This window comes from Teleopsis dalmanni, chromosome 1 (genome assembly GCF_002237135.1).
Source record: "Teleopsis dalmanni isolate 2A chromosome 1, ASM223713v2, whole genome shotgun sequence".
Taxonomy (NCBI): Eukaryota; Metazoa; Arthropoda; class Insecta; order Diptera; family Diopsidae; genus Teleopsis; species Teleopsis dalmanni.
This window is the reverse complement of record NC_051846.1, coordinates 229,162,487-229,230,573: the sequence shown is the minus strand read 5'-3', so window position 1 is coordinate 229,230,573 and position 68,087 is coordinate 229,162,487. Positions and strand designations below refer to the sequence as shown.

Sequence of the window (68,087 nt, the reverse complement as noted above, 5' to 3'; positions counted from 1 at the left end):
TGAACGAAACAAATAATAGACAGGCTAACAGACAATGACGACATGTGGCCAAAAGCATGTCATACTAACAACAAGTAAACGGCAGAGGAGAAGAGGAGTGGTGTCTTGTTATGTCGTTTACATTTAGACAATTGCCTCGAGACATAACGGTTACGATACACAAGCACCAGAAAGATTGATGCACAGTCGAGCACGGTCCATTGTAACTACCTGGTCGTTAGCGAACAAAGCAAATTCAAATTTGACAGAGACTGATGGATGAGCAAGAGACTTGAAAAGGACTCAAAGAAATAAAACCAAGTAAACAAGGAAGTATTAAATGAACACAAAAAGTGCAGTGAGGTCATTTAATAGAAAGTTACTAGTTACGGTTGTGGCGTTGGCTGCAGTTGCTCATCCTGTTTTGGTCGTGTTTGTGGTTGTATTATTCTATGCAGTCCAAGTTTATATAAAGATGTGTTGCAAAAAGTTCAGTTGTGGTTTATTGCCATTTAAATGAGTTGAGAAGTTTTATTTTATATAGTATATGCATTGACTGGAGGGAAAGTCCATAAATTTGTGCAGTCAAACGGAAAAATACTTAGAATTTTTGCTTTAGTTAAAATTGCAGATATTAAAGTTTTCAAGAACACTTCTTAATTATAAGCAGTTATACTTAAATCTGTTTGTACCTAATATAAAGCTGGTGAAATTAAATATTTAGTATTAATTAAACTTAATATTAAATTGCTGTATTGTTGAAATAGAAGCTCAGTGAAATATATATTTAAATTTTATAATATAGTGTTGTATTAGGGTAAATGATAAAATTAGCCTAATAATTTTATAATATAAATTTATAATTAAATAAGCCTATAAAATAATATTAATGTAAGAAAGAGAAAATATAATATAGATAATAAAATAAAAAATAAAGTATAGAGAAATTGAAATTCACAAATTCAATTATTAAACTTTATTATAAATTTAAAATTGAACTTCGAAATCTTAGGTCTTCTTCTTCTTCTTTGTTTGATGTAACATCCATTAGAGTCTAAAATACCTTTACTCAATAGTATTTTTGCCGTACTACTGTAATACTCCTACTGTAACTATTACTACTACTACTACTGCTAACTACTCCTACTGTAACTACTCCTACTGTAATTACTCCAAATGTAACTACTCCTACTGTAACTACTCCTACTGTAACTACTCCTACTGTAATTACTCCAACTGTAACTACTCCTACTGTAACTACCCCTGCCGTAACTACTTCTACTGTAACTACTCCTACTGTAAATACTTCTACTGTAACTACTCCTACTGTAAGTACTGCTACTGTAATTACTCATACTGTAACTACTCCTACTGTAACTATTCCTACTGTAACTACTCCTACTGTAACTACTCCTACTGTAACTACTCCTACTGTAACTATTTCTACTGTAACTACTCCTACTGTAACTACTCCTACTGTAACTACTCCTACAGTAACGAGTACTACCGTATGGTGATCTACTTAAACAATCGCTCCGCTGAAATCTGATAATAAGTTATTCAAGTGAATTTACAGAAATGTGGTTTGAAGACTAACATGCGATAATCTTCTTGAAGGAATATATAGTACATTTGATTTCAGTGAGTACATTTCTGTAAATATCCACAAAATCAATCGATTAGGGCGTTCTGTCTTTGATATGGTTTTTCACACTCCCTTATCTGAAGTCTTGGTGTATATCTTCATTTCTGATATACCATAGAACTTACAGTTTCCATAGTTGTTGGTGCAATGTTGCCATAAGTACAGCCATAAAGTAATTTAGAACTAATTAGTTGCTTATAAAGCAGATTTTAGTTTTTTTACGCTCAATAATCTTAGGTATCATTTTGGTATCTTTATTTTATTAAATTAACTCTATGAAAGCTTTATTCAATTTAGGTAAGATTTGTATTTTTTCTAAGTCAATTATTGCTTTGCTTCTGGTACTATTTACTTGATCAATTAACATAAAAACAAAGTATAAAACCTTTTTGAATATTTCATTCGACTTTCTAAAGGAATATTCAATTTAACTGCATCTGATTCCCTCATTAAGTTTCCAACAAGGAAGTTAAACCAAAGTTGTATGCAATTTAAATTCAAACAAAAAAATTTTTCTTTTATTTTGTGTTCATTTAAAATAATAAAATTGCATAATAAATGGTAAAAATGGCCCAAAGGTAAAACAAAAATTAATTTACAAAATAAACCAGTCTAAGTGGTACGTGGCGCTTTGACTTTAAATGGCAAACGAGAGACATTTTCAGGCCCGTTAAAATGCCTTTAGATGTTTTTGTGTGTATATAAAATATATTGTTTATATATACAAAAGTTAAGTATGCATTGCTGTAAGTTACCTTGCCATAGAAAATAAACTTAAAAAACAAAACAAACCCACTGAAGCGCCTAAAAGCAACACAAACAGAGCAGTTTCCACAATCGCCAAACTAACAGTGGAAAGGTAGGAAAATTTGGCAGAACTCACAGTATTCACTCAAGGCAGGAATAACGTGGAATTACCTTGAGTCACAAGGCACTACTTATAGACTATGCGAAAACACATACCTCCCATCTCCCATCTCGCAACTCTCAACTCCCACTTGCTAAGCAAATCACTTACAATTTCTAGTTGGAACGCAGCGAAAAAAAGGAAGAAAAAAGTGTGGAAGGAAGAACGTCTGTCTTTGCGCTTTTCGTTGTGTGCATTACGCAGTTCATCTCGCACTTGAAACGTGACTGGCATTTCAAGCGATGTGGAAAATGTCGCCAGTGCTGCCAATCCTGCCAGTGCTAACAAATGTAGTAAAATTGTTTGAAGAAGAAAAAAATGGCGCTTATTTATGTGCGTTTTACAAACCACAATGAAACGTTTACGGTGTTTTAATAAACTTTATGGTTTTCTTTTTGTTTTCGTAGGAAAAAATTTTCATTTTAGTTACTCTGACATTTTTCCGGGTAAGAAATCAGTTTCATTGGAAATCAGCGTCAATATTGAATGTAATTTCCCAGAACAAGAAAATAGCTTTCACATATTTTCTTTCATTTTTGTTTGATTGTATACTTTCACTTCAATGCACATTTCTTGGGAAATTCATTATTGGTGCAGTGAGGAAAGCAGAAGAGGTTGCAATTCACACAGGCCCAGGCTTGGATTTTACAAGTTCCACGTGTCGCTAAAGTAAAACAAATACATTTATAAGCATTAGGAAAATCAGTTTTTATCCACATTTTCTTCAAATAAGTTTGTATTTTTAATTAACGACAGCCAACCTTAAGTTTGATTCAAAAAGCCGAGTAATTTGAAGGAAAAACTGTTAAACTTTAACGTTTTGTAGATAAAAGATTAAAAAAGATAAAATCTTAAATTATAAAACCTAAAATATTAGACTAAAATTGTCTAAAAATTTGAATAAATCAGAAAATTGATAAAAACGTAACATAACTTTGACAACCTTCAAGAAATATTTGACGATTCGTTGACATACAGATTTGTCAGTAAATTACGTTGACAAATTATTAAAAAAAAATGTTCTCTTCAAAAATTTTACTAGGTAATCTTTTTTATGTAATCAAATTTAGCTAAAAATATATATGTTAACATTTTAAATGTTGGAACATTTTCCCAAAACAATTATTATATTAGGTTTTGAGAAGTAAAATCTACAGCAAAGCATTCGTATTTACCAGCTGCAAGTTTTCTTAAGTTTCATAGATCTATACAGAGCTGTAATTGAATAAACCAAAAGATAATGCATGGGAGCGTGTGTTGTTGGCAGTACTACGTCACATGTGTTGTTATGGTCACATAAGTAACATAAGTAAGTATTTATTAATGTTTGGACCACAAAATAAACGTACGTCCAGCGCACTTGAAGCCTTGTGTCAACCACAAAGTAATCAATCTGTGTTAATTGATTAGGAGATTACCAGGTTGCCTTATGAATATCACAGTGTGGGAATCTGGTGCTACATACTACCATGTTTCGCGCCACAACGTAATCAATTAGACTTAGACCATTGCTGGAGGTTGATTCATGGAAGCTAAATTACTCGACAGTTGGAAAAATTCTTCTCTTCCACGAACATAACATCGACACTCACCAAATTTTTGTCTATTATAAAGCAGCACCCCAAAAGGATTAGGTTTACGCTGCAATATCTGAGCTCGGTATCTCTGCAAAATTAATACGACTCTGGAGAATGAAGTTTTGTAATACTTGTAGTTTCATCAAGGCAGGATCGCGTCTCTCCGAACCTTTTGATACCTTACGAGGCTTCAGACAAATATCTCTTAACATGTGATCTTTTCAATTTTATCATGGAAGTGATCATGCACAGGGCAAGTATTCATCGTAATGCAACAATATTCTACAAATGTGGCTTACGCCGATGACAATGACATCATTGGGTGTAGCAAGCGTGATATTAAAAGCGCCTTTGCTGTTAACGAAAAGGAAACTGCAAGAATAGGCTTAGCGGTGAATGAGGGCAAAACGAAGTATGTGTCTACTGAGAAATGTGTATTGCTCACATGCCAAGCTAGTGGCTAGCGACTAAACTCTCGAAGCTGTAAAGGATTTTAGTTACCTTAGCACTAGTGTGAAGATCAGACAAAGAATCACCATTGCTAATAGGTCCTACTATGGACTCAGTTGGCAACTGGGTTGTATGTTAGAGCTTTTCTCGTCAAACAAAATTTACGCTCTATAGGTTGCTCATCCTTCGTGTGGTTCTGAAATCCACGCAGAAGCATGGACGTTATCACAGAATGATGAAGCAGCACTAGGATGAAAAGTTTTTCTTGACATCATTTGTCCTCTATGAGTTGGCGACGATTACCGCATACGAATGAACCACTGTACGAGCTTTATCACGATATTGTAATTCAGGTAATCAACATGCAGCGGCTTCGCTGGCTGGGTCATGTCGTGAAAAAAGAGAAGATACTCCAGCGAAAAAGATATTTAAAGCAGTAGTTGAAGGAAAAAGGCGTAGAGGTAGACCGTAACTCCGGTGGATTGATCAAGTTGAGGGAGCTCTAACCGACCTTTATGTACGCGACTGGAGAAGGCGCCTATGATGACATGCTGCGTCATACCAAAACCCAATAACGGGTTGTTATGGTCACGTAAGTAAGTAAGTATTTATTCATTTATTTACATAAAGACTTAACTTGTTCTTCAAGAATTAGATGTATATAATGACAAAAAAACATTTTGTATTATTTATTTAAATATTTAATTTAAATTATTATATATTATTTAATTTATATAAAGACGAATAAATTTAATTTACTCTTGAAAAATAAATTTAAAGACAGCTAAAAAAAGTAAAGAACTCAAATACTATACTTTAAGGTCATAAAGTGCAATTTATTTCAAAATTTTAAATTTCTCTCAAATGTGTTCAAATGATTTTCATTGAATGCACAAAATATTTAAAAGCAATTTAGCAAAATGAAATTGTTAAGTGTCCTTACGACTATACTTTTTACTCGTACCTGCTTATTTGCAATCTCGCCAGAAGAAAATATTCGCATAAATGTGAGTTTGCAGTACGAGTTTCGGTAGCAAAAGGTCGAGTTGCCCTTCGAATTGCCAACATCATTCCAGTATAAAAATTTTTACTGCATTTTCGTGACCAAAATACCAAAAATTCAATATTCAAAGAAATTTTAAATGAATGCAATTTTTAAATTATATGCAAGCCGAACTCTTCGGTACAAGTTCTAAGATGAATGCTCTATTTTGTAAAGAAGTTGATTTAAGCGTAGGTTTTCTGAAAATAAATTTAGACAAACATTTTGCAGATTGCATGGTTTACGATAAATCTTTGTAAAACTAAACTATAACTTCTATTCTAATTAAGTAAATAAATTAAATTAAATACTACGTTAATTAATGCTCACTTAGATACACTTAACAATATTTTGAATAATCTTATGAGTGCGCAGGATGCTACAAACTACAGGAATTTTAGTTGCAAACTACTTGGCTTTGTATAAGTAACTTAATATGCATGAAGTGAAATGTAGTATTCTAAAAAGGAAAGTTAATATAAATAAAAATATTTTGACTGGCAAGGAAGACTGGCAACCGTTTTCGAATTGCATTTCCCGAAAGTTAATTTCCTTCAAAACGCATTTGGAACCATGAAATTCTGCATCACGTACCAACTTACGAGTATAAGTTATACATAGCCCCACACCTACTCTCGTCCGTACTCGTCCGTACTCGTATGTGCAAATATTGATGAAGAAACTTAGAAGTTACATATGTAGCTGTAAAGTTTGAAGTTGCATATGTGTCGTAAGTTTGTTAGTTTATTTATGTAGCAGGGAATGAAAGTTGTAATCTTGTGGAAAATATCCAAGAAATAAGCTACGTTTCATTACATTTGATTTCATGCGGATGAACTTAACTACTTTACTTATTTTTCGTTGATTAAATCCTGCTGCTCCTGCAAGCGCTACACCGTACTTAAGAGTGAAAGGATGTGAAAAAGCATTTCGTTGCATGTATGCGCAACATTTGAGTAAAGAAAGTACCGAGCAGAAGTGTACATGTAAGCTAGCATTTGACAGTAAAATTCTATTTTCGAGAAATAAAAAAAATTTATGTTTCAAAAAATTGTCAAGCAAGCCAGCAAATGCAGCAAGTACAAGTTTGCAGTTCATGTGCCAAGTGTGTGCAGTTATCGTAGTTTTTGGCAAATGAAGCAGTGCAACAAAAAACTAATATCGAAAACATTGGCACTGGCAATTGGGTACAACCCAAAGCCTTGGCATGGCCATATATGCGTTGCAGCTTGCACATATGAAGGCTACACTGTATGGTACCGTCGTACCATGCTAGCCGGCATGATTTAGGAATCAAAACTGATAACATTGAAGTTTTCGCATCATAACGAGCATGACTTTATAGAAACCAGCCGGAAGTGCTTCGGTTATGTAGCCAGCCATCGTTGCATTCAGTGACTTTTCGGTCTTTCTTTAATAGAATTAAAGCGGTATTAGAGCAAAGGGCATAAAATAAAGACAAACAGCATTAAGAAGAACCAACGTCAAAGCAATTGCAGTTGCGCATTTGCAACATTTTTTGCAGTTTGTTGCATTCTGTGTTGCAAAGTGTGTACATGCATTTAACCACAGATAAATCTTTGTATAGCATTGGGCAACTGACCACAACTCTTAACGTTATCTTCCAACACCCACTATGTGCACTCCACCCACTTAATTTCAGAAGTGCACTGAAGTATATGGCAATATATTTGCTCCTGCATTGCGGTCAGAATGCATGGCTACTTTTCAACATTAAAGATCACGTACCACGTGTGAGCTTTTAATTTAGTGCTGCCGTTTATAACGACTTTTATTGTTGTCCAGCTGAATTTCAATAGTACTTTGCCGCACTATAAGCCATGCTTAGTAATGGTAAGCAAACATTTTTATGCTAGTTTTAACGCTAAATTGGAAAGAATAAAAATCCCAAGATTTATGTGGACATTTATGTGATTTTCAAATCTTTCTTAGGCAAAAAAATGATTTACCTAAAGCTAGCCTAAACAACTATACATTTTCATAATATAAATGAGAATACTTAATTCTGATTAGCTTTAATATAAACTGGAGAGATAAGCTACAGGAACTTCAACTTCTATTTATAACGGAACATTACGATCATTATGTCTTACACTACAACCGTCGCTAACTGAGCAGAATACAAACCGTCTTATGAATGACGTCCGTAATGCTCTTTACTTTGAAATTCCTTATATCAGACAAGTAGACAAAATCACACTATATTATTATCTTAGTTATCTCGAATTTCTAGATAAAAACATAAACTACTGAAATTTGGGCTTGCAATTGAAACATAACATTATGTCTGTTAGATATTTTCACTGCAACCATTTGTTACTACTTACTACTTAAATATATAATATTCTTAAATATAAAAATATTCTTCACTGAAAAGTTTCTTATGTCAGATGGATCGATGGTTGTCACCCTATGAATGTCTCAATAATTTGATAAGAATTAGAGAACTGAAAACAGAGGTTATTGGAATTTGAGCTCAGAATTGAAACGTACATTGCATAGAAGATATTTTCACTAGAGCCATTCTTAACTAAATAGAATGTATAACGTCTTACAAATCAACTAAACATGTTGTGATAAAGTTGTATACAAATATGTTGCTATCAATTACAAAATAATCAGACACTCAGAAAAACATTCCTAGTGTAACTAATGTAATACCTGCTGTGGTCGTAACAGAACCTAAGGTATCTTAAAGAAAGTTTACAGAAACACTACACCTTGATAGTCTCTTAGCTGTCTGTGAAGTTACACATTTTCATGGCATTTATATATCTTCAAAGATTAAACCGAAAGCAAATGTTAGTGGGTGAGGTTTAGCTTAAAAGATAATAGGTCTTATAATCCACGAGAGCTAAATTCTGAGTTCGATCCAAGAAATTCTCCGCCAACTTTTTAATTAATTTTGGTGTCATTAATACAAGGACTTCTCGTTGAACCAAGGACTTTTCGGCCAACTCATTGATTAGTTTTGGTAACAACAATATTTTATGCAAGCACCTAAGCATCGAAATAGGAAGTGGACTATTTCCAATCCATACAATCTAGGTAATCAGTTTAATGATTAAGTTGTGTCTACGAAAATTTCCAATTAATTGATATTGGAGTCGCATCCTAATTGCGCTTATTGATTCAAATTTTTGTTTTCAGTGCAGTTGTGAAAAAAGTATCCATAGTAACATAGTGACAATACTATTTTATTTTTTTATTATTATAAGTTATTATCGTAAACTTTAAAAAAAAAACTATATATAATTTTTATATTTATTTGTATTTGCATATAGTCCGTGTTTTATAAAGTTGCCAACGTTTCGAAGTTCTTTGGCTTCTTTAGTTTTGATTCCATCAAACATCGATCAGGTATATTAAAAATGTATTTAATCAATTTGTGATAACTAAGGACATAGGACATAGGAAGTTTTAATATAGAAGCTTCTATGGGTCTACATACTGCAGATGATTTTACTTTTTTCGGTAAAATCATTTAGTCAGGATTATTCTCAAAAATTTGTCCTAATTAAAGATGAATATAAGATTATTATTTAATAGTAATAAATTACTTTAATTTAAATTTATAATTAAAAATAGATAATTATCTTAGATAAATAAGATGAATTGATATAAATCAACACATTATGCTCCACAAATCGTCAATATATATAATATTGACTTGTGTTTGGGAAATATTTATATTGTTTTAAAATATTTTATCTTGCTGAACATAATCCAAACTATTCCGAAAATTGTATCAAAAGCATAACTTTATTTATAAAATTTAATAAATTATGTGTAAATGTTTACTTCAACATTAAATAGAACTGCAATTATTACTACCAAATATTCATAACTGCTATACCTAACATTTTCAAATCGACACTGCTGACAAAGCTATCGCAGATTCTATTTATTTATTTATATATTTACTATAGGTATGCTATGGTTGTGGCAACTATTTAGATTACAATGGAGAACAATGCAGCATTGACGAAGTGGCCATAAAAGCCTGCGTGCCATTTCCCAATATTAATTTGAATAAATGCAACTGAAAGGCAATTGTAACAGCACAAAAGGTTATCACAGGTACAGGAAGCACACCAGTCTGTGGGCACATAAAATCTAATTTTAATGCATTTGTGTTGCACTTCAACGGTAGCGTCGAAAGTGGCAACAGCAACTAAATTGCCAAAATCAGTAACAACAGCAATGGCAACTGCACTAGGCGTGCGCTAACAAATGCCAATGCATTGCACTTGTCACATGAGTTGCGGGCAGCAAATGCACCAATTGCTGCCGAGGTTGCTCAGGCCGCCTCTAATTGCCTTTTACAATTTTGGTTTATGTACTTTGGACAGTTTAGAGGTTTTAAATATAATGAAATCTACACATTAAAATCCGCGTCAATAAATAAAAATAGTTAAGTCCAGTAGAGCTGCGTATAGTAGTAATAATAATCTAAAATTATATATGCAACGACCTACATTTCTTTTATTTTATAGCAAAATTGGTGTTTTTTTAATATGCTAAAATTAATTGCTTTCTAAATAATGAATTAAAAACTTTTTTTATTTGTGTCGAGAGAGCGTAAAGTCACTCATACATTAATAAGCTAACTGGCAGTCCGCACGTTTATTTCACTGCACTTCGTGCTTTCAACAGAATTCCACTGCACTTTATTGTGCTGTCGTGTGCACTAGGATGCATGCAAGCCCTGCTGCATTTGCTGCAGTTGGTGCCGTTGCTGCTATTGTGCTGTGTAACATAAAATTTAATAATGCAAAAGTAATTATTTCGATTGTCCAGAGGGCAAATAAAAGGAATTCGCATGTCATCAACTCAAACGTGGCGACGAGGTGTTGCGCACATAATTTTTGAACTCACCGTTTGTTAATTACAAATGCATTTGCTTTATGCACTTTTATGCGACATTTGACAGCTTAAATCTCTTTCTATTTTCTCCACGTCCTGTGACAGTTTTAGCCGAAAATTACAATTCGAAATTTCATAGTTTTTATTTACAACAAAACGCAAAACTATCACCAAAGCTGCTTTATGGGAAATTAATGTTTATTTTCCATGCCATATTTTACGCTTAAATTTTACAGCATTTTGAGCATTGAAATTAATTGTTGTGTACTTCTAGGCGTTTTACTGTCAGTGCGCACTGAAATTTACATTTATATTTGCAGATCTGGCAAATAAATAAATTTCAATTGAGCGCACTAAACTTTTGTGTCTCTAACACTAAAGTATTTGTATTTGCCCAACAAATTATTTACACTGAACTGAGCTGTGGACAAAGTCTGTGTGCATATTTAATGTCAAAACTAATAATCACATTACAGCAGTAATAAATATTTAACATATCCCACTGCAATAGTTCTTGCCATTGTTATGTATATTTTGAGTAATGATGAATGGCATTTAAAATTAAATTTCTTTACTTGTTAAAATGAATAAGATGACTTTATCTGATATGCTTGTCAACTTTCTGTTATAATGCTCCACTGAAATTCACTCTAGTTTCAGAAGAATCGCACGTGAGTTTAGCTAAAATATTTCTCAATAATAAAAGAATACATTATCCTATGTTTGCTATCAGACTTCCAGTACATAAGAACATTAAAGCGAATCAAAAGGTCGATGACTGAGTTCTTCTTGGGTATACGCAGAAAGAAGAAAGATATGTTGGATAATTGCAAATCACATCAATAACAGCTATAGCATAGCCTTTCATCACAAAATCAAAGTTAGTTAAAGCATATAGAGAGGCAAATGACGAGCTAAACCGGCTACATGACATCATTTTCATCTAGATTCCTACATATAGAAACATTAAAGGGAATAAATAAGGCGATTTTATCCGCCTTGGTACTCGCCTTGATGTGTCTTAAGGGGTACCGGTTTAAGTTCCTGTAGAGATCATTAAGAGAATGCCTCTAGATTTATAGTAATACTCATTTCTACTTACCTCCTTGTGTCTTCATTCAAAGATTCATAGGGTCAACCATAGATATACCATTACAACATAGAAACATTAAAGGAATTGAAAAAGCAGATGTTGCCTAGATGTATCTTTAGAGGTACCAGTTTAAATTCCTGTAGAGATAGTTAAGGGAACTTCCAGAAAGATGTAGTATTTATTTTTACATATATACTTATCTTTACTAACTACAATAATAAATAGAAGATACTTAGATACTAGTTGTAAAATGAGGAGAAATTTACATGTATTCCTTATTAAAGCGATTTATTCAGAAAGGGTTTTTCAAAAATTTATTTCTCAAATATGGAAATTAAATCTCACACTCAACACTAAATGTACAGATTCAGTGTTTGCATTATTACATTCTGATTACTGATTGACGCTTTATGCTTGAAACAGGTAGTTTGAAATACTTTCCAATCAGTAATATAAATGTTCCGTTTGGATCTCTCAAGATCTAATAAATCTCTTAAGATCTATTTTGTAATTCAATGACGTTTCTGTTAATTATTATGTTGAGGCTAATTGAGTCAGTGTACCTGAGCAGTTTTACTCTCTTGACTAGATTATTGTTTCTCACTTTATCAAACTAAGCAATAATTGACCTCAGATCTGCATACCTCCCCGAGGAGCCTGTAACCATTCTGAGATTGGATAACGCGGTGTTGGTAAGTCTGTCAGACTTCGCAAATAATTTCAAGGTTCTATCCTTTATGTATTTTTTGATCGGATCAATCTTGATGTCCCTGGGAATGTTATTCGTTCTAATGTACCATGGTACCTCGAAAAGTCTTCACAGAGCTTTGTCTTCTGTTGTTTGCTTTGGAATATGTATACAGATGTTTGTAAACATTAAAAACATTTTAATATAGCCTTGTAGAATATATTTAAGTAGAATATTTTTAAATAGCTATTCACCTCAGTCGTTAGTGCTTCTTCCATGTTATCGGATAAAATTGTGTATATCCTAGAATAATTAATGCATTTTATTCCTTTTTGCTATTAACTTCTAGTGCAAAGCAGTAAATCTATGAACCGTGATGGTCTATTTATTTTTATTATCATTAGTTTTATTGCTTTTGGGCGTGTCGCTAAAATAATTTTTTAGAATAGTTATCTATTAAAATCTGAAGCTGCTACAGTTTGCTACTCTTAATTTCCCACTTATGTATATTTATTATTTTTGTTTTCCTAAATTTATGATTGTCTAAACCGGTATCAAGAGAATTTATTATTTTGCATGATGATTTTGCTAAAGGGAAACAGCAGATCGTCCCGTACTATACACTTCTCTGGTATAGTAACGGACTATATGCTATTATAATCCTCTGTCAGAAATATACATGCGATGTACAGGTTTTGATTCGCAATTATTCAACTAAAAGTGCTTTTTAATACATTTCAATGTAAACATTTTGTGAATCCGCGTTAATAAAATTTTCCTTGCATACATTTAGGCTGTTGAAATCAAATTACATTTGATTTCTGCGTAGGCAGTCAGCAGTGAAAACTGTGGTATATTACATTGCTAAACCGCCTATTTCTATGCAATCGTAACCACATTTATAAAATTAATTTACAAAATAATTAAATATTTAATCGTGTATAAGTGATTTGATATTTTTATTACATTTCCGCATGAAAATCCTTACTCTCATTAATTGAAATTTTCAGAAAATACACAAAATTTCCATTTGAAGGATGTATACTGAGTTTGACGTTTGGGGTGATACATATGTACATTATAAAATATTTCTAATTTATTCTTCTTCTCATTAAAAACATTTTGTGATTTTCTTGAAGCCCTAAAGGCAAATATAAAGCAATTTAAGTAATATTGTAATTAAAATTTGTTTTTCCTTTTTTACATTCAAGCCTAATCCCAACATGATTGATATGATGCTGCAAGGTTCACACTTATATATACAAAAACAAATACTCTCATACACACGCCTTCACATATTTTGGGAAACTGATATTCGTATTTGTTTTTAGAAGGAGCTAAGCCAAATACTGTTAAAATAGTGACTTTTTTTATATTTTTTGGCTTTGTGCCCATACATGCAAACAATGCAGAATTTAATGGATAATGTATTTCCGTTTGCTGGAGACAAATGTGGCCATTCGTGTCACACTTAAGCCAAAGCACAAATTTTTTATGGCCATTCTAGTTGTTAGATGAATATGCAAACAATGCTTATCTACCTGCCCTTTTTATATCGCCATATATTTTAGGTAAATTCTCTATTGCAGTTTCTAGCTCATGCGCTGCCCCCGCAACACTACACCTCAGCACGGTATACAATACCTTTCAGTTAAGTAGCTGTAAAAAAGAGCGTCTTTACAATTCTGGCATAAACTTTTCGCAGGTTTTATGACTACTATTCCAGCAGCTCAACTGCTGCCGTTGGCAACAATGCCACAAGTGGCCATCAATCAATCACTTCAAGAAGATTGAAATCAGTAAAACCAGACCAAGCAATGTTGGTTTTGCAAATGTATAAGTATTTCGGATTATATATTTGTTTGGATATGTATGCTTGTATATTTATTTATAAGTTTTGCTATTATTGTTATTATTTGGTATTGTTGTTTCTGGAATGGCCATAACCACAATGCCTGGCTAGGTCCATTTATTCATCGCTTGTACGTCTACTTATTTCCAATGCTATTTATTCCTTTTCGTTTATTTTTCTATTTCACTTGGTTTTATTTTAATTGCATTTCAAAACCTTTCGTCCTTTTTTCAATTTTCCCTCATCAATTGCGCCTTTCTTATTTGGTCGCAGGTCCTGTGAGTTTCTTCCTTATTGAAATATGTATTTATTTATTTCTTATATTTTGCTTTATTTTTTGTAAATATTATTTATTGGTGAGTATTTTCTCACCCTTTCACATACTTTGACAATTTCCTATTTTATTCATTTCAATATTTATTTACTTTTTGTTCGACGCTCGAAAGAAGATTGATTTGTTGAGGATTTTCAGAGGAAAGAAATTTCATTATTTTTGAAATATTATTTACATGAGTAGATATTGGCTTCGTTTACTTTCATTGTGATGGGCTAAATAATTTCAGTAAAATTATATTTAAGGTTTTTTTAGGAAAAAATTAAGTAATAATTAAAATTTACTTATTTCTATTAGAATAATTAAACATATTATATTATAGAACGCTAACTATAAGATGTGAAGACAGAAATTTGTGTGATATATTCTCTTCAAATCTGAGAATGCTATAAAACTCTGTATATGAGATGTGGTGGAACCACCATTTTGTGACATTTGTTCTTTTAATATCTGAGAATCTAAGCAAATTGAGACGGTATTCTTAATACAAATAAATTATTGTGCGGAAACCAAAGATAAAGAGTTATTGAGTTATCTTTTATATGGAGTCAATGTCCAAAGTACTCACAATTATTAATTAAAATACAAAAAACACCAACTAATCAAAATTTGTATTGCTTTCTTTAAAGTAGATTCCATCGTATTCAATATAACCATGCAATGCTCGACTCACTATACATCCTCTATTTATTTTGCCTCGGCTGATTTTGGTGGAACATTAAACTCTTTCCAAGTTTTTTTTTATGGCAGGGGTCGGCTAATAAAATATATATATTGTAGTATTAATTTTAGTTTGAAAAAGTGAAAAAGTTCATTTAATACAAGCGAAGCCCACAATCACTATTTAATTTGTATTTCAGACTAGATAAATATGGGGAGGTTATTGAAATATTTACATCGACAGATATGGTATTATTTTTTTTTTTCAAATAACACTATAAGTGATTGTAACATTTTGGGCATACTAACATAAGACTGCAACCGAATGAGCACAAGCTTTATCACGATATTGACATAATTCAGTGAATTATCAGGCTTTTGTGTATTATGTAAATGGATGAAGATGCTCCAACGAAAAAGGTATTTGAAGCGGTAGCATACAGGTAGATCGTCGTAATTAAATTGAAGGACCAATAACCGAACTTAATGTACGAGACTAGAGAAGATGCGCACTCAGCAGAACCACTTGGAGAGACATTGTGCGTCAGGCCGAAACTGGTTATTCTGGCCAAATAAGTAAGTAAGTAAAGTAGAACTAGTGTCTGGTGCTTATGTACCACATAAGTTTCTGCTTGAGACAAAGTTGTGTTTTTTTGTGATTTTCTTATCTTCAGTGAGCGAATCATCCGCGTTCAAAGCTAGGAGTTACAGTTTAACTTTTTGGTTTTAGATATGCAATAACAAGATAAGGATTTACTACTTTCTATAATTTTTGTTCTGAGACAGAACTGAGCATACTTTATTAAAACCAAATGATAAATTCCCAAAGTACATATATCACAATATGCTTCAGTCATATTTGATATTCCATACATTATATGTTCAGACCTTCCAATATAGTAGTGGAAAAAGGCTAGAAAAGATTTCTTTATCAAAATAATGATGAAACTATAAATTGATATTACTAATAATATTTCGGTCCACCTACCCTACATCCTGTATTGTTCTACTTATGTAATAATGAGAGTTTTTAAAGCTTAAATCAGCTTAAAGGAAAGATAGATCGATTGATAGATGGATAGATAGATAAATGATCAAATTTTTAAGGGTAAAAATAATAAAATTAGTACTGACGTTCTAATCATTTTAAATTTATTGAACCTGAGATATTTTTCCTAATGACGTAAATTTTTAACTAAGAAATCTCTGTGTGCATATTATTGTATTTTTTTATCTATCCAAAAACAACACTTTAAAGAAGATGAAGCATGGTAATTGGATTGATAAATATGTTAGACAAAGAAAATTTGAATTTAAGAGTAAAAAAATTATGTATATATGACTATAGCTAAATAATGCAAGGTAGTGGACTTAAGTTCATTAGCGCCCAAAGTATTTTTACGAGGCAAGTCTTATGTGAAACTAGACAGAACCATAGTACAAAGTCTGTTTTCGACGTATGCACCCTAGAGTATTGCAAGGTAAGGTTGAAAGAGAAGAGGAAGAAAATTGCGTGTTGTAAACAATTTTTCAGTTTGAATGTCTCATTTTTCTTTGTTTGTTTTGTTTTAATGTTTCTTTATTGTTACTATTTGCAGTAACAGAAAGGTTCTTTAACCTTTCTACTGTAATCTATTATTTTGAAATTCTGTACTTCCAATCACATTATCATTTTTGATGAGTTGAGGTTAACAGTCAAACAAAAATACGAAATGAATCATTTTTTTAGCTCATCTGAGTTAATGCAAATGAACCCTGAAAACTAAGGTAGGTCATGCACAACAAGGATTGTAAGTTGCATTGCTATTTTTATCTATTAAATGCAAAGATAAGAGTTACTATATATATATGAGTGCTTGTAAATCCAAAACTGATTTTAATATTTTGAAGAAATAAAGTTCAAATCACTCCATAGTTGCTATTATGTTCAATTTGAGTTGACTTTGGTTTTGCGACAATTAAAAATGGAATATTTAAAATTTTCTTATATTTTTCTATAAAAGTACTTTACCAATACTTTTTTGAAGTCACTCCACTCTCATTTCACCTTTTTCGTTATTTCTCTATTCATACTGCAATTTGTGTGTGGTGCCACATTCGCTATGAAAATGGGTTGGCTTAAATTGGTTTGGATTGAGGTGATATACCCACGTGAACTTGTCGCTGGTTATTGTTAAGGATATCAAGGACCGAAATGGATCACCGCATTCTCAACATGTTCCAACAAAATATATTGCTTTTACATTTCTGTTTGTATAACCACAATAACGTTTCAGCGACTGTTTCTGCATCTGTAAGTGTGGTCGCATCAGTATTTGTAACCACGTCACTGGTACGTAAAGGAAATGTGTTGATAATTTCGAAATTAATAAGCGACTGTCAAGTAAACTTAATTAAACTTAAATTACATTTGCAACGCGATGCCGTTGTGGTGCTGATGTTCGGTTAGGAACACTCAAATTGATGTTAGTACTGGAGCCAACACCGCCAGTGCCGGTGCTGGTGCTGGTGTTAGTGGTACTGCTGGTGTTGACAGTTGACTGCATCTGATGCGGTAATCACATTCAATAGAAATATGCTTGATTGCTTAAATATTCTAGGATTGAAATTTAATTAATACACTCCCCAAGTGAAATACCGTTTTTCATTTTTAATTATTTGCCTAATATCTGAAATTGGTGGCTGTCGTTTGTTTTCCATCAATTATTCTTGTGGTTCTATTTACATGCGTTTGGTTTTAATATGTAAGTAAATTCTGTAATAATGTATATAACAATTATATATATAGTCAATAGCAATTAATTATTATTTGACAGAAATATTGAAATAATTCATAATGAATTAATTTCAATTTATTTGTACAATAAAAGTTAAACAAATTTATTATTTAATGTTTCATTTGAACGGTCATTTCTATATGCATGAATTATTGAAATAATATTTCAACTGTTTTTCAAAAAACTTTTCTAGTTTTCTAGTTTTTTAGTTTTTTTATACAGGACATTTCATTGTAAATATATGTAAAGAGTTAGAGTTAAGGTTAGTATTGTATTTATTTAATTAAGTTATAATCATATTAAGAAGGAATATATATATTTATATATATAATAATTTATATAATATAATGTAAAAATATAACTTCTTCGATAACTTCAAAATCAACTATCGTGACGACTTTATATCAATTGCTTCGACGACGTATCCCGAAAGCTTACTACACTTCACTGTCCTCTTTGCTCTCTGTCAACGAATATTGTACGGTAGCCAGGGTTGCTAAATAGACCCACATTGTCTCTGTTTACATATTTATTAATCTGTATAAATTCAGCATAATGGACTTAACGAATAGTCCCTCCTCAGCTTATTATAAGCTGAGGAGGGAGCATAAGTAGGATCTGCTGACATTTTACTGAGTGCAATGGTGAAGGAATTAAACCTCCTTAATTAACTAAGAAGACTATTTGAACTAAAAAAATTTTATGCACAATTTCTAGTAATAGCAGGCAGAAGAATGGTCATGTTAGATAAGCCGGAAGCATTGATAAACTGGCAAATGCTAATGTTAGATATATTGCCGAGTGTTTTACATAAGGGGAAACCTAAAAGCTTAAGGCTGGTTCTGGAGACACATAGACTCAAGACATGCTTTGGCACTTTTCTTCTAGCGCCGATAGACATGTCTTACAGATAATACTACAACATGAGCCTAGTTTGACCCCATGCCACCTCATAGAAATACTTCCGATTTAAGTCACATATTAAACTGAAAATAGATTTGACTATTCTACCACAGTTGATATAGCCTTTCTGAGAGATGCCAGTTACATATGTCTCTATGGATGTTTATTCTAGTTATTTGTTTTATATATTCATTTTATTTTTTTTCTTTTATAAAAATCTAATGAACAACTGTTTATTTCCCACTGTCAATTTCTTTACAATAAAAACGTTGTTCAAAATAACTGAAAGCTACAAGCTATTTGGTTCGCATTTCCGACGTTTAACTAGCAATTAACTGAGCTTAGTTAAGTAACAAAATTTACAATAGCAATTTAATAGAGGACTAATTTTAAATCAATTACAAAACCTCGTAATTAAGTGCAGGCTTCATTTGCTTAGTGAGCGCCACTAACCGTCAAAGCCACAACAAATTACGTGAACGAAATAAGCAATTTAATTGTTCTAAAATTAATGCAGCAGTTTAGTTAAAAGGACCACCAAAGAAGTTTCAGTCTAGTATTACCACACTTCAGCCAACGTTTACCACAGTTATTTTAGCCATTTCATCCAGCTAAACTTTAACAAAAGTCCAATTGAACAATGAGCACTGGTGCCAAATTGCAATGCACTTACATGCAGTGAAGGCATTTTCCACATTTCCACATTTCCAATTTTCGACAATTTCAAAACATCACTACGAAGCCAAAAGCCACAGAGCTGTAACTGCAGTTGCACTTGCCATTGCAACTGCACCGAGCGAAACGAACGCAACAATGGTAAAAGTATGCCAATCTAGCAGTGAAATAGCCGGAGAAGCTAACAATAAAGCTCAGTAAACACATGGGATGGCATATCAAAATAATTGAGCTCATAAGGCGTCGTAGTCGAGAACAACATTTTACATACAACTCTGCCTCAATAAAGCCACAAAAGGTTACTGGCAGTACTGTTCTGCGGCATACAACCGTAGTCAAATAATTGTTGATATGTGTGCTTAAGTTGCTGTTGCCGCCAGTAAGTAGCAATTGTTGCAGCATAAATGGGAGCAGTGCTCAACTGCATTGCAACTGAAATATGCGTTGATTTCAGCAGATTGCAGCTTGACGCCTACAAGTTCGTTGATAAGCTGAAATGTGTTGCATATTCACATATGAAATTTCCGTATAATATCTGGATGTTACTTGTCCTTCGGAGTTGCTATGAAATTATTGCTGAAATTATTTTTAATATTTAATAAGAAATATACAAAATGAAGCTTTAAATATTTATATGTAAATCCGATACCAACAAACTCTTCCGTGCTGTAGTCATATATGGTTTTTCACTATTGTCCTTAGTAATTTTATAATTTGTTGATTTTCAAATAGATTTGCATATTAAAGGACACATTACATGCAAAATAATTTCAAAGTCAATTTATTTTTGGTAAAATAATCAGATTTGAAGTCGATTCTAATATTTGTGAAAGGAGATTAAATCATTTATGCATTTTACACTTTGTGGACTGCGGTAATCAAAATTCTTTAACCTTTGTTTGGGACGAGCATAACAAATATTGGCATATTTTGACTTGCTTTGATGTGAATGTTATAGTAAGGATACTATCTCAATATTTGGATGTCATTTATGGCTTTGTTGCACAAAATATGCAAATTATTTTGAAAATATTTGACATAGACAATAAATAATTGAATAATTATTAAAGATTTATATGTTATTCCATCCAAGGATGTATTTAACACTTTGAATGTTTTTATTGATAATTAATAAGAGAATTTTAATGAATAGTTTAATTCAATTAGTTTGAGTTACATGACGAAATTGTTCAAAAGTTGTAATTTCTGCATCAGAATTATTTGTGTCATTATATATTTTACTACATATCTAATATTTGTTAGAAGCTGTAATTAGAAGAGATAGGCTTAACAAACTACTCACTATAATCCGATGATTGCTATAGTTATTGATGATTCATATATTAAATGTTGTCCAAATCATTACGATAGTGACAACGCTGAAGTCAGCGCTGAAGTCAACTGAATTCTTTTTTTTTGTTTTTAGAAACATTATCAAATCTCAATTGATCTGAGGTCAATTATTGCTTAGTCTGATGAAGTGATAAACAATAATCTGGTCAAGAGGGGTAAAGAGGGGTTTTGAAAATATCTCGAGTTAAGAAAGAGTAAAAGTGCTTAAGTGCACTGACACTGGAATGAATATATGAATATTAATGAATATATATCATACTTATTGTAAGCTTTAAATATTATTTATGCTGATCAAAGCTTTAAACATTTTGATATTCAAATAAGATTCTGCTTGAGCATTGGCGGCGGGAAATGTTTTAATAGTAGTCCACATTCAAGTATTTTTTATAAAATGTTTTTATATTAATTTTTTAATACTAGTACTTATATATAAATAATCACATTTACTCAAACTATTCATAAGGTGGCTTCAAAATACATAAATACAATAGTTTATATTAATCAATATATGGTAGTTTCTATCGTCATAACTAAAATAAAAATATAATATAATAATAATGTAATATAATAATATAATATATCTTTAAAACACAGTTAACTGTGTAAACTTTGTCGTTTACAGATCAAAACCTGTCGTTTGAGTTATGTCCACCTAAAAATTATTTTAGAATGTATCTTCTCATAACCCTATGGGTTATATTCTACAAAATAGCTTGAAACTCTTTCCCGAAATATGGGTCTTTCTGTTTTATTAGAGAAGCTTATATAAAAAATATCAGCCAAATTAATGGTAATAATATATTCCATTCCATTGCATTTGTAAAATACTGACTTATAAGCAAATAAGTAGGAAAGTCATAATGGCAACAAAAACATACCTGGATAGGTATGTGGTTTAATCTTTTGAAACTATCTAAATATCGTAAAAGTTGAGTATATTTTATGATGTAATACTCTCCATATGGTGGTGTCAAAAGAATATGCTGTAACCAAATGTTGCTAACATTGGTTATCTGTATTGAGAATATTTGATAAGAAGAACTGCCAAAATGGGAAAATAAGTACTATAGACTCTAAATATGGTGAAACTAAATCGACAGACGTGACATGATGTGACATAACCAATGTTCTTAACATATCAAAATATGTTATCTCAACATATCAAGATAATGTGCCGATAAATGTTTCGATAGACGCTGTTTGGCATAAATAACTGTACACAGACCGCAATGAAATGGTCCAGGGAGATTTGGCTTCGATAAAACAGTCATTTTTGAAATGTTAGAGAAGTGCTGAAATGATTTTTGTTACTCTTTAAGGAGTCTAATTTAATGAAAGGAGACTAATTTAATTTTGCTAAAAAAATATTGATGTATTAGTTATTTTATGGAATTATCAGCTGTTGTGTTCTGTATTGACTATTAATGGTTAGTGGTTTTCAGAATTGTACGAATATGGTTTTATTTTTCTATCAATTCCTAAAAATGTAATTTACACCTCATAGACATTATATAAACATCTTCAAATCAATGAACTTAAACATATTGAATGACGCATTCTAAGAAAAACACATTAACAAAGCTTGCCATTAAAGTATTGCAATTTTACAGAGCAATATAAATAAAACAAAGCTACTGATAAGCTACATCGGCTATGCGGGTTCTAATGTAGTGTTTATATTTTATAAACTCATTGCAATAAAGTCAAAAGCACTCAATGAGTAATGCACTCCTAAAGCAATTGAGTTTAAAGAGTGAGTTAAAGAACAAATGTTGAGCACTTTGCACCGGTGTGTATTTTTGGCATGACTCAATTTTATTATCCTTCATAAAAGGATAAAAATAAAATGTCAAAATGCTATTTTTGGAACATGCGCAACAATTTGTCAAACTCATGCAAACAAACAAGGACATTTAAGGAGCATAAGTTTGGGAGTGCAGAGAACGGGCAAAGAGCCCTCATTCAACGTATAACACAAACATAACGCAGCATAACGCATAACAACGCATCTCTGACTGCCTTTGTGTCCTGTGAGTAATATCCTGTGGGCTTTTTTGTAGATACTTCGGATTTTTTAGGGAAATTTTACTTTTATGCTGCGCACAGTACATAACTGAGTGTTTAGAAAAAATGAGCTTATCATATGTCTGCCTGCTCCGGCAATAAAAACGAGCGAATACTTTTGCTATTCTTGAAGATTCGCAATAATTCGAATTCAGTTCATCTGCAGCGTGCGACGAGTACAGTTAAGATTTCAGATAAAAGCGCAAATTTGCAAATTTCATATGAAGTGAAAAAAATCATAGAAGGATAATTTCTGTTCAGTATCCATCGTTAAAGTTGAGTGCGGACGTGTGTAACTGGTGTGCGTTGGTGTAAGCTCAGTCGAGAGTGTATCTGGCAAGCGCATAATAAATCAGTGTATCTGTATCCGTAATAGAGTGACTGCTACGGAAATTGAAAATATATTAAAATATCTACAACAAAAATAAATATAAAATAAATTTCAAATTAATTAAAAAGAATTATAAAAATTAATTTTTATATTGCGAACTTTCTCATATGAAATATACTTTCTTAAATAACTGAAAAAAGATATTTTTTTCTTGTATTTTCGAGATAAGAATTTTTATTCCGTAGAAGAAACGCGTGTGAGTTGGTGTGTGTGTTTTGCTATAAGCTGTAAGCTGTAAGCTGTAAAAACTAAGTTCGTGTCTGGAACGAATTCAATTTTTAGTTGCGTTTGTAATTTTGTATCTGCAGCATCGCTACTACGCATCGCAGCGCATCGTTTGGCTTACGCTAACGCTTCATACGCTTCGCTTACTGAAGTTTGTCAGACAACGAATTGCGTACCATCGCTTGCCTAGTCAACCGTTTCGGTCGCCTTTGAAAGCAAAGTTTTATAAAAAAAAAGGTAAATACGCAATATAAAAATCACTTTCATATTTATTTCATTACGGGTCGAGTATCTCTTACAAGGGATGATGTGCCCGTTTTGCACTTCTGGCATATTTTTTGCGTATAAAAATATTTTGTTCCATTTAAGTTTCGACTTCAGCGATAACGAATAAACGATTAGCAAAAAACATTATTTTTTATTATTTATATTTAGAAGAGAAAGAAAAATGTTTCAGGTCAGCATAAGTCACTATAAGATTTGCTGCTCTAGAATTATTAGATACTTATACTTTATTTTTAAAAATAAAATATTATTCAAAGAGTTTATTTCAATTTAAATGCTAAAAACATACTTGAAAATAATTGCAATTTAATTTTGAATTCTTTCAATTCGAATAATATGAGTATATTATCATAAGAGCTAAGAAATAAATTTTAATGAAGCAATTTATATCGAAATCAATTTTTAAATAAAAATTTTAATTCTTAAAGTATATATTGGAAATAATACTAAGTCTACACATACTCACCAAACTTTTTTAACATTTATTTAGACGAATTTTGTGAGAAAAATACCACATATTACTATATATTTGTGAAGTTAAGTACGATAGTATGAACATACTATGAATTTATAATGAAATATTGATACTTAACACTGAATTCAAGATTTCATGATTACAAAAATCTTTAAAATATTTTAGAAATATTTATAAAATTTTGTTAAGCAGATCATATATGCTTTAGTTTTAATATCCGAAAGTCAAATAAAGGTTTGGGAAATCTGATTTCTAAATGATATAAATAAATTAGTCATTATTTTTAAAAAAGTTTTCATCACAAGTTTCATCACACCTCCTTTTATAATAGCAACGCTGTTGTCTGTTCTTTGTTTGTTATAATTATACGATACGATAGTTGGTTGGCTGAACAGGAGATACAAATCTGCTTCTCGCAATTACAGATTATTTGTCATTTTACCACATTCCACACTCGTCTCAAGTATACGATATAAAGTATTGAAGTTGATGCTTTTAACCATTTTTATAAACATAATACATTTATTTATTTTTATCCTCACCAAATAAAATGCAGACTACATGTCTCTCGCTTATAGTGTGTATTATTATGAACTACCATTACTCATATATGAAGCAAATAAGACTATTTAAAAAATACAGTTAGAATTTGCTGAGGATATAGTATTAAATCATTATAATCATCATGAAATATTTAATTGTATTTATAATAAAAATCTAAATAAATAGTGATAGGAATTTCATTGTTGAACCAAAAACACTAACAAATTATAGCTTGTTCTGAATCAGACAAGAAATGCCAGTTAATAGATCTCTTTTAATATACAATAGTATGAATCAAAAGTTCTGGAATTCTTTTTGCATTGATTTCTTAAGGCAAAAGCTTCTTTGTTTTTATAATAAAAATCATATATAGAAATTTTATTGTTGAACCAAAAACACTAACAAATTATAGCCTATTCTGAATCAGAGAATAAATACCAGTTAATGGATCTCTTTCAAAATATAATAGTATGAATAACAATTTTTGGAATTCTTTTAGCACTGATTTCTTATGGCAAAAGCTTCTTAAGGGTTTATGAATCACGGCGCTATTCCTCTTATAATTAAAATATATCTCAGATTTCATTAAAGCATGCTTGACAGTGCAGTCCTGAACTACGAATTTATGCTCCACGTTTTGGTGAAGATATGTTGATTTAAAATAAGCTAATATGAAAACTATTTCTATTAAAATATATAGCGTGACTAAAAAATTACAAAAATACATTAGGTTTTAAAGAATTCTGAGGAATATACCTGTGATGCTCTTATTAATATAATTGAAATTAGTTTCCAGTTACAAATAATTCAATTTAACTAAAATCTATATAGGTATAACGTAGTGATTCTCCTTTAAGTTTTGATCAATAAATGACTCAATCACTCTAGCAAAAATTTAGATATATGAGATATAAATAGAAAGAAAGAGTACTGATTCATTTCATACTCTTCTTCTCTCAATTATATGTACTTGATAAAGCATAATGATACTTACCATTAGTACATAATAGCAGGAATTTTTTGCTTACAAAGCAGGAGAGATCTGCAATTAATAGCCAGCTCCTTAGCGGGTCAACTGAGAATTTATCTAGTCACTCATTTAAAAATAGGTATGTAAAGGCAGAACTCTCTGAGTTGAAAGAATCACATTCTCTTATGCGAAGGATGATGAATATTTTTGTCACATTCTATATGCATGTTTTGATCTTGTTCTTGAGTTCTTGATCCCGCAGTGCTTATTCGTTCTTGAACTCAATATTTGTTTTTGAAATAATATTTATTTTTCCGTGAACAATAAAATATATCTTAATAACTTAAAACACTTAAAGTTAATGGCGAGTTTTTTAATTAGACAATTCAGTCTTTGAAAACATATAAACCAGGTATAATTCTCTGAACTGAAAGAATATTATTTCTCTTCGAAAGATAGAGAGACATTTTGTTACATACTATATGCACACTTGTTATTAATCTTGCCTTAAAGATAGTCACCAAAACCTGAGTTCTTGATGCCACATTTCATGTGCTTGCACATTTTTGAACTGCGACTAGCAAATGATCTTGAGATATAAATTGATGATTTTATATATTTGCTTAACTTTGATATTGGCTCAGAAAAATGTTCTTAGATATAAATTATTGATCCCGTCACTAATTAAATTAGAGACTTCTTGATCTTCTGTAGACTTTGGGTGAATTGTTGCGAAGTGACTCGTTCCTGTCCTCGGGTCTTGAAGAATTCATAGTTTTCTTTAAAATAAAAATTTTCCTTATGGTAGTTTTCAAAGCGATAATTTATTTCTTTCTTTTTGTTGACTAAATTTCTTTCTACAAAAACATAGGTCTGCAAGTACCATAAATATCACTCAAAAACTTTGTTATTCTGGGCACATCTAATTGTATTCTGACAGTGCCATTTATGTTAGCGTACTGCATAAAACCTATTCAAATCATTATACTTTGCTTCATTGTAAGTCCAAATCGCTCAAGTAGTCTAATTTCGTCTAAATATATTATATAAAATAAATATAAAAAAAAATTCTAATGTTATTAAAATTAGTAATATGAATTATTCTGCATATACCATATATAAAACTTAATGCAATTGGTCATCAATATAATGAAGGTTCAAATCGAAATAATTTAACAAAAATTCTGATCCTTTTAGAATATTAAATATTTCCTAAAAATAGATGGACTCTGTTACTTATATTAGAAGTCAGCACAATTCAAAAAATTAAATTGTAAGATCTTATTCGACATACATTATTATCGATGTTCCATAGGTATGTGTTAACTATTTCAAAGGACATCAATGTAGTACCATTATGATTTTGACAGCTATTATTTGTATAATGTTAAAAAGGAGTATGATTCACCAAAGATCTATATTTTATTTCTACGGATATGTGTTTACTATATTATGGGGAATCGATGCGGAAAAATAATGGCTTTAGTATCCACTACTGACGTATAATATTCTAAAGAACAATAATTTTAGCTCCCTTTACCAATTCATTGTGACAAGTTATATATATATTCCTTCTGCATTAATGTATTAATTTATATGGATTTATGTTACATTACTAGTTTATTCTGATTCTTATTGTTAAATATTAATATAATATAACTTTAATATAACTTCTTTAATATAACTTACGAAATGATATCTAAGACATGTTGAAAGTTGTTTAAATTAGAGTTCACTGTGTTAAGATTATTATTAACAAGATTATTATTAACATATATCTAAAGTCTCATACGAATTTTAGTGATGTTTACTATTTACAATAAACACAAATAAAATTATATTTTATATATAATATAAGGTCATAATATAACCTTCTTATTAGTCTAAGAAGTGAATGATGCTTAATGTGTTTACATTTGCGAGTGAGCACTGTAGGTTTCAACAATTTGGATATGCATTCAAATAACTTACCACTCATTGTATTCAATGTAGTATAATATCTTAATCTCTTAATTTTAATTGAGCTTTGTTAAGAGGTTACTATTCTTTTATTAATAGCAATCCGATTAAATGTTTAATTGGGACGTACAAACTTAGATTGGATAATTATTTTGAAGAAGTCCGTGAGTTTATGAAATTGTAATCCTTTTTGATATCAGTGGACGCAGAACCTTTCTTATATATAGGTACTAGAATTTGAAAATCTGATTGATTGATTGATTTACTTTTAGTATATACATTGAATAACTCCTTACAAGGTTTTGAGAAGGAATAGGGTAAAACTGAGGTGTCTGAAATCATTTAGTTAACAACAGTTTAACAGTTAAGAAATACTTTTATGCATTTTAAATATGCACACCACATTTATGGTGTCTGTATTTCCACATTGTTAGGAAATACTGTTGGGTTTAGAAACCAACAACGTTTACTTAACAATTGTGATTATAAGAAGCACAAATAAAAATAGTGCATTTCGTAAGAGTTGAGTTTAGACTCGTTTTGGAGTCCAGAACTAACAGTTTCCAGTGCGACTTATTAGAGTGCTTTAAAATTTTGGCTTTGTTTAAAAGCATTGCACTCTCAAAGTACGTATATATTAAATGTAGAAGTTTGTATTGTCAGAGGAACATATTTTTATGTTTTACATTAGGGCTATCCAGGGCCATGTTTCTAATCTACCACAATTATGCAAATTTTCTTTTGGTGTATTTTAGTAAAATTACATTAGTTTATTTTCATGGCATACTAAATAAATGACATTTAATAAAACTTAATTTAACATTATAACCGTATCTTTATATTTCTTCAAAAGAACTACGAACGAATGTATTTGTTTCTGAGGCCCTCCAGTCTTTATAGTGATTTGTGTTGGCCCGCAATCTTATCTGGCCCTATTTTACATGATTAATCATATTAAATATAAACATATAATTTTCACCTAGAACTTAAAATTCAATAATATATAAATGTATCTGAAATATTGAATGTATGTAATATTGATTGAATGTATGTAATACCCAACATTTATTTCATATTTGTATTTAAAATAAATATGATATAATTAAATATTATAAATTAGAGTTTACAAGTTATTCAATTGAATAAAATTCTGACAACTTATTACATTTGTTAAAACCTCATAAAATAATGTATAAAATGACAATTTTGAAATGATTCTCGAAATTAATTTAAATAAACACTTCAGCACTCAGAATTGCAGTCAATGAAGCGTCGCTGCAATAAAAGTACGAGTAATGACCGCACAATTTGTTGTACGTGCCGAATACTGAACGCTCCGCTCCGCTCCGATTGTTTGCATTTGCATTAATTGCTGCGCTTTTGAGGTACTTAAATGCATTAAATATGCAATTAAGTGAAATAAAATTTAAGTAACGAAATTGATAAATTCGGGTCAACAATGAAGTGTACCACACTTAATTATGCTTAATTATGTATTTTAAACTAAAATTAAATAATTTTGATTAATATTTCAGGAAGAGTAGTAATGAGTTTGAGGACTTTTTGTGGTTGCAGAATTTAACAACCACAAAACATATATGTCTATATATATGTATGTAATTTGTGTATATGTAATATGTATATATATTATATGTATACATAACTTTCGTGTTTTTCGCTAAAACCGATGGACGAAGTAAATGGAGACTGAATAATGAGGTTCCTAATTGACTAATTGATTGACTTAACATAATTGACTTTTTTTATTCCATAATTTTCGCAATTTTGCGAAACCCCAGGCACGATGTTTCTTTCTCGAGCTCTGGTAAGCTCACTTTATAGGCGATTCAATAGATTCGATTTAATCATACAATCCACTGTTCTTTGAAGACCAATTCCTTTCAAACTATTCAATTCCTTTAAACTATTTATAATATTGCAATCAGTTTTATTTCGTAAAGGAAATCTTCAAACATATCGAAATTTTAATATATTTTACATAAATTTTAGGTGTACTTTAAAATTTTTGATCTTAAGATGATATATGATATAAACTCATATAGTAATAAGAGTAATAAGACACTTATCGCATCAACAGTGGTATACAGACTCGAAATTTAGAAAAGTTTATCTAATAGGTAACTTTGAATCTAGAGTATTTATTTTATGGTTTAAGTTTAAATATCTTAATATAAAGACTAACGAATAAGTCAATTTGCTAAATGTCATACATATGAAACAAAGCTAATATCTTCGTATAAAGAGTACAATAATAGCACTACTAATCATCTAAAACTGGTTTTTTTTTATAATGCCTAACTGCTACCTTTTTCCGGATACAACCTTTCACCAATACAATTCCAATTATTATTCATATAATGGATAAGAAGATGGATAAGAAATTGTACAATGGATAAAAAGAATATAATAAAACCTTCGACTATAACCTCTTTTTTTTGATTAATCTGGCCATATCGCACTGATGAAATCCAGCCTTTTTCGTCCTTAAGTGGTTTCTGTGAACAGGAATTTCTATACATTTTTTTGCATAAAATATTATTATTTTTCGGTGTCTGTAAAATATACTATTTTTATAATCCTATTAAAATCTATAAAAGAAATTTTTAAAACTATTGTTTTTAACTAGAATACTAAAGAAGTTTTTGGAGTTCCAACGTTTCTAAACATTTATCTCATTGGAAGATATACTAATGTGCTACATGTTAATGAATTTTTGTGTTATAGGCATAAAATTGGATTTTTATAACAGATTATTGATCAGTGTGACAAAATTTGATAAGATTTCATATCAATTTCAACAGATACTCTATATACATTTACTTTCTATTTACATAAATTACATTGGAAATAAATATATCATATATGTTACCTATGTGTGATGCTGATCATATTAAAGTTGCTTATAGATTTGAAATCAATGTATTTACGGAAAAAATTTTATGTCTTGTTATATAGATTTCCAGAATTTAACACGGAAGTTCTTACATTTCTATCAAAAATTTAACAAAAAATCTGTGAGAGTAATACTTGAATTTCTATTTTATTCAACGGTAATAAAAACCAGTATTATTTTTAGGACTACATAATATTTTAATAGTTTACATTGAAGAATGCTTTCTACAACAATGCGAAGGGATTATGAACTTTTCTCGTGATTTGTACCTGTAATAGTAGAGATGTTGTATAGTTTATATTACAGAAAGTGTTGATAGTGTTATATCAGAATTACAAAAAAAATTTGAGAATAAGGTTGTTGCAAGTTCAAACAAAATTTCTCTAATTAACTTTAGATCTTTTCTTGTAAAAAATAGTATATTTTCCATATATTTGCCCATTATAATAAACAAATAACTGTAATGAAAGCCATGAAAAGGAAATAAGCTCTCTGAACCCATTTTGAATTTTTTACATGGAACAAGTCCCTAACTGAACAGCAAACTGTTTGTTTCGTTTATATTGCAGACTGATAATAATAAGGTAATATCTATTTGCAAAAAATAAAGAAGTACTGAAGTACTGGACGTTGTTGCAAAAGTAGAATCAGATGAAACGAAAGTGCATTAATTAAGAATGAAGTCTTAATTCTGCAGTTAAGAAAAGTGACGTATTTTTTTTTTAAATTTTCTTATTATTATTAAAAAATCATTGATACAAAAAGTCAAATCACTGAATCAAAAGAACTTAAAGTTAACTAATAGAGTAAAAACTATATCGTGCTATGTTGTAGACACTAACACATAATACTTGCCAGCGACTAGTACTAACAAAAGCCTTGATAAAAATACAATTTTAAATCACTAAAATTTTAAAATTCATATAAAAGTAAATAGACAAAACACTCACATATATAACTAATGTTCTAATTAAAAGGACACGATTATTTAAATATTTAAATTATTTTTATCACAATAGAAAAAAATAAAATTATTTAATTGCAAAGTTTGAATAATATTTAGCAGTAGCACACATTCATCTCTCTCTTCAATAAAAAATATTAAATTAATTAAGCCGATTATATCGTGTATAAAAATATGTATATCGTGTTCAATCAATTTTAAAATCCTTTTTTTCTGCCAAAGTACACAAATAATTTCAATATTGAGAAATGGAGAAATATGAATTTCCATAATATGCATGAAGGATACAAAAATGCCAAAATAAACTGCATGCCATTTCTGATTTATCGCATTGCCATATCATTTCAATGTATTTTATTACTGTTTGCATTACCGCACAGAGTGCCCAGTGCACAGTGCCCAGTTCCCAGTTCCCGGTACCCAAACCAAAAAAAAGATATTCAATATACGTAAAAATAAATCGAATCCGGTACCAACATTACCCACAGCTGAGCACATAAATAACAGCACTCATAACTGAGACCGACCGATGCTGACTCATGCTGGACAATGGAGAAGCGTCGAAACATCCCTGGGCAGTGTTGTGTTGGTGTGTGTGTGTGTGTGTGGCTACACATTAAGTACGACTACATTGTATATCGAAGTTATGGCGAATATTATACACTCAAGGATGTGCAATCAAAGGATGCGTATTAAATGTTTTTATTGAGGTCATCTGAGTGTGTTCATTGTGAATATATTGCCACTTCTGCAAGGATAATTAAAAAATATATATATTCACAAATAAAAATGAGTAATCAAAAATATATTAGTTTAAATATGAAAAGAAAAGCAAAAAAGGATATACTAAAGAAGGAGAATAGACTGTTTGAAATTTTTTGAAGGATAAGAGAGTTAGTTCAATGAAATGGGGAGACGTAGTGGCAAATGTTATGAGTATAAAAAAATGTTAAATTTTATATGAAAATGTAGCAAAAAGCATGTAGATATAAAGGAATGGAAACATTCGTCCTTCTATGTAGAGAAAACAGATATCGAATTCAATTAATTCAATTTTGATTTACATTTTTTTCCTTGGTTTTAGTTTTTTGTTGAGAAAAATTAAAATTTTCACAAAGTTGAAGCACTTAAAAATCAATTAAAAGTTTTTATTTCATTTGTTAGTGATTTTTTGTTCAATTAGGAGAAATAGAACAAAATTGATTCCTTTAATTTTTACCAAAAATTTGAAATACAGATTAATTGTTTTAGAATTTTACTGTCCTTTTGTCAGTATTTAGGAATTAATGTTATATATGATAATGTTCACTATGTTGTCTAGTGTTATTTATACACTTAAGGTCATTTTATTTGAACTTAAATTATTGTTATAAAAAATAGACACCACTTAAAGCCCAACTAAGAATTGTAACAAAAAGAGTTGATTAAAAATCACAGCAAAGAGCAACATTAGTCAAAATTATATCAAACGACGCTATTATGAGCGCAAATCAACATTTATGATATAAAACTGCTTTCAAAAAAAGGGTTTACTACACAGGACACAAAACTGATTTCAGCTAACATACTAAGAACCGATTTCAAACTCATAACTTAAGTCCCAAAACTGACTTAAGTATAAATAAACTCAATGAAAATGACTTAATGCAGTATTAAAGTTTAAGTATCTTACTTACTGCTGTATAATCAGCTCTAAGACTGCTAGGTGTGTTATTGCAACTAGATAATTTAATAGAGAAAGAGTATAAGATCGTTTTGCACCTTCTTTATATTTATAGTGTCATAATAAGCAGCCGACATATGTAGATGTAAATACTTATATCAAGTAGGTATATCCATATATATATATTATAAACTATACAATTCAAAATTGTAATACGAGTATATCATCATTTGATTAAAACTTTGTGCATGAGTTATGTTTCTCATTATATTTTATTTACTCATGGTTTAACTAAATATATTTATTTTCATTAACGAGTATTTTATAATTTTTTGTTATCATTTATATCGTACTTATAGTAAGTATTTTAGAATGTTTCCAATACGTATATTTTTCAAAACTTATTTCATTATCTACACCATTTGAAGAATGCTCCACTCTCGTCCTACCATTTTGAGTTTCGTATAGATTAATAGTATATTGTTTTTGTATTTTAAGTATATTGAGTTATAGTATGTTAACTTTTTTTTGAGAATTAATTTCTAAGACTCTTTTTCATAATATACTACGCATATGCTAGTTTAAGACGTTCCATCATTAAATCATGTTTTTAAACTAAAACGTGATATTAAATTCTTTAGCTTTACTCTAATGTCTTGTTTTTGAATTTTTTGATATGGGTACAATATATTTGGTTCCTAATATATTAGTTATTATTCTAGATAGGTGTGATGTACTATTATTTCGAACTGTTTCTAAGCGCCAGATGTGCATTAAGCATATAAAAGAGTCAGAGCTTATAGGAAAAATCATTGTATTATTTTTTATGATTCTAATACTGATTCTGGTTGCAGAAGATTTTAAAATTTAATTATTATTAATCATCATCGAACAAAAAGTAGAATAAGATCTTTACATATAGTAAATATATGCTTTAGGACAGTCCTTACATCTTACAATGTAAATAATAAATATGTTTTATAATATGTAGTTATGAATTGTGTTAAATAGCTAAAAAAAATAAGTTTAGTCAAATTCATATTATATATTTTTATACTACTTATTGAGTAATACTACTTATTGAGTTATATTACTTATTGAGTTATACTACTTATTAAGCAAAATTTACTAAGAATAATATAATTCTACAGCCTATAGTTATAATTATTTGCTTTAGAATAATTTTTTATGTATTTTTATTACTCAATGCTTACAAAGATTTTTCCGATATATGCATTGAAATAGAATTTTCAATTTAGCAAGTTGTCTACTCAGTCCATATCAGGTTTACATACATATTTTCACTAACTTTATCGATTTTACGTATCTAAATTGCTGTATACTTTATAATCTATTTTGATTCATTTTGAATACATGTCTATCATAACGATTACGCATTAAATTAAGTACAAAAATCTCTTGATATTCTCTATATACCATTTTCCAGTGAGCTACCTCACAGCACCCACTATGCCACCTTCAATTAATAGAACACAACAGTAAAATCTTATTCACTGCAATATCACAAATACCTTTAACGTTAGTTCCTTTGAATGCAATTAACTGGATCCAACCATTATCCTTTCCTGACATCATAAAAAATACATTTGCCTACACATGTTCACACACCTTTCCATTCCAATTTCAAGCACGTTCTCATAAGGAAAACTTTTTACACGTGCGTTGCTCACTCAATCCAGAAGCAATCCAATTCGGTTTTTCATGTGTTTTTCAGCTTTTCGAGCACAAAAACATATCCAAACGCGAGTGAAATTTTAAATTCAAACTAAAACGAAAATTCTAATGACAAAAAATAATCCGGAAAAAAAGGTCTGCCTGTCTCTCTGTCTGTCTGTCTGTCTGTTTATATGTCTGTATGTTGTTCAGCAAGTGAAGTTTTCAGTTAAATTCAAAAATTAAAATTTTAACATATCCAGGCTTCAGTTTGGGTGTGTATTGGGACTCATGTGAAATGATTCTCACTCATTCTTCCTCAACTCCGGGAATATGGGAACGTTTTTGTGTGCGCCCCTTTAGCTTTTGTTGCTGTAATTCTGAAATGTTAATTGAAAAAGTTTTGCATATTGTTCGAGTTAGCAAGAAAAACGTTGTTAAAACGAAATGCCGTCATAAAAATTTATTAATTTGTATAGCGAATAATTAAATAAGAAACTTTTAACAGTGCGAATAAATTTAAAAAAAAAGAGAATCTGCAAAAGTTTCGAATATTTAATTTTATACAGAATAAAAGTTTCAAATCATGATAAAAATGAAAGATATAAGATATGAAAAAATAACGAAAAATGTATATATTTTATGAAAAAAAATATGCCAACATTTGTATCAGATTTTTAAATGTTAATTTTCAAAATTTTTCATAGCGATTATGTTATATAAGAAGCTTTATTGCCTACTTATTCATTATATTTATAGGCTTATATAAATTAAGTTTTCCCTTAAATGATCTATCATATCTCTTTACACCCAGCTTCTTATTTGAGCAGGATTACTAGTAAATACCTTTTCTGTTAATATAAAAAACTTATTAATGAAAAAGTGCATCAAATGCATAAAATCGAAAACAGTTTTATTGATATGTTTTATTTCCTTACAATCAGAAACATAAAAATGATGTTAAAGCAACTGAACTAAAATTCGTTGTGTAAAGATATATTGACAGAATACCGCTAACATAACTAACGCACTTTTGAAAAATAATAATAAAACGAAAGACATTGAAAGATTTCGAACAGTAATGAAGAAACAATAACAAAAATTTGATTAATTTATTAAAATTTGACTAACTATACACCGCTGTTTCGAGTATTGCCAAGTACTCGTCATCAGTGATCTTAGAAAATAATTAATTGTTAAGCCAAATTTCAATAAATTAAGTAAAAATTTTGTCCTTATCTTTTCTTTGCTATTCGAATTTATCTAATTTTTAAATAGTTTCTTTTCGTCATAAACACGAGTCATTTTCGGCAAGACAAAATTAAACATTAAAATGTTCGAATTTTTATTTAGTTAGCTTATAGTCCGTATATAATTTGTTGGACTGCAAGTACCAGACTTAAAACTCGAGCTTGTTAAATTAGAAATGTTGACTAATTGTGTTTTTCCATAAGTAGCCAAAACTATACAAACTTTCAATGCTCAACTTTCAAGTTTTTTGTCACTTTATTTGTAAGTGACTAACAAAAGCACGTGCCATGCTTTTAAAGAATGATATTGGCTGACGCAAACACCCATTTTCCTTAAAATATCACAGAATTGATTACGACAAATCCTGATTCCGTCGTTTGCATTATTCTAAGTGGAGCTTTTGGAATGGCTATCTATTTTGTTAAATAGTTTGGATGCTCTTCATATTCTTGAGAAGAGTTTCAACATGATAATCTGTATAAAATTCAGATTTTTTGACATACCAAACAATTAGTTTCGAATCTCTTTCGTTGGGTAGGGTTTCCGAATTTTTGCACATCCTCAAGGGTGGATATAACTGCCATATTAAAAACTACGCAACCAAATATGGCTTGATAACTTCCCTAGTAATGAGCATTCTATATTTGCAGTTTGATTTTTTACTTTTAAAAAATAAAAGTTAAAGAGATTAAATATTATTAAGAGTTTCTGTACTGAAACTCAACTTTTTAGTTAAATCAGTCAAAATTAAGTTATAAATTAAATCAACTTTTCACTGTAACCCTTCACTCAATTCTATCATTATTGATTGTTAAAATCCTTGGATTCTGATAACATCAATGATTGCCTTCTATTTCTGAAAATTATTGACCTAATCATCAATATGCACTTGCAGAGATGTAAAAATTTTAGTTGCATCTAGATCAGAATACAGGATGTATACTTGTATCATCAGTTTCCATAGAAAACAAATAGGGTTCCAGTTTTTAGAATATTAGCAGTTCTGATCAATTTTGTTAGAAAAATTTTAGCTCCAATCAAATTATTTTTCTGAGTGTATAAATTAAATAAGGTTTAAGGGAATGCGAAAAAGCCTGAGAGACTTCAGCTTCGATTAACCTGATGGAAGGAAGATAGTTCTCAATATTGAAAGAATATTATATATAATATTATTATATATTATTATATATTATATATAATATTATTTTTATTATTTTTATTATAAACTTGCTTACACTATACCTATAGTATAGTATAACTATTTATAATAAAACAATAACAAAATAAATGCATGAAAAATAATAAAAGTGATATTTAATATTATATATAATTTTCATCATAAGCTAGTTTAAAGTGATTTCTACGTTCAATACTTTTTGATATGTAAGCAGACAGAAAAGAGTGAACTGCAGAAATAGAATTTTAATCCAAAAATCTTTGTGTATGCTCTTCACTATCTTATGTAGTAAAAATAAATAATTCTATTTTCCATAATTGATTAAAAAAGGTTTCAATTACTTTATAATCATTTCTTAATAATTGATTGCTGCGCTCTAAAAAATTATTCTCTGCAAAGGAGAATATGAGAAAATGGATCAAAATAATTTGAAATGTTTTAGACAAATTACTTCACATACTTAAACATAACTTTTTCAAAACAGAAATTGAAACTCAAAAATATCTTAAATATAAATTCATTTAACTAAAATGAGTTGAAAAGTAAGAGATATAAAATTATAAAAACTTCTATAATAAAAATAGCGTCTTTGAGTTATTTTCCAAATCCTTCAAATTTTCATGTGCGTGAGAAGTTCTTACATTTCAAGACTTTGCTTCACAAACTTTTTGCTTTTTTACTTAAGTGTTCATGCAAAATATCTCATAAAATATTTAAGAAAGTTTTTTGAAAGATGAACTTGTTTATCTGCAAATTAGTTAAAATGCTTGCTTCCACAGAAATATGCACAAGTACTCATGTGTGCAATTTTATTCAAACTCGCATCCGGAAATGGTGGTTCATCATGCAGACAACCGCCATTTTTGTTACACAGAAGACGGTTTTATGAATGCAGTTCCTTTATGTGTCCATGTATGTATGTATATGAGTGGCTTTTTAATTGCAGAAGAATTTCTGTTATTTTCTCTATTTTTGTAAAATTATTTAATAAGCAAGTTTTGAGAAAGATAAACAACTTCTATTATAAATTGTTTGCATAGCTCCTTTTAATTAATGTATTTTTGCTTTATTTAGTTTTTAAGATAAAATTTAAAGTAAATTTATAAGATAACTTTGAAATGATATCAAGATAAATTTGAATCATTTTTTACATATCCGTTCATGAGACTTGACATTCTGTGATTCTACTTGGATGAGTCTAACTTTAAATGTTCACTCGTTCAAGGCATTTTGATAGTCTTTTAGTTGTCATTGCTCTTTGATTACTATAGTGGCCATATTTGATACTGCTCTCCTTTTGCCGAACTAAATATAAACTCTACTAAGCTATCAGCAATATAGATCTCTCTAAAAATAGCATTTCGACCATGTCTCATTATGTTGTATCTTTCACACTTGAAGATTTAGTAATACCGATCCTCCGTAATGTCGCATCTGCAATAAGTATGTTAAAGGCTGTGTTAATGTCGAAATCTGTGTAGGTATGACCTAAAGTAGCGTTAAAGCTGCGTTAATTAACTATCTACGTGGACCCTTCTGCTTACCACTAACAGTTTGCTGCCATTTGGTGTCTATATGATGAATAGGTCAACAAACAAAATAGTCACAAGGAAAGCAGTTATAATGTACAAGTTATTATCAAAACATAATTTCTACAAAAAGTTATTGATATAGAGGTGTGTTAGGTCCATACAGTATATCATTACAATTGTTTTTCTTATGAAATTGAGGTTATGAATGTAGAAAATTTGTAGTTACAATATCACAACATGACAATACTATAACCCACACAACACGTACTGTTTTAGTTTCGTTGCGCAGAGAATTTTCTAACCGAATAATTTCACATTTTGGTGATGTGAATAGGCCAGCAAGATTATATCTGATTTGTCATCACAGAAATTATTTAAGAACAGTTATAATATGGATGATGATTATATAGACAATCCTTAAACTTTCGACACTTTCGACAGCTATTTCCTAATAAGCTATAGAAAACATTGAGTAGTGTCATATTTCAGGCCCAATGACAAGAAACCGTATATAATATAAATTTGAAACCCAAAGCAAATAATCCTGAAACTATAAATGCTGCATGTTTCAAAAATGCCAGTATTGTATAAAAACTACATTTTTTCTTTCTTTTTTTTAGAGTAGTTCTAATATTACTAGCTTTTTTAAATAATTCCAGTCATAAAAGAAAACTTGTTTATGGAGTTGAAGACCATATCTCAATTAAACTGCAGAAATTGTATTGCGGTTTAAGTCAAGCGTTAATATAGTTATATAGCTCTATAATAGATAGATAATATTTTTCGAGTTTTATTCGACAATTACTAATTATTTTTCACATAGAATAAAAGCCAAATATGTATCTTTAGCTTCAATTAAATGGTAACCATATTTTTCGAATTCAGTCGATTATACTTAGTTTTTTCATTTCTTCATAATTTCATGTGCATATGACAACCATTTGGGTATAAGTGTCAGTTGTTCTCAAGAATTGTCAACATCGTGACTGGTGCTCATATAAATTTTGTAGAAAATTGTAAAATTAGCTATAAACAGTAAATTTAAGTAATTTTTTTAATACATGCAAAAAATACACGCAACTTAACAGAAATATATTTTTATAGTATCTGTTAAATAGCACGTATATATACGTTTTTAATGGTTGTAAAGTGTTAATTGTACATCCATGTAATATACAGTATTATTTTTAAACTACTAATACACTATTTTATATCAAAATTATGTACAATAGGTATCTATGCTTCTATGTAACATAATTATACAATGCCTAACAGTAACTTATTGTATATTTACAACTCGTTTAAATGCATGCTTACATTAGCCAAATATCAACTTCATACGATTTATTTAAAATTATTATAATAAAAGCTGTTCTATTTAATATACTCTTTCTATATAAAAACATAGTTTTACATAATATACCACCATATATAACAATATAAACAATATTGTATAGCTTTATAACTTATTTAGTAACATTTTTTTGTCATGTTATGGAAAAGTGCATGTTCTGGTTTTCGAAATAAATTGCCTAATTAAAAGCCATTATTTAAGTGCATAATCGTAGAATTTGTTATGAGAACATAAAATAGTTAATTAATGTGAAAAGCTTATAACAATAATTATAATGTAGTAAATGGGCTAGTCACGTTGCACTCTATTTTAATATAAAAAGTTTTAAAACTAAAATGTAACAAAATTAAAAATTTAAATGAAAACATACAATTAACATTTTAATTATAATAAAATTAATAATTGTGTACTCACATTAATTAAAAAAGGCAATCAAATTTTTGTATTTTATTTTAGTTCATTTTTTTACTAATTGTTCTACACAGCGTATGAGTGTTTATTTTTACGAAAAAAAAGTTAATTTTATATTTTTCTCATTTTTCTGTGTCGTATTTTTTTTTTAAATTTCCTTTTGTTTTATTTCCATTCGAAGTAATCAACATCAACATCAAAGCTTTAATTCACTTTGAACTTTACCAGATTGTTTTACCATACATCATCATCACCAGCACAACACCATCGTTCTCAGCCCCATTCGTATTCCCATCACTCACACTCATTGTCTTGGTAACATTTTGCATGGCAGGAATTTGAATAATCACAGGCATAAAACCATTTCGCTTTGCTGCATTTGTTTTGCATATTTGCACATTTAAGCATTTTAAATGAAAGGAAATACTGAGGTAACAACTCTTCCAGAAAATTCTGCAGGTGTCTTCCTACCACTTTAGCCAAACTCCTTTTTGCTTCGTCAGGAGTTGTGTCTGCGTTTGATGTGCATTTTAAATGTGAACGTTTGTGTTCTGCATTTTCATTATGGCAACGACAGAAAATGATTTTTTTTTAATAAAAAATTAAAGTATATATTTGAATATGTAAATTTAAAATATATGTGCGGGTATGTGTAAATGTCTTGAACATTTATTACTCAAAAATAGTGAAGAATTATAGAATAAGATTGAAAAGGAGTTGGTTCTCAATTATTTTTACTTTAGTTTAAAAATTAATTTTTTAAACTAAAGTAATCAAAGTTTCGTTTTAATCAAATATATTATTTTTGATTATTTTTTTTTTTACTTGAAGCTATGCAAGCTACACCAAACCTCTACCAATTTTGGTGGATGTGCCAGTGTATTGAATAACTTAAATATTCAGCTTAATGGAGTAATTGATTCATTTGTTATACTAAGAAGTACCGCATACCTTTTTGAAATTGCTTGATTTGGTGATATCAACATTTGGTTCAAGATTGTACTAAAATGGCCTATAAACCTATAAATTGAAACCTATAAAATTTTTAACAATTCGAACCCTCCAGTCTCTGTGAAAAATTATCTTAAGCGTTCTATCGTTTCAATAAGATAGATAACGCCTGAAAGGAGCATTATTTACTCTCCGCTGTACTATATGCTGGCAAATTTGAAGATTATTAATATTGGTATTAGGTGCCTTCCCATATGGTAAGTAAGCTTATAACAGATTTCGCTATATATATGTATATATTATGAATATATATATTAAAATTTATTTCTAATGGCCATATTCATATTTTTCTTTTTTTGACTTGAAAAAGTATGGAGTGCAGTCTGGGTAGCATAGTGGCGAAAAATGTTGTTACCCAGGACTAAAGTGTTTTGCTGACGTACTTTGTCAGTATTACCTTTGTGTAAAAGCCAAGAAAAGCAATATTTTAATGTTAAATGTCTTTCGGAAGTTCTTAAATATTTGGGGGATAAAAAAATTTTATTAGCGATGTATTCCGCAGGTGACTAAGCCAAGGGTTCCGCTATTATTTCATATAAGTAACAATTCTCTCAAACATTCTTAAGTCCACCTTAAACATTTTAGTTCTGTTGATGACCAGTCTTGTGACTTTAGCTTGTAAGTCAATTCTGTTAAAGGATTTTAGAGTTTGAGAGAAGTTGTATGATTTTAAACACCTTTTATTTATATAATCCGAATCGTAAAGCTTAGTCTCTAAGCCAATTGTGGAACTTTGCGCTGCGTCAAATTCCTCTGACAAAATAAAATCGATTATAATTTTGTAAGAACGCAAGAAGAGTATACAGATTTGTTATACTCCAGATCCCCTGCCTGTATATTTCACATATACTATCTAACAAATTATACCGAAGTAAGAACATATTACTAGTTTTTATAACTTACAAGTGGTGCCTGTTTATTCAAATGGTGTTTAAGTATGGAATTTTTTTATATTTTTGTATTGGATTTTAATAAAAATGTATAAAACATATGCTATCTTATTAAGTAAACAGAAGTCTTCTATGAGATTGATTGCTTTGACAAACAATTGATGTAAATGGAAGGCATTTCAATTAAGTTTAAGCGAGTTAATCTTCAGGATCTTCAGATTATTATTGTTCTATTCTATATAATTATCATTACATTAGAAGATAGCAGTAGTAGACTGAGAATAATATGATCTCTCTCTAGAAAAAACATCCTTATTAAACCCTTAAAAAAAATGCTCCTGACAAACCATATGATATAGTATTCTCTAGTTTCAGATTTCAGACCTGATTTGGTGCAATAAAAGTCATATGAGGATGCTGGACTGACATAATCTTAAATTAATTTATTTTTTATAAAGAAGTCTGTCTACGTTTTAAGTAGCTGTATTCTAAAATGTTTACATTATTCTTATTAGAAATGTATGTAATATGAAAATTATAACAGAATTATCTGTATGAATTATTATAGCACAAAACGCATTACCTTGTAAATATTCCAGTGGAGAATTAAGAACGTAGGTTATCTGATTTGTAAAAAATTGGTGTGTTCTTATTAACGATACTAATATATATCATGATTTTTTATATTTCATTTCTGAAAAAAATGGCTTTCTAATTTTGTCGAAGTTGTCAAACGCATAATTATATACTTTTTTCTTGGGTTTTAGCAACTTGTTCTCGGGTTTCAACCTACCATATTATTCCTCTACCTCTTGTTTCTATTTATTCTTTTACCTTGTACATTAAATAAAGTTTTTGGATTACGATCTAATATATTGTATCCATTTAGGCGCCTTCGCCGCTTTTACTTTAAACCCGTACATCAAATACAGACTTTGGGTTTCAATCTAACGCGTTATTCTCTTAAGGCGCCTTTACTTCATGTTCACTTTCTCTAAACCTGTGAATTAAATACACTTAACAATCCCTTAGATTAGTCATTTCACATGAGACATTATTTTTCTCCACTATTTTTATAACTGGTGGTTTAAATACTTGGAGAGAATTGCTTATTTCTTGAGCAATCGTGTCCAGCGAAAACGATGGATATTTCTTTGTTGAATAATAAAAAATAATATGTGGTAGTCGTCGCCAACTTTGTAAGGACTAATTATCTTAAAAGAAACTTTTGTTTCAAAGACTCCCAGCATCGTAGTAATGAGTATGCATAAGTTAATAAGTACATATAGATTTGCTTATATACATTTTTAATAAAATGTTATCATTTTCAAAATTTTATTAATGATAAGACAAAAACGTTTCAAAATTTGTTGACACTTTAGAGTGCTGTGCTCAACCGGAACCCCGGAAATAGTTATTCACAATAACTATTTTCAGCTTTTAGATATTGAATACAGTTTTTTCCATAACTTTAAAAAAATTATTATTAATTTAATATGTCCTTTATATTTTTCAGTTAACTCATTACGTCGTTTTTAATTAAAGTTCATGTCACACTATCTCACATTTTTCGTGATAATTTTATAGAAAATTTAACGAACCTATGGAAATTATTCCTCAAAAAAATAAAACCAATAAATGAACATAGAAGGTATCATATAAACATAAATCAGCAAATGGAAAACATAATTAAAACTTCTTTCTCATCATGTTGACATAATTGATCTCATTCGCTCAGATAATTTCAAAAGACTTAAATCCATTTTTAATTTATTACTATTGCATCTGTCTTTTATATATTTTCCCATTTCATCTTGTCAAAATTTTCCTCACTTTTCATACGGAAATCTTCAACGTAAATTTTATAACAAAAATCAATATCAATCAAGCATACTTTGCATATAATCTTCTATAATCTTGCCACCAGCGCATTTGAATTTCCGACGAGAATTCCGTTTCTCATGGTATTAACATCATCACGTCAGCTCCATGACATCTCCATGACAACAGTTTGCTCATCAATCAGACATCATTATACCGCTTATATAACTGCGTATACATACTTAAGCACCTCATACCAGAAACCGCAAAATGAGCAAGAGGAAGTATTCAATCAGATTTGAACATTTAAAGTTTTTATAATGAAAAGCAAAAACAATTTACATTTCTTATTTAAATATTTAAATAATTGGGAAAGAAAAACGTATTTGCGACTTCATCAAATTTTTCTTTAATATACTTTAATATTTTATCATTTTTAAATAAAACACTTCATATTATTTTTTCTGCTTAATATTTACAGATTTTAAACTTTGTCACTTGGAACGTACGTGTGAGAAACGACAGTAATGAAGGGTTGCCATTTGTTTTCGCTAACAGTGCTTGCATTCGCAACACTGGCAGTGCTGCCAGAGACAGTGTTTGGCACAACGGAAGTACAAGAGACGCCATTGGCATTGCCAGTCGCCGAACAGACACAACCGACAACAGCTTCGCAGGGTGAGATTTGGGAAGAAGACGACCATGAAATATTAATACGCAATGAACGTGGCACAAAGAGCGATGGTAAGTAATCGACATTAATTTACAAAAAAGAGCGAAATAAATATGCGAATTTAAATAAAATTATAAATATTAAAATTAATTAAATAAACATTAAAATTTTTAAAAACATTTTGATAAATTTTTATTGTTTCCAACGGCAATTAAGGTAGATTGCTTCCCACGTTGACATTATTTCGCACGAGGCCACCACTAATAAATACATTACATATAAATTACAAAGTCATTACGATTTATATTTTTTTTTTTGGTTATTAATATTGAGAGGAAAAAAATAAATTAATTTCGTTTATTTGGTTGACAAACGACCACAAGCGTAGGAAAGAAATCATTACGATTTATCATCGGCGTAATTTCAAAATGTCGCTCTCTGGCTTTTCTTGATATTCCTTCTTCCGCTTTTTATAGTTGCCATTTACTTTATGCATTTAACGCTTATCTGACTTGTCACAAACATTTGTCTTCTGTTCTACTCTGTGACTCAGCTCACTCATACCCTGTCTCCAAATGGAACTTCTCCTCCTCCTTCTTCTCGTCCTATGGTTTTATTAAATGCCAAAGTATACAAAAAAAAAAATCATACTAAATGCCAAATACAAAATGACAAAAAAAAACAAAAATTACAGAAAAAAAAAATTAAAGGAAAAATAACGAAAAATTGTAATAATAAAAATGTCATTAAATTTACGCCAAAGAATTGAACATGTCAGCAGCAACAGGAAACAGTGAGTGCGACGGTACGAAGCAGAAGCGGAAATCCTCCACGCATACTGCTAAAGAAAAACATTTTCTTTTATTAATTGAAGTTGGCAACGTAAGCATGTGTGTGGTCGTACTTAAGTACAGAAATGAATTTAGTTTCTTCTTATTGCCTCCTTCCCATGTGCCTTCCCATGCCATCGTCTTCGTCTAAATGGTACAAATGGACCACAATTTCTCTTAATTGCAAATTAATTTAATTGATTGATGTAATTTTTATGTTTTCGCTTTTTTATGGTTTCCAGCTTTGATTTCTTAAACGTATTTTTATTGTTATTGCCAAATTACCAATTCTCTTTTTGTGTTTAATTATATAATTGTAGGCTTATCGTGTCGTTATGGTAAGAATCCATGGACTGAGTGCGATACTAAAACCAATACACGTTCACGAACGTTGACATTGAAGAAGGGCGATCCAGCTTGCGATCAGACTCGAACCATACAAAAGAAATGCAAAAAAGGTAAGAAATACATATATTTATTTATATATATATATTCATATATATATACATTTTATATTATGTACATCATTCTTTACATCACTCAAAATAAAGTTTATCCAAAAAGAATTATTTTTAGGTTAGTCCAAAAAAATCCAAAAATTTTATGATATAAAACTTAGGTTAGGTTAGGTTTAAATGGCGTCTGTTGATGCGCACACCAACACTAAGCTTTGCAGACAACTATTGACCACTATGATATTCTTAAAGCTGACAAAAAGAGATGAATTATACTAAATATTGTTTTCGAGATATCCTCATTTTGTATCCATATTAAAGAATTTGGCTTTTCTGAGAAAACCATGACAAATATATAATAAGCCTTGTAGACAATTATTTACTATTATGATATAATATAAACTGACGGATAAACTGACGGAAAGATATAAACTATACTAAACATTGTTTTCGAGATATTCTCATATTGTATCCATATTAAATAATTAGGCTTTTCTCATGAATTCAGGATAACTGATACATTTACTTTCCTAGATATTGGAGTCGCTTTGTCTGTAATCCTAAGCAAAAATATGGCATGGATTGACAGTTATCTGTTCCTTTTCATCATATCAACTCTTGTATAGTCATTTCGTTGCAATACGACACCATCAAAGTATTGATGCAGTAACACAGTGTCTCATTAGTACTCCAGTAAGCACGGCAACTGTAGTTTGTTGTAGCCTAGAAGATGCCTTATTTTTCTTATTTATGACACAAAGGCCCAGCGACCTAGAGATTAGTTCCTACTTTATTCGTCACAGATGTAGAAAGCTTATGTCTTATCAATGTTCCTAAACAGTTCATACACTATCGTTTATGTCAAGGTGTCTCCCGACTAAGCCTACGTTCAGAAATTCAACAAAACAAATTTGATGGCATGTAATATTCATTAGTAAGGCGCGATATTTCATTGCGATCCTCGACTAAACCATTCAATTGCTTTTATTACTACCTGACTTTCTACGAAGATAATAATGTTCTGTTCTTGATCATGTATATTTCAGCTTTCATAGTAAATTAGTGTTCTGGTAAAAGAAAAAAAGTAGTTTCTGTAAATAAACAAATTTCCTAGGTTTCTTGGGATCCACGCACTGTTGAGAACTATAAGTTCAAAACTATGAACGGCTTTGTTTATGTGAGAAACAGCGTAAATACCAAAAATGATGACAGTCTAGAGATATAACAAAGAATCACTGTTGCCAATAGATATTACAACAGGCTCAGTAGGCAATTGTGAAATATTATTTTTATCAATATTATGAGCAATGATAAAAGACAGCCGTTACTACCGACTGTTCGAGTTGTCTGGCGGACATCTCTGGTTAATACTGCTGAAATCAAGGGGTATAAAGTCACTTAAGTGTGTATAGAAAACGCAGAAGACCAACAAATCGTTGTTAATTTTAGTTAACTGCAAACGGTTTTTTCTTAGCTAAATATTGATGTGAACTATATTCGCTCGTCTTTATAATATTTCTGCGATATTAGTAATTTTCTGTAATTACAATTAAGGTTATTGTTATTGTCACCCGAGGCAACCTAATCGTAGATGACATAAAAAGTTTTACAAAACGAATATGTTACGTAGGTAATAGAGATGGATGAAGATGGTAACAGAGTGGATGATTAATAGAGAGAGGAGTAAGATAATAAGGGAGAAGGGGTAGTTTGTGAATGGTGAGAATTATTTCAAGAACGACCAAGTCTACGTCCTGGAGTCACTCGTCAATTTCGACGACCAAGTGCCATTTAACAACCTCGAAAGAGATTTGTCTACAATAACGCTTATTAACTTTAGTTATAACAGATTTTTTTTTCGGTGTTCGATCTAGAGGTTCGTAGTTTCGGATTTCTTTATTTTACTTCAATAAATTTTTATTACCGACAAAAAATTTCAATAAAGTTTAAAAGAAAATCCATTGATAAAAACGAAATTAAGAAAAAAAAATGTTTTTTTAAATGAAAAGTCAATTGCTAACTTTAATCATTTAAGGTGAACTTTTGCATGAACGATTGAGTATAAGAACTTTTAGAAATTTTTTAATAAAAACTTAAACAAAATCTATAAAAACAAAGTGCTATTTTGCTTTAAAGGCACTAATTTTAGAAGTTTAACTTGAGCAAAAATGCATGAAATGAAAGCACGTAGTACCTTTCAAGGCGTAATGCAGTAACGCCATTATAACGCCTCATAAACGCGTTGAGTTGCTTTATAGTTGGTCGCCATTTCTTATTGTTTAATGGCCACTGCAGCAGCACATTAATGAAATGTGCATTTTTTCAAATTGTTACTAAATAAAGTCAAAGACTGCAGAATAATGCCTGCCATGTCGAAGCAACGAACAGCAACTATTATTGCACCAACACCAACACCAACAGCAACAGCAACAACCACATCATCAACAACATCAAAATAACAAAACAAGTGCACAAAACATTGTATTCTGGTGCACTTCCGGCTCATTTTAGTGCACTTTAATGTTTTATTTTCCTTTTATTCCTGCCATTTCATAAAAGTGCAGCAGCGTAGCCTCAGCTCTTGACTTCATTCTCGTGCTATAGTTTAACACTCCTTGCAGTTTGCGAGTGTCGGGTCTTGCATGCACTTGTGTTATTAGGATATTACACATAGAACCTTATAGTTGAGTTGAAAGGATGTAAATGTAAATATGCTTTAACTTCTGTTGACGTGCTAAATTGTGTTAAGCATGACTGCAACTATAAACGCAATTACTTTCCGCTGTTTTCATTGCTGCTATTGTTGTTGCTATTACCAATGCAATATTATTGCAAATTGTTATTGCGGTGATTATGTTGTTCCCAGTATTTGCATTAATATTGCAGGCATCAGTTCCTTATGTTGTACAACATTTTCTACATCTTCGACTGCAATCAACTGCCAACAGAGTAAAATGTTTTTATGTAGGAAATGCAATTTTTGCTGGATAGGCGAAGTTCATAATGATAAGCTGCGATCCATTCTAATACTTAAGAAAAGTTTATGTTTAACACAGCAGTTCATTTATAATTAAATACATGAAGACATAAAAATGAAAGCTTAATTGTGATATATCAAAACCATAATCTCCATTAAAAGTGTTTACTTAAATTATAAGTTTTTGAACATGAAAGTAATGTGGATAATATCACATGCTTTTTGTACTTTTATAAAAAACAAACAGAATTTTGTAAATTTCTAACAATTTACATTTTATGAAATTTGTTTTATCAGTTTTTATACTTTATTATAATCTTTTTCATAACTCAGCTTCTCTGCAGGCGATGTTCTTCCTTTTATGCTATACGATTTCTTCATCATTCGACTACGCCACACCAGCAGAGTTGCTGCAATTTTTCTCTATGCACTGCTGTGCAAGTCTCATTTTAGTTTGCAATTCTTATGTTAATATATGCCACTAAGATAAGGCCAAAACCCTTCCATTATTCTTTTTAACATAACAATATGACTACCAACTGCAATAACAAAGGTGCCATTTAAAATTTAAGCACAAAAAATCGGAAAAATTCGTACGCGCTTTGTTGGAAACGTAACCAGGCATACCACTTGGAAGGACAAATGGCTTTTAACAAAACGTAAATCCTGATGGAAGGACAATCCAAATTACAGATATTACCGTACGACATTTAAACATGGCATTGATACAACTACACATACAGCTTTGTATATATACGTATATATTTATATAGTATATATATAATATGTATAAATGCAGTTCACAATTTACATATTTTTCTTTATTTGCAGGCTTTAAAAATTTTTTTAAATTTGTTTGTATTTTCCTTTCATTTATTTATAACCATTTTTTTATCCGGATATTTTTACCTTTATATATGCAGTGAAATGCATTTTTTTTTATAAAGTATATGTATTGTGGGTTTAAGTCAAATTTAAAATGAAAATATTTGTTTAAATATTTGTGGTCACTTTACAGAGTTTTTTATAAGAATTTTAAATACAAAATATTCCCTTTTAAAATATACCAAAATCAGCATATAATACTCGTCTTTCAGTTATTTCTACTTTACGGACCTTGATTCCATATTTTAAATTAATACTAGAATGATTGAGTTCATTTGTTCTATTACTTACAATGCTGGTTTCTTCATTCATAATTTTTCCAAACAAATATTACAATTTCTGCATTTTTCAAATAAGAGATCTGTTCTGTCCTTAACTCTTCCTTTATTTATCCAGTTCTTCATCCCCTACATGACTGAAATCGATTAAAAACGCGTTGTAAATTATATTCATAAGACATTGTTTTCACATAAGCCTTGGTTTGACTCAAGCGTAGAGATGTTCGTCTCCAGAAGAGCCTGTGTAGTTATAAACAGTCTTCCACAGTTCACAGGCTTTATTGCTTTATTTTTCATATTTTGGAATAGTCTACATTTCGTAATTCAAGAAAAATATTTCATTTATACATACTAATCAAATTATTTTAATTAACTAATAGTTTAATCTTACAATAATTCTGTGAGTTCTGTTGTTAGGGATTTTGCCAATTTACTAACTTTTAATTTCTTTGAAACACAGATACTAGATCTCTTAACAAGAAAAACAAGTAATTGAAATAATTATATACATACATCGTATTCTGAATTCGTCATCACATTGGGTGCTTATTTTTACGCCACAATATGGTCTCATAAATATAAATTAACATTCTCTTATTAATTCTCTTATTTTTTTTCTATTAGTAAGGTAAAATCTACATCGTTAGAATACATCATAGTAGTGTCATCTACATCCTTTGTATCACTAAAATAATACCATTTTATACTAATTTTTATAATTTCTACTGCCTAATCGCGCTATTAAAAATATGAAGATCATATCTTTTTCCTCCAATTGCCACTTTAGGTACTTTATTTGTTTTTCATCTCCAAAGCATGATTAATTCAAAGAAGCTGCTAAATAATTATTCAATGAATTTATATTAATTCAGTGCTGTAATAGGTATTGTACAATTCATTGTTCATTTGTATAAAGAAGTCGTCAACATATCATGGAGAATCGTCTAATACTTGCAGTGTTGATTCATCATCCGTGATAGCATTCTGCGCCAAAAGGAAGCATAGGAGTGATAAGTGACCTTTTAAATGTTAGTTTTTAGAATAATTTTGTAGCTCAATTGTTTATCTAGTCCTTAGCAACGTTTATAAACAATGGTACCGATTCGTCTCACATAGTTCTGATGAATTGAGGTGAGGTAGATAAAGTCATTAACAACTTTGAAAGTATTTTTGTCAGCCAACCATTTATATAACCTAAATTTTTACTATTTGTTGACCTATACTTTGCTTTGTTCTTATTCCTCACCAAACCTAAGTAAAATCATGTTTGCTGCGCTCAATGATGTCGATGTCATCAGCTTAACCAAATACCTAAGGCATATTTAAAATATTATGTTTTTGTGATGAAAACTTGACTAGCGAATATTTACTTCAGTGACGCAATGAAAAAAATCACAGCCTAAAGGATCACCGCACGTTATGTCAAAAGATGTAAAGAAACTCTTTTCTCCACTGATAGAGTTGCTGAGAAATTTAATTCTGTTTTCATGAGGTTACGAGTACTCCTGAACGACATTAAGTAGAGACGTATTAGCTAATGAGCTATCGTGATATTTATAATCGGCATAAAGATGGTAGGAGTCGATGTTATGTTGTTAAGCGGTTTCCAAAACTTGTCGGTATGTGATTATTTGGTCAGTAACTGAGTGATTCAATACCATACTGATAAGAACTAATGAAAGAGTTGGCATGTGACACAAACAGTCACACTGTATGCACAAAATTTCATTGTATGAGACTATTGTATTAATATCGATCAAAAAATGTGATATAGTTGTACTAGATAATGAAAAAAGAATTTATATTAATTATAAAATTAGTTAAGATGGTAGTTGACAAGTTGAAAACCCTTAGTGTTAAACGACCATCGATACTTTATTTATATAAAATTTACTTTGCTGAGCACTCCAGTGTCTTTTTTAATTAGATTAATTGATTGTATAAATTCAATGTTCAACCGACGTCATTACTCCTCTTACTATTAAGTAATGTATTCATATAATGAAAATCCTTTTAAATAATACTACAATCTATCAAAAAATATGAGCATACAAATTCATTAATACCCATACACCTTTCTTTTTAAGCCTTGCAAAACAGTATTGTATTACACAGAACACTCTACCTTCGCACCGAAATTAATTAATTAATATATTATACAATGTACGTATTATACTCGTAGAGTTCAGTTAAAACGAGAATTAATCTTCATTAAAGCATTTTTGCTCCTTGACTAATAATTTTTTTGTTTTCCATTTGCACTTTTGCAGCCTGTCGCTATGAGAAGGGGTCCTGGTCTGAGTGTACTACTGGACAAATGACACGCGCTGATAAATTGAAAGCAACCAGCGATCCATCGTGTGAAGCAACACGTGTCATCAAAAAGAATTGCAAACCAGGCAAATCCAAGGATAAGAGCGCCAAAGAACAGCGTAAGAACAAGGATAAAGGTGAGCGCATTTACTGTAATAAAGTACAGAAGTAAAACACGATTTCAGTTAAGTAAAATGAATGAATTGGTCATTGATTTTAATTGACATTACAACACAAGTGCTGCCATATTGAGCTTTGTGACTCGACGCGAAAGGATATTTGAAGCTATTTGCATAAGTAATTAATTAATCACAAAATCGACGTATCGTGTTATGGAGCGTATTTAATCTCATTAAACAAGAAATTGAATTAAATTATACAAAACTTCAATTTTTGCATCAAATTTCGCTTTTGCATACATAGTGAAAAGGATTTATTTTTATTACAATCAACAGTTAATCTATTATTAATGAAATTTTACACTTTTTATTGTTATTTAACCTTAAATTACATACTATATTATCACTGAATTTATTATGTACTAGCGGACCAGACAGACAGTTTTTTGTTCCTACCTATTTTATAGTCGGGGCAAAAAAATCTACTGAACAGAACAGTCACCCTGGTGTGTGGGGTTCAGCTCGAGTGACCAAAGTATCTTCTCTTCCAAGAACCACCCTTCTGAGATACACTAAAAACCCCGACTGGGATGTCTGCCAGAGGGTTTGAAACTAAGAGACGAACTTAGGGTTCAAACCTGAAACTGAAAGCAGCTCGATCCAAACTTGCGCGAATATGAGTTGATGTCGCGCTCGCTCTTCATGCGTTTGTGATATCCAAATTCTTTCAAGTTCATTTCGGTCGTCACGTTCTTGTGCAGTATGATTAGATCGGGAATTTGTTTGGTTTGTAGCATTTCGGGTTCTTCTACCTAAATTACATCGTCTTACAGGAGGCATATCGAATATAAATTGTGTCACATGCACAAAACACGATATAAAAAGAAAACTCAGTAAAATATTAGGACAGTATTTAATTATTATATTTGAAATTTGAAATATTTGAAATACTGATGATGTTGCTTAGACAACAGTGAGTGTATGTAATGTAATATGAACTTTATTGAATAGCAATAATTCGATTTTTTCCTCGCCGTAAAAACCATCCTTCGACTTCAACGAACATTTAAAAAATAATTGACTAAATTGGTCCAGGCGTTGTTGAGTTATGCGCTTACCAACACATTTTTTCGTTCTTATATAAAGGATAGAACTCTATTGAATAGCAATAATTCAATTCTTTTCTCGCCATAAAAACCATCCTTGGACTTCAACGAACATATTAAAAAAAAGAATTGACTAAATTGGTCCAGGCGTTGTTGAGTTATGCGCTTACCAACTTATTTTGCGATTCATTTTTATATTAGAACTTTATTGAATAGCAATAATTCGATTCTTTCTCGCCGTAAAAACCATCCTTGGACCTTCAAGAAGAATATTAGCAACTGCATTATATAACAGCGATAATATTAATTATCTTAAGTAATTAATATATATAAATTTCTATAAACTAAAAATCCTTTTATCTACAGGAATAATAATTGTTTTGTGTTGTTGTAGCGAAATTATAATAAATTCTCATATAATTATAAAGTAACTATAACACTAATTTAAGAAAAAATAACATATAGAATTGATAAAATCCACGTCTTAGCAACAGATCCTGTGATCTGTTCTAATCCATCATTGCACCTGAAACTTTATTGATTCAAGTTCGCACAAGAAGAATGGCCTCGGTATCTCTAAGCACTTAACAGTTCAATACCATATTAGTAAAATTAAGAGAAAAGAATTTAAAGAAGTCCGTTTTTTTTTTTATAAAGTAGAATATAAAGAAGTTGAATAAAGGTCAATGAAGTTGTGAAGTCTGCTTCGCAACTGAAATGAAATTTTAATAAAAGTTGTGCAAATGATATATACATATATTTTATTTCATGGTTCAAATTTTAAAATACAAAGAAGTAACAAAAGAAAATAATTTTTAATTCTCATTCAGTTAGATGGTTTTGATATATATAATAAATAAGCTAAGAAACTAGGTGTAACGAAATTTTAATATAAAGTGCACAAAAAACTTGAATAAAATGAACATGTTCCAGAACATTCATAGTTAATTACAGTATTGTATATTACAAATGTTTATGTAGAAATAAATAATAAGATCGATGATTTATAATTCTCAATTTTTTGAAATTGATTAACTTTATAGTGGATTATATGTATCCCTCTTAAGCATTACTGATATAAGACCTTCAATTTGGAATTCATTAGGTAAATATTACAATTACAATAGCATAAAAAAACAAGAAGTATAGAAGATGTTAACACATATCGGTGTGATCTAGATATATATAACTCGTATAGCCTAAAATTACATCTTCTTCATTTAGTTCCATTCAAGAATTTTTTGTTTCCGAAGTAATTCATGGATTTTGATTGGTACTCATTATAATCTCTAGTTGCTTTTGGTAGTTGGTTTTTACACAGCAAACTGCCAATTAGATTGAAAATCTCATGCAATTCATAGAAAGACATTAGAAGTACTATGGGTAATTGCAGTACATAGGCAGAAAAGTTAGGCGAAAGTTTCATATAAATTTCCTAGAATCTGGAGCTGTCTGTAAGCGTTAATTCCATTTCATAAAGGTAGTATTTAATAGAAGCATATCCAGTTAAAAAACTACTGATTAAGATTATAATAAGATTGTAACAATAAATAAGTTTTGTTATTATTATATCAATAGTATTCGTTTTTTTATTCCTTGTGAACTGAGATAAGAATTATCATCAAAATTAATAATAATAATAATTTGTATTATTAATATTAATTTAATTAATTAATTTACTGTGGTAAACTGAGATTAGAATTATCTTTAAAAGTTATAATAATAATAATTTGTATTATTAATATTAATTTAATTAATTAATTTATTTAGTTTAAATTTTTTTTTCAATTTTTAAACATTTTGCCAACCGTTGCATATTAAATTCTTAATAATAATTATATATGCTCGCTTATTATATTTTTAAATTGGTTTTAAAATAAATATATTTTTATCTATTTCAGGTGCCCGCAAAGGTCGTGCTTAATTTAATTAATTAAATTGAGTTGAGCAGTGGTTTGAGTTGAAAAAACTAATATAAGCCCAAGAAATTTAAGAACAGGAAAGATTGATTTAAATTTTACAAAACTATTAATGCATAAAAAATTAAATAAAAATAAAATATTTATTATAATAATTTTCAATAAAAAAATAGCATATATAAATAACATTAAAGAAAATAGTTGCAAAATATTTAAATTTAAATAGAAAACAAATCAAATAAAAAAAAACTTATATTGAAAATACATTAAAAGTTGCTAAAAGGAGCTAAAATAAAACAACAACAATGAAATTATTTGTATTTTAAATTAAATATAAATAGAAAAAGAAAAAAAAACCAAAACAAAAATAAAGACGTGTGTGTAAGGAGCATTAAAATTTTATTAAATATTAACTTAAATAAAAAGTATTACTTATATACGAATTAAAAAAAAAAATACAAAATAAACAGAATAAAATGATATATAAATACTGTAATTTTTAAAATATTATATTTGTTTTACAAAATTTAATAATGAAAAAAAAAATATTGAAATAATGTAAAACATTTTACTGAGAAAAAAAAACCAAAAATAATTTTATTTGCATTTCTATACGAAAAGCAAGAATTTTACATAACATAAAATATAGAACATAAAACAAAAATTAAGAGGAAAAAATAAAATACAAAAATATTCCATAGAAAAGATAGAAATGAAATATTTGAAAAGCATTGAGAAAAGGAAATGGTAAATTGTAAAACAATTTTCAAATTTATTACAAAAAAGACGAGAAAGGATACAAAATTAAATTAAAAATCATTCAACAAAAACTTCATACACTGCAAAAAAAAACATCAACAAAAAATTTTACTAACCTCAGAACAAATTGAATTCTCAAGTAAGAAAAAAATCATTTTATTTAACATAATTTTAATTTTGTTTTTTTATTTGTCATTTTATTTTATTTTATATGAAATATTTCAGATACTTTTACTAATTTTTTTTAATACTTCTTAAACAACTGTAGAAATGAATAAATTTACATACTTACATCTCTCCACTTTCACAAGTATTTTTAAAGCCTAGGTACATCATTACATAGTTACAATACATATAATACATACTACAATATATACGAAACTAATTATTATATTCAAATTTGATGACTTTTTAAACTAGATGATGTTCTATTTCTGATAAACTATGATATTAAAGAATATTAAGTAAAATTAAAAAACAAAAAAAAACAAAAATAAGTATTAATTCTAAGATACTTTTCATAATATTACATACAAAAATATGAAACACAATAAGAGTAAAATTAAAGAATAATTAATAACTACAAAAATTATAAAGAATTTTGCATAAAAATATTTTAAATAAATTAAATGTTTAAACAAGAACTTTACAAACTTACAGACTAAAATTGTATCTGTTTAAACAAATTTTTTAAATATATAATAAACTGTAAATATTGTATAAAAATATACAAAAACATAATAATTTATTTTTTTTTGTATTTTGCCGTATTGAAAATTCATTCATTGTTCACTTATTTGTCGAGCAAATTTTGCTTACAAAATTATTTAAAGTTCAATTAATTTTATTTAATTGATATTTTTCACAATATTTTTTTTTTTTTAAATCTTATATTTAATATATTTATTTATTCTCATAAGCCGCATAACAAAAACAAACAAAAAGTAATTGATTCACTACATATTGACGTTTGCAAAATAGAATTAAAACTAACAAAAATATATATACAAATTAATGAAAAATAAATGTTTTATTATAATTGTCTGAGAATTCTTTTTGTGCATCGTAAATTTAAAATAAAAAAATAATAAAATTACTTATAAAGAAAAAAAACTGAAATTTAATAATAAATAAAAATTAATGATAAATAAAAACTTTACGATAAAAAAAGCTAAGTCACTCTGTATTTTTATTTACAATAGTGGCTGAGTACTAAAATGGTTGAGAATGAAACTGAGGATGAGCTGAGAACAAACGACAGGAACAGTGAAGATTAGTAAAGGAATTTCATAACATGCATTTCTTCTATCTTGAACCACTTTAAGTTTTTGCGAAAAGAAACTCTAGAATAGATCTACTTAATTTTTATTTGACTTGTATTTTGTCAAGACCATTTTACAATATTTTTGAAAAATGATGGTGCACATAATTCACTTATAAGGTATATTTCTCTGCTTATTTCTTTTATCTTGTAAAAAACTTTGAGGACAACACCAAAGTCGGACCAAGAATATTTGTGTGAATCAATATCTGTGTATCATATTTTTCGGCCACATTTCTAACTTCTTCTTTCACTTGAGGTATCTTGAGGTCACTATGGATTTAACCGTAAGTAAACTACAACTTCTCGTAAAATTTTAGACTACAGTCTTTAAAAAAATTCGATATTAAAAGTTGAGGCTAAGCTTCACAACTGAGTGGCATAGGTCCATACTGGATAGAAGAATACTTATTGAAGAAGCTCGTTATATCAATATGTATGCTGCAATCTTTCTGCTTTTTCAGCAGTACCAAAACATGGTACGGAAGATAAAATGAAAATCAAAAAACTGGTGTGCACTTTAATTATGAAGGCGTTGAAACCATTAGTACATGTTAAGTTTAGCGTGAAAATAGGTACATAGATTTATAAAACACTAATTAGACCCAAAGTACTATATAAATTTTAGATTCTCTCAAAAACTATAACTTTATCATGTTATTATTACTTCTTCCATCAATTGTCCCTATTTGTAATAAGAGAAAAGGGACATATGTATAATTTATAATTGATAATAATTCTAAACTAAGTTTGAGTTAGTTAGTTTTGTATTCACCATTGTAAGTTTAAGACAAGATAGTTTGCATAAGACTATAGTGATAAATCTAGCATGACTTACATACTTAGTTGATCATTACAGAAGTGAGTCATCTTTGACTGCGTCGAGTAGCGTCCGCTAGCCAGCAAATCAATCAGGGGCTTGCTGTCGACAGTTGCTAGTACCAAGCACCTACAAATTGTTGATCACCTGATCCTTCCACCGAAGATGCGGACAACCTCTATCGCGTTTCACGCCTGCTGGTACCGTCAAACACCTTTTTACCCGGAGCACTTTCTTTCATTCGCATGACATGACGAAGCCAGCGAAGCCTTTTAATTTTTATGCACTTAACTATGTCAATGTCTCGATATAGCTCATACAGTTCATCGTTTCATATAATTCGATACTCGTTGCTAACTCGTAAGGGACGATAAATTTTCTGAAGAATTTTTCTCTCGAATGCTCTTAGCACATTCTCATCACTGTTAGTAAGTGTCTAACAGCAAATAATGGAAACGGTCTGAGTTGATCACATTCCCGAGACAGACTTGATTTGTCAGAACTATTCTGTCTAAATGATAATCTGGACTTCAAAAAATATTTACACAAATTCAATGATTTAATATCATATATTTTATAAATGGTACACTTATTACAATGGATCATCCAATGTTGTCACGGTCAATTATTGAATTAAAGCAATGCATTAGTGAAATAGTACTTAAAGTAATATTCCTCACGTTGTCGTGATGGGTCAGTATTATTTCAGTAAAATATATTAAACTGTATCTAAGATATTTTATGCTTAAAGCTTGCCGGTAGTAGTATGTATATTTTGTGCATTGTCTTCACCGAAGAAAAAATAATACACATAGTTAAGCATCTCTGTTCACTAAAGGTGGAGTAAATATTTAAAAGGACTAAATTTATAAAAACATAAATATGAAATACGGCTGTTATTATTATGAAATATTATTGCTGTAAATGAAAGTGTTGAAGAAGAACTAAGTTCATCCATTGCATGGCACGGATAGCATTTGAACATATCTTACATATCCATCCTTGTAAAACAAGCACAATAACTAAAGCCATATTTTGCTTCTCCATTCTTATAAAATTCTGGTACCATAAGAACTGAAACCAATTGGCAATGCAATGTGTAGAACATACAATGTTTAGGTACTGGGTTTGATTGTCGATGTTTCACGTCGAATTGTCTAAACCGATGCGGTTTTTTACTTTATGGAACTGTTAATACACAATATTGTCTTATCAAAGGCAATAGACAGCCACAAAATTGTGAAGTTCTTGAATCCAGAATATGCTATGGTATTTAGACATTTGGTCTCCAGTTGTGATGGGCCTGAAGATGATGGGTTCCAAAATTATGCGATTTGTCACAATTGAACTTTTTTTATAGAGTTCTGCAAAAATTCGAGATTAGGTAGACAACTTTTAAGTTCACAATATTTTGAATCATCTACGGTGATATCTACCAAGCTATCGTCAGCCTATTACCAGCTATATGCCGAAAGTAATAAGAAATTCCTTGAATAGATCCAGTACTGCAAGAAATTCTGTTGGAAACATTTTAATTTTTTTAATGTTTATAAAAAAATTTAATGCACGAACTTATAATTTTAATTTAAATTTTTTAATTCAAATTATTTTTGTAACTGCTATACTGCTTCTGTTTAGTCATATTTTATATTTGATTTGATTTGTTACTGAACTCAAGTTAATCGTATCCAATTCGAGACTTACCACAAATATTTTTAATATCATTTTGAGTATTCTTGCCTTTAAGTTGGTAGACTGATATCCAGAAATTTCTACCCAATAGTTTAATAGGATTAATAGTTTTATTTACTTTCTGACAGAAATTACATTCTGAAATCGATCCATCTTGTTAAGATAGCAAGGCACTAAATAAATATACCTAACTATGCAAATGATATATGGTACATCAATAAAGTGAAAAAATAAATATATTATAAGCAAATCTTGATAACACTATTTTCGTTTAAATTTTACTAGTTTTTCACTACTACTCATATCCATATACTGTTCCGTGTACCTTATACTGTAAGGTGCTGCTTTCTCCTAAGCAGCACCTTACTGCTTTCTCCAAATTAAATATCCAACTTTTATTTAAACTTGTAATTTCCGTTTTCCCAACCAAAGTACTTCCTTTATTTGCTCTACTTTTGAGAATAGATGAAGGATTAAAAATTCTTTTAACAAAACATAGAATCAATTTTCATTTTATTCCAAAAGATAACAAAAATTTGGTCATATTCAACAAATATCCGTTTCCGATACTCATGTGGATATTGTTTTTCCGATGCGCACATCCGCTATAGTTTACCTTTATTTTAACAGAAAACAAAAAGATTTTTTTTTTGTCTTCTATTTAAAATGTGATGTCCAAATGATTATTTCCGGCTCGAAATACAGCTGTAAAATTTATAACTCGAAAAGTATTACTAATATTTGAGTGAAAATTAAATTAAATTTAAATGATGTCTGCTTAAAAATCTTTAAATTATTGAGTTCGCTTTCATTTGTGAGTGATACCTAAAAGTATAAAATTATTATATTATATATATAATATACTTTGCTTCAGAAGCCTATTATACGAAAACGGTGCGTGAATGATGAACAATTCTTTCAGAGAAATGTTTAAGAGATAATATTCTATATTATTCTTCAAACTGGTATATTATTTTGATGTTTGGTTTATAACTGATTGTCTTTATGGACTCTATTTTTGAAGCTATATTGAACATTTGAATTCACTATGATACAGCTGTTACGCTTGAAACTCCTGCGTCCTGATGTTTCTCAAAAACAAAAATTACTAACTATTAATTGAAATTGATCAAAGACTACTAATGATGGACATTAATGTAGTATCCGAATCAGAGTATATGGTTAGTCAAAAATTCCAATTAATTAAAAATAAAATTTTATTGTTAAAATTTAGTAATGGTTTCTAATCGAAATAGTTTTTTTTATTATCTGTGGTTCTGAATATTTTTAATAAATTCAATATCTTATATCAATGGTCTAAAAATTACTGATATAGGATATTTGGCAGTATCCGAGATAGTTGTATGGTCAGTCAAAAACTCCAATTAATTTAAAACACAATTTTTTTTATTGTAATTCTTTATTTCTAAACTCTTTTCCAATTAAAATAATTTTATCAAGTGTAACCTTGATTCTAAATATTTTCAACAAAAATATTTCCACCTTCTGTTGTAGAATATTTGGTAATTTCTATAGTTTGTCAAAAATTTCATTTAATTAAAAATACAATTTAATTACTGAAATTCATTAATGTATTACTTTTATTCTAATTCAAACCTTTTTATCATTCGTGACCCTAAGTACAGTATATTTAATAAATATAATATTAAACTATAGTATTTATTATACTAATTTAATTTATATATTTTATTATTATATTTGAAGTAAAGTTTGATATAAATATCACGTACTTTTGTTTAATTTAAAGCTACAACCCAATCTGTTTTTCATGAGCATTCATTATTTAAGTATCTGTACATTGCTATCATTTCATTAGACTTTTGTTATTTTTTTCATAATTTATGTATAATCGTAAAGTACTGATTTTCATACTTCACTCAAAGTCATCGCCTAATGAAAATATCAGCATTAGGTACTTTCATTCCATCAAATAGCCACATTGGCAAAGCGTCTATGTAAATTGGCCAAAACAACTGCAAATACTTCCACCAAAAATGCTATCCTTGTGCTTCGAAGCATTAATGTTCGAAGCTCAGTGTTTACTCAGTGCTTTGGCGTACTTAACTCGCATATCCTTAAATAAATGAGTTACTTTAGGGAAGCTTATTTGGCACTGCGTCTGTAACATAAATCAGAGTTAAGTTGATTTTGCTGCTGGTCAACGTTGCGTGGAAATTGAGTCCAAAATTAAAACCAATGGAAATTCGTAAATACTCTGATGTTGGTTCAGCATTTGTTATACATTTGTAAGGACTCATGGAAAATTTTGTATGGATCTGTTTGTGTTTTTAAAGTTTACTAAATCGCTTATGTTTTCTGAGTAATTTTAGTACTTGCTAATAGTTGTCAACGCTTTCTTATATAAGTCAACATGTAATGATTTTAATTTTTCTATTTATTTATTTCATTTTTTTTTTTTTTGGTTTTTATTGGCTAACAAAGTAAGAGTTGTGAGATTTACTCGTTACTTATCCTTTCGCCCGTATTTCGTTGTGGTTGAGGTACTAAATTGCAAGCATGTGGTCCTTTTCATTTCATTTCACTTACAACGTTTCTCGCTTCAGTGAGTCTTGTTTCACAAGAGTTTCCTTTTATTTATAAATAAATATACGACTATAACGGTACACTGTACGCTGTTTGCACTTCATACGAGTACACGATTACATATAGCCAACTACTATACCATATACTGGTATTTTGGATCCTTACGATGCGCTTCCGATATTAACTTCATAAGACTTTTATAAGCTTTTAAGTTTAAACTTTTTTTACTATTTTTTTTTTTTTGTTATTAACTTTTTATTTTTATGATTTATGCGTTGAAGGATATGTCAATGCTTTTAATAATGGTCCTTATATGGCCCAAATCATGTGCACATTAAGTGTTGACATTAAATAATTGAATCCTTATTTTTTTAACAATTTATTGACTGAAAGCAAAGGAACCTAATTTTAGTTATTTTATCACATAATATTTCAAGGACTAACAAAAGAAAGGGATAATTTATTTTGGGTTATAAAAACTTATTCATTAAATATAAAAAATGTTTTTTGCAGAATTCGAGCTCTGCTAATTTTCGGACTATTTTTTTTTTTGTTGAGGATAAATGAAGTTTAAATAATAGCTGAATTATAGTTATAGTTTATAGTTTATTTTGTTAAGAAAATGAAATCTATTTTAGACGCTTGAATAACTGCCAAATGATATTGGAAGACTAACAATAAACTATAAGAAAATTAATGGATATCAAAACGAGAAAACTTCATAAGTCAGAAATAAATGCATCACAGAAAACTTCTTTTCATACCTATAAGCATATCATCTTTTTTATTTGTTTTTATTGTGGTTAGGAGGTACAATGCTGTATGCACTGCATGACCGACCGTCATCGGAATGGTATGCTCGACTCCCTAATATTAATAGGTACTATATGGACTAAATCACCCTCTCTTTGGCGAGTATTATTACCCGACGGACCACTTTCGTATTACTTCGAGGAGACTCTTTTTCATATTGGCATATCAAGCGTTGCTGTTGTGAGTTTCATTATGCATCCAAACCAATATGTCTGCACTATTTATTAACCAGTCTTCTGATTCTCCTATCTAGGTCTAATTTCTTCTATTTGAGGATTTGAATATAATTCTAGCGTTTGCCAGTTTTTTAAATTCTTTCTCTCATATTTTCCATAATATTTTCGGAATTTACTGTTCCAATCTTGGTTATCATCTCTTCTCTAAATTTTTAGCCACCTATTTCCTTTAGGCGCACCATAGATCTTTTAGATCGGGGTGCATTCATAGCCTATTATTTAATAATAATAATAATTTTAGTAGAAGAAGTTGTGCTCTGCGTTGTCACAGTCTCCATAGCCATAAATACAGTCGGGTAGATCCGCTTTTCCCATGCGGTACTTGTAAAAATTTCCATGTCCGTTCAGCATTGGAGTGAGCCTGTAATTTGTGTCTCCGATTTTCGTTTGAGACAGGTGATTATATTTGGTATCAGTCTATTTTAAATAAAATCCTTAAGTTAATGCAACTGACGATATACGACAGTTACCTTTCAAGTTTTGTAACAATGAAAACACAGTAGTTATTTAGTGAAAATGGTTTTATTATTTTTCGAAGTGTTCTTCATAATGATTAAAACATTTCAGCATTCGATTGAACCAATTTTCGATACAATTTTGCCACTCTGAAGTTGGTACCTTCAAAACTAACATTTTGACGGTCTATCTCAACGGTCTATTCAAGCGTAGAAAAACGAACGCCATGGATATTTTTCTTAATGTATGGGAACAATAAGAAGTCATTGGGTATCAAGTCAGGAATTTAAGGTTGATTACCCATCAATTCGTCGTTTTGAGTGGTCAAAAATTGTTTTGTTTGAGCTGAAATGTGGGAGCACGCATTGCCATGGTGAAGGATGATCTTTTTTCGACGTTTCGGTTTTCTCAATTCTCCGCAGACTTCCGGCAAACAAATGGTACCACAAAGAATTTACTGTTCTAAGTTGTTCAAGTAGTACAGTTGCGACATGACAACGAAAGCCAAACGATATTTGTTGCGAAAAAAATGACGACCATGCTCGAACTATTGAACCAGCGTTTTACAGTCACTGGATCTTATGTCGAAAATCGTAAAAAATTATTGCACGAAAATTTTCATTACTAAATTCCATTTTTTTCGCAGAAACATGATTTAGAATCGATTGACAAAAATATCAGAATTCTTCTGGTAATACTTAGTGTTGCCTAGGTGTAAGATTTAAAAATCAGCCTACGTACAACACACAGATGATATATATAACCTAACCTAATACCAAAGAGAATTTTAAGAAATATCAAAATTCTTCTGGTAATACTTAGTGTTACCTAGGTGTAAGACTTAAAAAGCAGCCTAAGTGCACCATATAGATTCACTAACTCATATATAACCTAACCTAATACCAAAGAGAATTTTAAAACTATTAGCAACTGCACAATAAATACAGCAAGACGAATTTCAATTAATGAATTTTTTCTTTTATTAACAGTTTTGATTCCAATCACTGATAATTTAATAATAAAGAAAAATATACTATATAGGAGAAAGGTAATATCTACCAAAAATTGACCTACTTAAATTGGTTCACCTTACACTGAAATCAAAATGTTTTATCAATCTCTCTTTTAATTAAAATTTATTTGTCTTTATTTATATAAACTTAATCAAATATAAAAACGATTTCAGTTTAGATTTGCACATTTTATCGGACAAGTTTCAAATGACAGTTACTTAATTAAGTGAACAGGATATAGGACAATCAAATACTTTTCCACTCACATTGACCTAACAAGAAAATATCCTTTAAGCTTGAATTTCCCGTGCCGTACGAAAATTGAAAAAAAAGATATAAAAAATGTAGAAAATGTACTATCAATCTTTACTTGGTTTCTACTCATTGTTATAAATGAATTCTGGTCTTTTGTTTCGTCCTTAAAACAACTTCAGTGTAGCCTTGTTAGTTTAAGTGCGGCATACAAGGCAATATTGACAAAGAATTTGAATTATTTAAGTGTCCATAGTAGGCACTGGGTTAATTGATTTTATAAAGTTGAACAATATCGCAAATATTCTACAATGTCTTTGTCTGCCCTCCTTGTCATTATGTAGAAATTTATGTAATTTATCTTGTATGCCCTATTGTTACCGAATGTGTATTTTTGTCGTATTTGTGCAAGGACATTGTGTAAACTTATTTAGTGCACACAGAAATGTGTCAATTTATTGTTCAAATATCGTCGACACATCTTAAATCAAATTTTAATTACTCAAGAACGAACCGTCAAACTTAGTAAATATCGATTTTGTTCCATATTCATTATTATTGTTTTCGAATAAGTGGTTTCAGAAACTTTCAGAGACACTTAATTTTTTTTTTTTTTTTGAAATTATGGTTTCTTACAGAGAAATTGATTTTTTTAGCAGACTATGTATAACATCAAGACATTCTTAGTCATATCTTTGTAGTCACTTCAACTTACTAAACCATCTTTATGAACTGTAAAGTAAACATTTCAGCAACGAACCACAAAACCAAACTTCTTGATATCATTTACTAAAATAATTAAAAATGCGACTCAAAATATAAATTGTAATACTAAAATGAGTTCTTATAACAATTAAATAAAGTTCTTAACTTAACTTATATAAATCATTAATGAACCGAACTTATATGAGTTTATAGTGATTAAAGGAAGAGAAAACCTCAAAACGATAGCTTTAATGGTGATTGAACAGACCATGTGATGACCTTACCACAACGTTGAAGTACCACAGTCAAAAACAACTTACAATGAAGAAACATCGACAAAGCAGCAGACTCATTAAAGAGCAAACTGGAATATGGAGAAACAAAAGCTTATGAAATTCCGGAAGATATTCTGACTGTCAACCAAAAAGGTTCAGCATGAGTTTGCAATTGTTGTAAATAGTTACCTGTCATGACAGCTTAACACCACGCGCCATTGGAAATATATGTTTAGATATAATTTCCTCCTTGTGGACTTTCCTCCTTGTGAGAAGTCCCTCCAAAGCTGTGTTATTCTTTGGATCCAAACACATGGTTGAAAAAATGCAACTCCACATTGGGTGAAACTATAAATGTTAACACTTTTTCTGCGTAACTTTAGTTGTCAATCGCAGCGGCTCGAATACTTTTTTGCAGAGCCAACCGAGTGTTCAGGATCAGTTGTACCGAGAGCTTGTACATCCCGTGTTATGCATTTTACTTACTTTTTACGACAAGCATGCCTTACCTCCGGAATATTCTAACTTCTATTCTGTAAGGGAAAAGAGTTCAGCGTATAGACCTTTTGTAGTTTCTGATAAAACAAAATGAGTTAAAAAAATGAGTTAAAAACACAACGCGAAAGTGCTGCTTTGTAGTCACTAAACAGGGTATGAGAAGGTACAAAAAAATCAAGATAACGTTGACAGTTTTCCTCGATTCAAAAGAAATTGAACCCCTCATAGAGTGTAACTAGTTAGACTGTGAAAGCAAAATATTATACAGAATTTTCCTACAAGTGTAACTCGGAATTCGAGGAAATTTACCAAAATTTTAGACGTCAGTTGATTTTAAATGCTACAGAACTTTCTGTCCAAATAGCGCATAGGTGCTACTTAGTTAATATGTATATTTTACACAACTTTTATAGTACGTAATTGCTTAAGCAAAACAGATATCATTGCTAAGAGTCAATTGTCGGTTTGTCTCAATATAACATTTAATGGATCCATAACCTAAAATTGACTGTAGAAAGACACCTTTTTAAAACCATCCCATTATCCAAAAAATTGTTTGAACATATCCAGCATTGTATTGATACGAAAGTAGCGTATTTTCAATAAACAATAAATAATTAAACAAATTAAATAAGTGCTGAATTAATAATAAAACAAAAGAAAAATTTTAATAATAATAATAATAATTTTAATAAAAATTTTATAATAAAATTATAATAAAAAACTAATAG

General features: G+C 29.7%; 1 protein-coding gene across 1 annotated transcript; it reads left to right on the top strand.

Annotated features, from left to right (window-relative positions):
* The first annotated feature begins 23,039 nt into the window (after positions 1–23,039).
* Positions 23,040–56,097, top strand: LOC119672575. Its single transcript, XM_038083664.1, has 5 exons — positions 23,040–23,739; positions 44,878–45,140; positions 46,220–46,357; positions 52,765–52,944; positions 55,934–56,097. Exons 2-5 carry the CDS (start codon positions 44,924–44,926, stop codon positions 55,954–55,956), a joined length of 558 nt encoding a protein of 185 aa, XP_037939592.1. The 5' UTR covers positions 23,040–23,739; positions 44,878–44,923; the 3' UTR covers positions 55,957–56,097.
* The last annotated feature ends 11,990 nt before the right edge of the window (positions 56,098–68,087 follow it).

Coding starts and splice junctions, on each gene's coding strand:
- LOC119672575 (XM_038083664.1), top strand. CDS start 44,924: ATGAAGGGTTGCCATTTGTTTTCGCTAACAGTGCTTGCATTCGCAACA. Junction 45,141..46,219: donor ACGTGGCACAAAGAGCGATG/GTAAGTAATCGA, acceptor ATATAATTGTAG/GCTTATCGTGTCGTTATGGT. Junction 46,358..52,764: donor ACAAAAGAAATGCAAAAAAG/GTAAGAAATACA, acceptor GCACTTTTGCAG/CCTGTCGCTATGAGAAGGGG.